The following is a 68,621-nucleotide window of genomic DNA, read 5'->3' as shown; positions in this document are numbered from 1 at the left end:
CATCCCTTGGCCAGTCCCACTCAGTGATGATGGACTGGGAAATCCCACCTGTCCATGGAAACCTGTCCCTATTTTGAAGAGGTTAAAATGGTGAAGAAAATATTTATGGCTAGGAACTGTTGACCCTGGACCGTGTTCCCTGGACAGAGTGTTCCCCAGAGCATGACTGTTGCTTGGGTTTGACTGTGAGGACCTCCATCAAGCCAAGAGAATGCTGGTGTCAACCCAAGAACTGGTCTTCCCAGGGTTGGTGGCAATAGGGCACCCACTGAAGTGTCATGGAGATGGTATTTTCTGGAGCTCAGGGTGATGCTGTTATATGGCACAGAAGTCACTGGGAGCATGGGAGGCTGCTCCAGAGGAAGACAGGGGACAAGGGGTTTTTTTTTGTGGCTGTGAAATGATCTACTTTGGCTGAGGGGAGGGGGATCTCTGAGACTGGGGACAGCACGACTTTGCCTGTGGAGATGGCAGAAGAGTGGGTCTGTGCTGGAGAAGGGAGGATTTTGATCTGCAGTGGCTTCAGAAGGGTGTATGGGAGGGCATGTGGAGTCTGGTAGAGCATGCATTTCCTCAGCCTTGCTGACAGCAGGGTCTATTTTTGGGTGAATAGTTAAGACTGGGTCTCTGAGGGTCTGATAAAGTGGGTTCCCACGGCCCAAGCAAAGATCCTGTGGCTTCAGGGTATAGAGAAGGCAACAGACCACGTTCCACGTGCAGACAACTGTCACCACACGTAATTCTGGCTCTCCTTTTTTCTTCTTCTTCTCTAACAAGTGAAGGGGGTCCCCACATCTGGCTGTGGCGGTTAAACAGGCTCAATTTAATCGCAGGGCTGATCTAGGACGCAGAGAAAAGAGGAGAAAGGGGTGAGAAACACAGAGCACCTGCTTACCCCCAGCCAGTGTGACCCATCCTGGCTTGGGCTGCACATGGGGGGATGGCCAGGAAATCCACAGCCTGTAGTGAGGCTGTTTGGGGGATGGGGTGGGGGGAACAAAGTGCCCAGATCCTGCCTGGGGAAAGAGTCAGATGGTTGGGACATTTGGCAAAAGTCTTCTGTAGCTTCCACCAGGGTGGAGTGGAAGCATGAAAGGGGTAAAGGGGCCAGGGCTGGTTTGTGAGGATTCAGTGTGTGGCAGGAGACTTCCAAAGGGGTGTTTGTGGGAGTGTGATAGAATCATAGACTGGTCTGGGTTGGGAGGGACCCCAAGGGTCACAGAGCTCCAACCCCCTGCCACAGGCAGGGACACCAACCTCCAGGCCTGGAGCTACACAAGGTTGCCCAGGGCCCCAGCCAACCTGGCCTTGAACACCCCCAGGGATGGGGCACCCACCCCCTCTCTGGGCAGCCTGTTCCAGCCCCTCACCACTCTCTCTGCAAAGAACTTCCCCCCCAATCTCTCCTCTCCCCCTTCCCTCCTCCAGCTTCACTCCATCCCCCTTGTCCTGCCAGTCTCTGCCCTTTAACAAGCCCATTCCCCTCCTGTTCCTCTGCTCCCTTCAGGGACTGGCAGGCTGCACATGGTATGTGTGGTGAGAGGTGAGATGAATCCAGTGGCTCAGCTGCCTCCCAGAAAGCAGGAAACCTCTTCCCCTGAGATCAGGCTGCTCCCTAAGTGTGCAGTAAAAATTGTTGAAGCTGGAGGAGTGGCTCATGTGCAGAGAACAGTTGGCTGAACTGGTGGCCCTTGTGTCCTGGCTGCTCTGCCTCCAGTGTCAAGGGGAACACCATCTTTCTAGGCCAGGGCAGCAAAGGAGGGGAGGAAAAAAAGCTGAGAACATCCCTCTTCTAGTGGCATTTCCAATACCTGGGGGGAAGGATGCTCCATTTGTGGTGACTTCCCAAACTGAAGCCCCCAGGCCAAACTGTTTTGTACAAAGACAGGGCAGCACTGATCCTCCAGGCAAAACCCAAAGCATCACTTCTCTGGGGTGTGTTATGGCTGGGCATGGATCAGTGCTGCACTGCACCTCTCTGGCCCTGGGCTGGCTGGGCATAGATCAGGCACTGTGTCTGTCCCTGGGTGCAGAAGTGATGCTCAGGCTGGTGAGCAGAGATGTCCCAGCTGGGATGCTTCACAAACACACAAGGACAAACAGACAAGGCTGAGAAAAGGTGAAACTTGGCCCTTCTTGTGAGGACTCTCTAGGAACCAGGACTTTGGGGCTGGAACCCAGAATTAGGTAGGTCAGGGCTGGATCTTCCCACCTGGAACCAAGTGTTTTGCTTAGAGGATGGTGGGTTTTCCCATCCAACCCAGCCCTGAGTTTCTCTTTCCCCCCTCTGCTCATCTCTCACTGGGTGAGGGTGATAACTGAGACAGCAGGTTTCCCCCCCCCCCCCCCCCCTTTTTCCCTTTCCTCCCTCCCCTCCACCCCCAACTTGGTTAGATTTGACATGTGATAGGTCCCAAGATAAAAACAATGTTACAAGAGAATATAAGCAACAGCTTGGAGGGGGTGTGTGTGTGGGGAAGACCCCAAAGAGCTGAGCAGGGCATGATCAGGGTCTCTGCTGTCAGCCCCAGCAGCTCCTCAACCCCACGGTGCAGGTGGGAAAAGAGGGTTGTCTTCTGGAAAGGGTTAATGCCAGGGCTGCAGCCAGACTTTGGAGCCCTTTTGACAGCGGTTTTGAAATCTGATTTTCTTTTTTGCAACCAAGTGAGGTTTTTATCAACTTCCTATTTGAGAGCAGAAGTCGGAGCCCCGTGCAGGAAGGCTGCAGCAGAAGTGCTGCCTCGTGTCCCTCTGCGCCCTGCCCTTGCCTTTAGGTGAGGTAATCAGTGTGTTGGCAATGCAAGAACCACAGCTTGGGCAAATGGGACATGAAGAGTAGGGAGGAGCCCTGGACTTCAGTGAGATGAATTAGAATCCCTTGGGTTGGAAGAGACCTTCAAGATTGAGTCCTACCATAGCCTAACCCTGCCTGGCCCACCTCTAGACCATGTCCTCAAGCACAACCTCTACAAGCCTTTTTAAATCCCTCTGGGCAGCCTGTGCCAGTACTTGGCAACCCTTTCAGGAAAGAAATTCTCCCTGATTTCCAACCTCAGTCTCCCCTGAAGCGATTTGAAACCATTTCCTCTCATCCTATCGCCTGTTACCGTGCAGGTAGTTGTAGAGAGCAGGAAGGTCTCCCCTCAGCCTCCTCCTCTTAAGACTAAAAACCCCCTTTTCCCTCAGCTGCTCCTCACAGGATTTGTGCTCCAGACCATTCTGCAGCTTTGTTGCCCTCCTCTGTGCTGGTTTAGCCCTGGCACAAGGCCAGGGATGCTGTGGGTACAACCTGCTCCTGCCCCGTTGCTGGTCTGATCTCACCTCTGTGCAGGGTTCCCCTGTCCATGGCGAGTGGCTTGAGTCAAACTCCTTGTGCAGAGCATCACAGCAACTCCCTGCATCTCTGCCTGCAATGCCCAGGAGCCCAGACCTGAACTCCAAAATCAGGTGAGGCCCCAAATCAGCTCTGTTGTGGGCTTGTAGCTTAACACCACCTCTATATCCCCATCGCACGTGGTGAGGAGCAACGTAGCCCTGTGCAGATGGCTCCATCCTGGCTTTCTGGCTGCAGCCATGACTGCTGCCTCTGGGAAGCAGTTTGCTGGCACCAGGCAGGCAGAGCAGAGCAGATTCCTTGCTTCATGCAGATGAATCTGCTTGCTCTAGCCCCAAGAGCTGTTTGCACGACTCATGTTGCTCTTTCCCATACGCAGCTGGGGCTTCCTCTTGCAAGGGCTGTTCACTTGAAGACAGGCTGTCCCTAAGCTCAAATATTTGGGGGCTCCTGCTCTTCAGGACAGCTCAGGTTTCTATAGGCACATGTCTTGTGGTGGAGCAGGCTTAGGCAAGCACAGATGGACCTAAAGCTTATGGAAAGTACCTTTCAAACCAGCCCTGTTTAGATTGCCAGAAAATCAATAAATAAAGATGGGAGTTCTGCCCTTGTTCTTCTCTGATGTATTTAATTTCATTGACAATCAGAACCCACGTTGGCCTCTCTATTGGAAATACCCCAGAAAGTCTCAGATTTTACAGAGATTTCCCCAAATTCTTCATCTGGGGAGGTGACACTTCTCATCTTTACACAGAAGCACCCTCAGCATTTTCCAGTTATCTTGCACAGGAGAGAACCTGAGGTGCCTCTAGCCCTGGCCTGGTAGGGTACAGATACATAGGTCCCTTGCTCAAGCCATACAGCACAGGGCAAGGCAGGGAAGGGTGCAATCCAAAGGCTGCAACCCCAATATTGCTTGTGCTGCCCCAAACCATGAAAGCAAATGGAGTTCAGCAGAGAGGAGTCTCAGCTCTGCCTGGTGTAGCAGTGATGCCAACGTGTAAGCAGCTACCAGAGCATGAGAGCAGCAGTGACAGCACCAGAGCAGGTAAAATCTGATGTGCTTCACAGCTGTGACAGTGTGTGTGGGGAAACTACTGCTGAGATAAGTTGTGTAACGTTCCTGCTGCTGCCTTTCTTCAAAGCTCTTGTGCCATGTTTGTTTTCTGCCTCCCTTGCAGTTGTCTTTCAGCTCTGATGCAACTGTTAGAGCCCTTTGAAACCCTCAGCTTGCAAAGCTGAAGGGTTAAAAACAAGATGCAGAATGGGCCTAACTACACCAGTCCTTCTCTTCAGTGCCTGAGGGCTGCCAGCATCATCTCTGCTCTCAAAATTGCTATTTCTGCTCCAAAGCAGTGGTTTGCATCAAAGCATCATCCACATGTGCAACCAGCCACATCTTCCTTAGGCCCTTAGCAAGGCCTGCAAGGGCTTGGCTGAGCCAGATCTGCAGGTGCAAGAAGTGACAAGAGATGGGGAGCAGAGACTGGTGTGTCTTTGGGGCACCACTGTAGCTTTCAGCTGTGCATCCAACCATCAATCTCTGCAGGTGAGCAGAGATCGTTGCTGAGCATCTATTTTTCTCTTAACTTCCACTGTGCAGGAAGTAAATAAACACTTACACTTACTTTTAACATCTCTGTCAGGTAATGGTGGTAAAAATAAGTTTGCATATTGTGGGGCTGACAGGGCTGAGAGCTGGTTGATGTTGCACATGGGAGCCCGTTGAAAGCGGGGGGGTCTCAGGGGTATAACTGATGACAAACGTCAGCCCGGTCTCGAAGCCTTTCGTGTCTCAGCTGTGTGGGAATGGCACCTCACAGCTCTGCTCTCACTAGTCATAGGCTAATCTTCCTGTTTGTGGGGGATGAGCACGCTCCTGCTTGCATCATAGAACCATAGACTGGGCTGGGTTGGGAGGGATCCCCAAGGGTCACAGAGCTCCAACCCCCTGCCACAGGCAGGGACACCAACCTCCAGGCCTGGAGCTACACAAGGCTGCCCAGGGCCCCATCCAACCTGGCCTTGAACACCCCCAGGGATGGGGCATCCACCCCCTCTCTGGACAGGCCCTTCCAGCCCCTCACCACTCTCTCTGCAAAGAACTTCCCCCTGATATCTCATCTCCCCCTTCCCTCCTCCAGCTTCACTCCATCCCCCTTGTCCTGCCAGTCTCTGCCCTTTAACAAGCCCATTCCCCTCCTGTTCCTCTGCTCCCTTCAGGGACTGGAAGGCTGCAATGAGGTCCCCCCACAGCCTTCTCCAGGCTGACCCAGCCCAGCTCCCTCAGCCTCTCTCCATAGGGAGCTGCTCCAGCCCTCTGAGCATCCTTGTGGCTCCTCTGACCCCTCTCCAACAGCCCCACATCTTTTTTTGGCACCCAGGATTTTATAACTGCAGAGGATGGGAGTCTGCTCTTTGCCTTACAGCATCTCCTCAACCCATCTAGGAGGAGAGCCCAGTCAGGTTCAGAAGTAAGCACACAGTTCCTGGTTTACAGTTAATTGGCTAATGAAGATCAGCAGTAATCTCGAGCCTGGAAATGAGAGAGCTGCAGCTTCCATGGGCATCAAACTGGTCTCCAGAGCTGAGTAACTCTACAGACCCACGTAGGAGTTTCCAGGGCACATAGTTAGTGTTTCTTAGTGTCTCTGGCTGCTGCATTCACACGTGTCTCCCCTCTTTCAGACAGATGATGATCTCAGTCCTGAGACAGTTCATGCAGATACTTGGCAGCATTTTATGACAACCCAGTAGCAGGGGACAGTGATATGGAGGAGAGTGTGGCTGGAGGAGAAGGGAGCTGCCCTGAGGAGGCTGAGGGGTCTCTAGAAAAACAAGTCTTTTCCCTGTGGAAGTAACTAAGTGCAAATATTAGTACTGGAGGGTACTGAAAGTCACTTGCTGTCATAGCCCCAGGCCCCTGCAGCGTGGCTCTCCAAAGCACCATGCCCCTTGATGGTAAGACTGGGTTTACTGGGGGAGTGCAGGGGGCCAAAGCGACAGGTATTGTGTGTTTTAAAGGACAAAAGATTGGGGGGCACAGACTTGTCACACGTGTTCCTGGGCTTGAGTGAGCCCTGTAGAGCCCTGTGCCAGCCTTTGGCACCAGGCTTTCTCCTGGGAGCAGAAGGGGACTTGGAGATACCGGTGTTTTGATAGGTTGTAGTACAGCAGTTGTATCCTAGTTGTAGGGTGCTCTGTGCAGGTGGGATGTCTCCCATTGCATGCTGATTTCCTCCTCCACACTGTGCATCAGGTTGGATAACCAAGGCTCTTCACCTGCTCACCACCTCACCACATGAAACCAGAGGGTCTGTGTCTCCCTGTGAACCTGGTACCTTCATTTCTTCAACAGCTTCAGCACAGCAGAGGGGAGGAGCAGCATGTCCAGCTCACTTTGCTAGAGAAAAATCATAGCAAGGGCTGAAAGAGGTGGTTGTCTAACAGCTCCCAGTCATACCATACAGCAGATCTTGGATAGGAAGTGAAGAGCAACTTTTCCCATGGGAACTACAGGGGGAGGCAAACTGAACTGAATGGAGCCCTCGTAAATCAAAGACATACGCCTTTGACTTTCTGCACTGTAGCCTTGGGCAGCTGCTATTTATATGCCCAGTCAAGAATTTCAAAAAATAAAATAAAAAAAAAAAGCCACAAAATGCAAGAATTATAAAAAATGCCAAGTTCTGTGAATGTCTCCTTCCATCAGCCTCTGAGTGCTACAGAAAGGGAAACTGAGGCACGGTGCGTGGAGCCCATTTGCTGAGGGTCTTGCAGAATGTCAGCCCTACAGGGATGAGCACAAAGTGATACAGGTGTTTGTGCTCCTCACCTCTGCTCTTGGTGACAGGGGAAGGGGTCAGGCAGTGTAGCTGGCAGGGACATCTATGTTTAGTTCCATGTAAGCTGAGCATGTATCCCATGTGTTTTCTTCCACTGCCTGCCTGAGGAATCTACCTTATCAAAGCACTTTGCAGGTATTAACGAATACATTGTTAAACTGCAGTGATGGGATTTTCCAAAACTGTCATTATTGGCCTAAACTGGGACTAAAACTCCCCCAGGTGTGATGGAAACAAAGTACAGTTTAAAAAACACCAGCCTAGGGAGATGTGATTCAGTAGGTATGATCTTACTTCTCCATCCACCCTCATCAAAGTACCTTCTCATTTATCACAGATTATCAGGAGGTTTATTTTCACAGATTAACAGGAGGTTATTTTCACAGATTAACAGGAGGTTATTTTCACCCAGTTCAGCAATCCTCCTCAGTGCTGCCTCCCTGATAACTGCTTGTCCCCAGCTCAGAGCCGATAATCAGCAATGGATGATCATCTCTGTGCCTTAGCCTAGACACTGCCCCTTCCCTCTGATCCATCATCAGCCCCAGCTTGGGATGTGGAGGTAGGTCTGAGTCTGTGCTAGCTCTCAGCACCAGCAAGAAGCTTGCCACCACCTTTTATCTGTGCACCTGGACAAGCTGGAGGAGTGGGCCTGTGTGAACCCTCATGAGGTTCAACAAGGACCCAGATGCTGTACTTGGGTCAGGACAATCCCCATCATCACTCCAGGCTGGGAGGTGAGGTGACAGAGAGCAGCCCTGCAGGGAAGGACTTGGGGTGCTGGTGGATCAGGAGCTCGACACAAGCCCCCAGTGAGCGCTCGCAGCCCCCAAGGCCAATCGTACCCTGGGCTGCACCCAAAGGAGCGTGGCCAGCAGCTCAGGGGAGGGGATCCTGCTCTCCTGAGACCCCACCTGCAGTGCTGTGGCCAGTTCTGGAGTCCCCACCATAAGGGGGACATGGAACTGCTGGAAGGGGTCCAGAGGAGACCACAAAGACAATCAGGGGGCTGGAGCACCTCTCCTATGAAGCCAGGCTGAGAGAGTTGGGGTTGTTCAGCCTGGAGAAGAGTCCAGGGGAGACCTTGCAGCACCTTCCAGTCCCTGAAGGGGCTGCAGGAAGGCTGGGGAAGGGGTGTTTAGAAGGGCCTGGAGTGATAGGATGAGGGGGGATGGGTTTAAATTGGGATTTAAATTTTAAATTGTAGATTTAGGTTGGGTATTAGGAAGAAATTCTTCACTCTGAGGGTGGTGGGGCCCTGGCACAGGGTCCCCAGGGAGGTGGTGGGTGCTGGATGGGACCTTGAGCAGCCTGGGCTGGTGAGAGGTGTCCCTGCCCACGGCAGGGGGGTGGGACTGGATGATCTTTAAGGTCCCTTCCAACCCAAACCATTCTATGCTTTAAATGCTCTTTCTGTTCATAGATTGATACATTTTTCCTGCCAGCCTGCAGCTGGCAGCAGCTGAAGGGTGCCAGTGCAATTACAGGCCACGGGTGGGCTCTCAGGTCCGCACACCTCTCCCCAGGTGAGCTGCCTGCCTGCTCAGCCCTCAGATTTGCTTGTACAGCTGCCTCCAAATGCGTGGTCCACTCTTCCTTCCAGCCTGCTGCCCTCAGCCCTCTCTGTGTGTAGGGACATGAGATGGCTGAGACCTTGGGGCAACCTCTCCCTCCGGCCTGGACATTAAAAGACGGTGCCAGGGGCTTGCTGACCCCATGCAGGTGTTTATCATCTGTCTCTTTTTGAGGCCAGCTGCATTCTAAGAAACCCAGGCATGGAGACAGAAGCAGAAAAGGACCTTTTGCTTATCTCTGACCTTTCTGGTGCAGGCCTGTGGCACAGGGTGGCCTCCAGGACCCCGATAATGCTAAAGCTGGGATGCACGATTAGCCATCGGGACGCTGCCTGCGTAGAGCTGGTGAAGACCTGGGAGGTGGCACTGAAGAGAGGGAAATCTAAATATGGGAAGTCTCTTCTGCAAAATGCAGTGAAAAGCCAGGGTAGAGGGATGTGTGTGACGTGGTGGGGCAAAGCCTTGGCCTGGGGAGCAGGAGGGGCTTTGCCAAAGGGTCAGGGGAGTGTTTGTAGCTTTTAAAGGTCTCTTGCTGATGAAGGGGTTCAGGAGGTGGATGCTGGAGAAGAGCTGCCCTGACTGGTGCTCTGCTCTGTGCAAAACTCAGCCTCACTCTGCAGGTATCAGTAAGCAGCCCACCCCTCTGCTCTCTGTACTGGAGTGGGGTGAAACTCCCCAGTGCCAACAGCTGGAATTCTATTAGGATGAGAGAAACGGTGACCCTGCTGCCCTGGCTGTAGCCACCCCTTTGGGCACAGGCTGAGAATCAAATCTTGGGCTGGAACTTGTCCTACTATGTCCCCACTGAGCTTTGCAGATGCTGCTGCCACGAGCAGGAGGCCAGGCACAGATGGCTTCCCATGGAACTGAAGCTCCTGTGTACATGACCCAGTGTTTGTGAAGGGCTGACTCTCTCTCTCATTGGAAGCATGATTTGGGTGTCTCTCCTCCTGAGTTTCCTGCTTGTGGGAACGTAGAGGAGTCGGTACCTTTACTGGATCAAATCAGTGGGACTTGGTTGAAGTTGGCCAAAGAATTAAGAACTTATGGGAAAGGGAGGACAGGCACACGCAGCGGGATTGCAGGAGGCTTGTTTCTTCAGAAAACAAGGCCAGAAGTGCTGAAAAGCTTTGGGTTCATCCTGATGCAGAACAGGAAGATTTTTGTGGGATGGGAAAAATGCTTCCTGCCCTGCTCCAGTCCATGGTGCAAGCAGAGGGACACCCATTGCGGTAAGGCCAGGCTGCAGCCATGTGCCCTGGACAGACAGACACAGGACCACAGGCTGTGTTTATGTCCAGCAGCCTCAGTAAAAATTCCCCTTTATGGTATCCCAGCCAAATCCTCCTTCTTCCACACTCCACAGAGAACAAGCGGTCCAGCGTGACCTCGAGGTAGACAAAGAGAGAGATGATCTGAGCAAAATATAGCATAACTATAGATTTATTTTCAGGTAGGGAGGAAAAAAAAGAAAAGAAAAAGAAATCACTTTCCCAGCCTCTTTGGAGAAAAACATCCTCTAAAGTTTCTTGTTTTGCTGAGGCTTCTCTTTCTCTTGAGCCGTTTCCAGCTGTGGCGGGTGGAGGGACAGATCCCCGGTACAGATGCTGGCAGCCCCACCCTGCCAGCAGAGGAGCTGTGCTTTCAGGAGCCACATACCAGGGTGACTTTGGGTCAGCTGGGGTGTATCCTGTGATAGTTATCTCCAAATATTAGTATTTCTTTCCCCCCTCCCCTGGTTAGCGTTGTCCCCACACCCCCCTTCTATATTTAGTGAGCCAGCTCTGATTGCCTTTTTTAATTAGCAGCAGTAGTCTCAGTTTCTGTGTTTCACATATTAATGAGCATTTCCTTTATTATGGCTATCCCTTATGCACCATATATATCCCTCTGCTCCCCAGAATGGCTCTGTGCCCTGGTAACCCCTGGACCTCAGAAGGTTGAGGTCCAGTCTGTGCTCCACCAGTGTAAATCGTTCCTGAGCGGTGGGAGGTTTCTTTCCCAGCATGTAGATGCTTTTATACAAATACAGTCATACTTTACATGAATAGGGGTTATTTTACATAGCTGCTAATTTAAATATAGCTATACTCAAGTGGGTTTGCCACCACAGTATCCTCTGTATGGTGGAAAGAGTAAAGGTTGTATTTGGGTGGAGCAAATGGAGAAGCCCACCTGATTCTGAGCCAGAGCTGACCTGTGTCTCTCCCAGGCATGGATTCTCCTGTCTGCACTCACCCATTCAGCAGCACAGCTTTGCAGCCAGCTGGGTCTTGTCCTTGATGGGTCAGAGCAGGGCAGGCAGCACAAAGACCAGCCTCTGTGCAAGGAAGGGAGGAGGAGGACTGGCATCGGGCAGGGGCGAGAGCGGGACAGCCCCTTTGGCAGCACTCTGGACTTCCAGGGTTTCACCCAGGAAACCAGATCCCAGATCCTCCTGGCTCTCACTGTGCAGTTGGTTTCTCATGGAGCTCCTTTGGCTGCCTTACCTAGCGAGGTTGGCACCTCCTCAGTCTCTCCCAGTGTGCATCAGGGCTCAGAGCTCAGGGTGGGGGGTGCTTTTATACCCATTGCAAGGCAGATAATCCAAACACTAGCTGCTGGTTCCCAAATCCAGGAGCACTTGTACCACTTCAAGCAGGCAGGCCACTTCAGAACACGTTTTGGGGGTTGTCACTACAAAAACTAGGGTTCAGCTATTGAAGCCTGATTGGAATTGGTTAACTAACACCGAGGTATTTACACCAAGCTAATTACTAGGATCCTTTCCAAGGGTCTGGTCCAGTCATTCCATTGCACAATGTAGTTTTCAGGGAGAATTAAATCCTTTGCTGACGTGTTTATAGAGTCAGATGTAATCTTGTAGCATCTCCTACCTGGGATTTTTCTACCATCTTTAAGACCATTAATAAATGACCATCATGAAGGATGAATTGCATAAATAGGAACAGGGGTAGGCTTGGTGCCAGCTAAGTGCAGGACAGATGAATTTGCTGGAGTTCTATGGAGCATCTGGCAGCAGCTCTACTGAATTCAGTGGGCACCTGTGTACTTCCATGATCTCAGCTGGCTGGAGGGAAACTGAGGCACGTAGCAGCTACGTGGTCTGCCCAGGCAACCAAACAGGGCAGGAAGGAGCCCTGACCCTTCTGGCTCTTTGCAATGTGTACTTTTCAGCGTGAACACTTACTGTGGGGAGGGTTTTGATTGTAAGTTGTGGTATCTGGGTGAAGGGAATAACGCTGCTCCTTCTCTCTGGGAAAATGAAGACCTTAGACCATAGAAACTGCTGTGCGGGTGGAACCCAAGGCTGATAACAGCAGCCTCCTCTCTATCTGCAAGGCAGTACTAGCTGACTCAAAGGCAGAAGAACCCTGCCTAAATAACCCAGGGATGATTTGCAAGAACAGTTAACTGGTGGCGACTCTGAAGCATGTGGTTTAACAGCTCTTCTCACGCCATTTCAGAACACGAGATGATAGTCTTGATACCCAGGGAATATCCAAGCTCTTTCTGGCTTGTAATCTTGCTTTAGGCATGGCAAGAAGTTGGCATTGCAGGCTCAAAAGGAAGTGATAGGAGCCAGGACTGGTTGTTAGCTGTCAGCCCCCAAAAGGTCGTGCTTAGGTTGGTGCCCTGAGGAGGAGGAGGTAGGAGTGCTCTTGCAAAAGGGAAACATTTCCATGCACTGTGCTGTTGTCTCTAGGAAACCTTTCAAGCACTCCCAGGCCCAGCAGTTTGCTAAGAAGACCCAGATCTCATTCCTTTCACTGCAGTTGCCAGCAGAAAGGGGTTTGTTGGGATTTTTTTTGTTGTTTTGTTCTTTTGTTGGTCCTGTGAGGACTTGTTTCTTCTCCAAGTAGAATCTCCCCCTGGCTCCACTGCAGCTGGTCACAGCTTTTGTTGGGAAATGAAGCCCTGCAGCTCTGAGCTGTACCTGATGCACTGGTACATCACCTGATCCTTGCTGGGGTACCAGGGAGCTCCTGCTAACCCTGCGTGCACGGGAGGGGGCTGACTGATTCCCGAGTGACCCAACAGCTGCACCTTCAAACAGGCAGCCAAGTGGTAACTGCAAATGTGTGTACGACTCTTCTGCCCTGGAGCGTGACCACAGGAAAGGGGCTCTGTCCAAAATAGCAAGCGAGGTGTTGATGCCCTTCAGCAGCTTCAGGAGCTTCAACGGATTTCGGGGGGGCCACCTCGGGCCTCTGTGGTGGCAGGGGCTGGGGGAGACTCCCAGGATCTCCTTGTTGCTTGTGTTATGTGCTGGGCATGGGTGGTGTAGGATGCAGGTTGACTGCAGGATGAATATGAGCCAGCAGTGTGCCCAGGCAGCCAAGAAGGCCAATGGCATCCTGGCTTGTATCAAAACCAGTGTGGCCAGTGGGTCTAGGGAGGTGATTGTGCCCCTGTACTGGGCATTGGTGAGGCTGCACCTTGAGTGCTGGGTCCAGTTCTGGGCTCCTCACCATAAGAAGGACATTGAGGTCCTGGAGCGAGTCCAGAGAAGGGCAACCAGGCTGGGGAAGGGGCTGGAGGGCAAATCCTCTGAGGAGCAGCTGAGGGAGCTGGGGGTGTTGAGCCTGGAGAAGAGGAGGCTGAGGGGAGACCTTCTCACCCCTCCCCTGCCCTGCCAGGAGGGTGCAGAGAGGTGGGTGATGGTCTCTTCAGCCAGGGGACAGGAGATGGGACAAGGGGCAATGGGCTCAAGCTGCCCCAGGGCAGGGTCAGAGCAGATGGGAGGGAAAAGTTCTTCCCTGAAAGAGTTGTCAGGGCCTGGCACAGGCTGCCCAGGGAGGGGGTTGAGTCCCCTTCCCTGGATGTGTTCAGAAAAAGGGTAGATGAGGTGCTGAGGGATCTGGTTTAGCTCAGGATGGGAATGGTTGGACTCGATGATCTTCAAAGGTCTCTTCCAACCTTGTGATTCTGTGATTCAGTGATTCTGTAGAGGAAACATCCTTCCCAAGTGGGTGCTGAAGGAGGGTCATGCCTTCTCATCTCTTGTACCTCAGGGTACAACCCCAGCACCCTCCCAAGAGGCTGTTCCCAACCTCAGGTGAGTCACAGAATCACAGAATTATAGGGGTTGGAAGGGACCTCAAGGGATCATGGAGTCCAACCCCTGAGTCCCCTCAGTAGCTGTCTCCTCAGAGCAGTTCATGGGACTGGGGGTAACTCCAGTTTCCCTGCCAAAGCCCCTGGACCACAGGGTTTGCAAGGGACTGAAGTAGCAGCAAGGTCCAACTGTCACCTCCCATCACCTCCAACTTGTTTACATCATTCCCTCTAGGGCCTCCTGTTCTTTCCCCCTCTGTAGCTATTGAATCCTTGTTCTTTTCTGGCAAGGAAAAAGCAAGATCCCAGCTGACTTGGAGTCTTTTGGTAACTCTCAGAGGCAGCTGCAAACTGCCTGTACTCCCCAGCCTCCACGAGGTCAAGACAGGAGCTGAACTCATCAGTCAGTGCTTCCCAGGAATTAGCTGTGTGCTGTGTGCCTGGCTCTCTCCTGAGTTTTCAGACCATTACTGAAAGGCTGGCTCAGCCACTCCCCATTGTGTCCTCACACTCGTGTTTTGCACTACAAGGTCTGACAGCTGCCAATGAGCAGGACAGTGGAGCTCACACAGGGCAGCCCACAACGGAGAGGCCAGGTCCTGCAGAAGAATATTGTGTGCAGTGTTGGGCTCTCAGGGAGGACAGGGAGCTACCAGAGAGGGGACAGCAAAGGGCTGTGGAGATGCTGAGGGGCACCAGAACGTCTCTCTGGGGCAGAGAGGGGCTGAGGGATTTGGAGCTGTTCAGCCTGGAGAAGAGAAGCCTGAGGGGGAGCTGCTCAATGCTGAGAAACCCCTGAGGGGTGGGCTCAGGAGGAGGGGTCAGGCTGTGTTCAGGGGTGTCCATGGACAGGACAAGGGGTCGTGGGCACACACTGGAGCAGAGGAACTTCCACCTAACCCTGAGGAGGAACTTCTCTCCTGGGAGGGTGGCAGAGCCCTGGGCCAGGCTGCCCAGAGAGGCTGGGGAGTCTCCATCTCTGGAGACATCCAAACCCCATGATCCTGGATACTGCCCTGTGCAGCTCGTGGGGATCCTGCTCTGGGGGGTGGGACTGGGGGATCTCCAGAGGTCCCTGCCAACCCCTACCAGTCTGTGCTTCTGTGAGATGATGGTCAAGTCACTTGAGAGCACGCTGGGCTTAGCCTGGGCTCCCAGATGGCTGCTTTACGGGGGGCAGCGAGTCTCTTGCAGCCTCTGGTTAGACACCCAGCCCTGTGTGCTGCATCTGTGACCACAAGATTATTCCTTTCAACCAAACAGATTTTATCTTCCTGAAGTCTTCCTCATGGGCATGGAAGGAGAAGGGGCAGGGGCAGGTTTCTAAAATCACTCAGCTGTCCCAGAGAATAATCCAGACCCAGCTGCTTCTGCCACTGCCTTGAGAACAAAAAGATTTGCTGGCTGTTGAGTGCCTTTGAAAATTCAGCCCTTGATCTGGCTTTTATTCTTTCCCCTCCTTGTCCTCCCTTTTCCTCTCTTTCTAGCTCTCTGAGCATGCATGTGTCTTCCCAGTTTCTATCTCAGAATCTGGTGCCAGATAGACATTTACCTTTTCTGGATGCCAGAAGCCCCTGGAGCTCAGGTGAGAGGAGAAAGAAGTCGCTCTACTTTCCATCATGTGTGCTGCTCAGAGCTCAGCCTGGGAAATCAAAGTTCCTTGGCTGAGCCTGACCAGCTGTCTGCTCCTGCCTCCTTGCCAGCTGAGCCTCACACATCTGTCAGAGGATGAGCAGAGTGATGCAGTTCCTCTTCCTCACTTCGCCCAGTTCTCCACGTGCTTCTTCCACTTGCTGCCTGCAGCTCTCCACCCTTTCAGTTCCAGCCCGGTGTGCTGGGTGGTGGAGCTCTACCCGTCCTTTTCTTCTCCCTAGGGTCACGTTAGCAAGTCCAGCTTGGCCAGGGGACCAGGCTGGTCCAAAGCACTGAAGAATAGTCTGAAGCAGGGAGTCCAGAGATCTCTGTTCCCAAGTCATGCTTGCAGAACAAAGGGAGGGGTATTCCAGGTCAGGGAACAGCAAAGTGACACTGCTGCACCTGCCGGGCCGTGACGACTCGCCTGTCCTGGTCCCCACCTTCCTCCTGTGTTTGTCACGTGCTCCCAATTCCCTCAGAGGCTTTCAGCAGTGAAGGACCAGGGCTTCCTGGAGAGGTCCCATCCCCTGGTGCTGCTCCATAATCCCTACAGTGACACTATGACACTGTGTAACACCTTACGGGTCCAAAACAGCATCTCCAGCGCCAGCATCTCCAGCTGCTTCTCCAGCTGCTGAGCCAGCATCCTTCAGCTGCCTGCACCAGGCTTTGGCTCAGATACATGAAGAAGGAAAGAGGGGATATTTTTATGGTGATGATGGTTCCTGGCAGGCCTGGCAAGCCCCACACACTCCTCCCTGCCTGGCCCAAGCTGTGCAGATAATCGGTGGCTCCGGTGATGGGGCTGTTCAGCAGCTCTGCACTTATCGCTGCTCCGAGCCTGGATGGGTGCTGGCAGGGCAGCTGTGCAGCAGGGAGTCTCCCTGACAGCATTTTGCAAGGTTCCTGTGTTTGGTGGGTGGTGGAAGATTACCCAGGGAGGGGAGGGACTGCTCAGCATCTCTACAGCCCTGCACCACAGAGGGGGTGTGAGTGAGTGAGTGAGTGCCATGCAGAGCCCTGGGGAGACTGCTGTGAGCCCAGCACTGAGCGTGCCAGGGTGCTGGTGGTGGGCACACGACCTCTGAAATTGTGATGGGGCTTGGGCAGACAGAGCACCCAGCGCTGTGCTGGGACCTGGAGTCTGCAGGCTGCCTGCACCCATCTGCCAAAGAACGCTGAGCAAGTCACTGCAGTGCCCTGTGCCCCAGTGTCCTCCTTGGTAAGTGAGGATGCTCCTGCATTCCTTTGCCATCCCTTCATCTTTTCTCCTTCCCCAGCTGCTGATCACAGAATTGTAGGGGTTGGAAAGGACCTCCAGAGCCCATCGGGTCCAACCCCCTGCCAGAGCAGCTCCCTAGGACAGGTCACACAGGTCGGTGTCCAGACGGGGCTGGAATCTCTCCAGAGATGGAGACTCCACACCCCCTGGGCAGCCTGTCCCAGGGCTCCCTCACCCTCACTGGGGAAAAGTTCTTCCCCACATTGGTGTGGAACTCCCTGTGCTCCAACTTGCAGCCATTGCCCCTTGTCCTGTCCCCACAGACACTGAAAAGGGGCTGCCCATTCCCCCTGCATCCCATACTGAAGATATTGATAAACATGAATAAGGTCCCCCTTAGTCTTCTCTCCAGGCTGAACAGCCCCAGCTCACTCAGCCTTTCCTCACAGGGGAGATGCTCCAGGCGCTGCATCACCTCCGTAGCCTCCTCTGGACTCTCTCCAGGAGATCCCTGGCTGGTTGATCCCAGGGAGCCCAGAACTGGACTCAACACTCCAGCTGGGGCCTGACCAGGGCAGTTTTAAAACGCTGGCAGCAGCAGAGGGCTCTTCAGTGTGAACCAGACCCCACAGATTCACCCCTGTGGCAGCTGTCACCCAGAGCAGAACACACCCAGCTGGGTTCTGGGTCCTCCAGCCCTGAGATGGGTCTGGTCCAGCCCCTGACACCCACAGCAAGCTGCTCACCGTCCAGACGTTAACGCTTGTTTTGGGGACACGGTCTGCCAGTTAACCTTACAAATAATGCCCAAGAGCTGCAAGTATAAACACAGCAGCGCTCACAGGAACCCCTTTGCTTGTCAGCTCACAGTGGGAATGAAGTTTGTATGTTAATTGCTCCAGGCAGTACCCTGGTGGGAGGCTGACTGGTGTTGTGCTGCTGTAGTTCTCATCCCCCCCTGCTCAGACTCTTGTAGCCATGGAGGAATGATGGTGTTTCTGCTTATATCTGTGCTGCTGGCTTGCTTTCAGTGGCAGGTGCCTGAAGCCTGGCTCTGCAGTAGGAACAGCTGGATAGGCTCCAACTACAGAATACAGCCATTTAAACCACTCCTGACTTCAGCTTCTGATGTCTCAGGAGACATCTTCACTGCTGTGATGCTGAGAGAGGGCAGGGTGGATGGGGAGGAGCACCAGCTCCTGTGCTGTAAGGCTCAGGACAAATGCAGAGCAGTAGGGTTGTACTGGAAGAAATGATGAACCTGCCAGGCTGGAGTCACTCCACCAGAACTCTGCTTGCCTGGGGATGTGGGTGCATTCACAGAGTGTGTCTCATTAACATGGTGTTAATGTCAGTAATTATTGAGGACATGAACGCAGAAGCAGATGTGGATAATAAGCAATTACCAGAACTGCTGGGGGAAATGCCTCTGTGTTTTACTGTGGATATTGGCATCTCCATGAATTCCATCTGGATACACCTGTCGGGATGTACAGAGCTGCCTGGCTGGGACAGTCACAAGGAACCCCTGTGCCTTCAGGGAGGGGTGTTCCCTAGAGGAGCCTTCTCTCCAAGCTGCAGGTTGTCTCCAGGATGGCTGTGCTGGGAGGGTGGATCCTATTTTAGCACCCATTCTTAACACCTGCACTCAGCACTGTGCCTTGTAGGGCCTTAAAACGATCCTCCCTTGGCTCTGCACTTTGGAGGGACGAGTGTACTTCACCTGGGTGCTGGTGGGACACAGGGGCACTGTCTTATGTGTGTGTGGTGCAGCCAGGCTGGCAGCAAAGATGGGCTCTGGCCCTGCTGTGCACACACAGAGCCAGCACGCTGGCTGGGATGGTGGCTCAGCACGGCGCTCCCCGGCGACGCCGGCGGGGTCTGGCTGATGGGAGGTCGGTGCAAGATGTTTCCTTTCAGTTACACCAAGGGTGAAGCGAGCACAGCTCATGGTAAAGGCTTCTTGATGGCAAAGGCTGCTTCAAAGCCCTTGCAGCACACCCTCCAGCCTGTGCTGGAAGGTAACAGCCAGCCAGGTGCACCACAAGTGGGGGAAGTCAGTGGGGGTGTCAGTCGTTTTCTTCCTACCCCCCCCCCCCAAAATATTTACATGCACACAGCACAGTCCTTCCTCCCCCCCAACCCCCCCCACCCCAGGAACTGAATCTAGCACTGGCTTGACTCATCTGATGAGATTCCTGCCTGCCCATCACCCTGGAGCTTGGTCCTGCAGAATTCCCTCTGCAACACCAGCAGTGGGGCAGCACACCCCTCCGAGCCCACCCTCCATTCTGTCCTCATCTGATGAGATTCCTGCCTGCCCATCTCCCTGGAGCTTGGTCCTGCAGAATTCCCTCTGCAACACCAGCAGTGGGGCAGCACACCCCTCCGAGCCCACCCTCCATTCTGTCCTCATCCCCTCCACCCTTGGAGAGGCAACAGTCCTCCTAGTCCAGCCTTGAGCTGAGACCTGCCCAATCTCCATCCCCATTTACCAATGGGGGATGGAGATTTGGTTTGGGGACACGGTCTGGTTGGGCAAACCCAGATTAAAAATCCCACCAGTGGGATGCCTGGTCTGTCACACCGTGTTTCCTTGGGAGAGCTGCCTGGCTGCAGCCTGGCTGCTGGGATTCTGCTGCCTGCTTTGCTTTGAGGGGTCCTGGACATCGTGGCTGGGTGCTACCCTGCAGTGAACAGACACACAGGCTTATGGTGCTGCAAACAGCCTCATCCCACAGCAGACTCAAGAAGAGAACCCAGCCAAACTTTCAAGGATTACTCTTCCCCCCCACACACACTTCTTCTTGCTCCTGTTCCAGCTGGGCCAGTTCCCCCCCCTTTCCCCATCCCTTCCCCAAGCAGCAGGTCTCCTTCCTCCAGCACACCCATGGCAAACCCCCTTTCTGCCTGCCCTGCTGAGAAGCCCTGAGCTGGTTCTGCCTCTCTGGCTGGCAGTTTGCGTTGGCAAACAGGCAGGAGGCACCGAGTTTGCCACATCAAATGAAACAAATACCATACAAGCCAAACTTCTACGAAAAACCCAAAGGCTCTATCTGCTGAACAGGGTGCACGAGATGTGGGCGACCAGATCAGGGCAGGGCAGGGAAAGGCAGGAAGGATGGACAGGAGGAAGGGTGTTGTTAGAGACATATTTTATGTGTAAAATTTCAGGGTAGTTAATTTTTTAACAATTTGCATGTGCTGACCACAGCTAATCCCTGAAAGAAACTGCACACATCACAACTGGGGGCTTTCCAAGCCCCATCTGCTTTCTGAAGTCGATTGGTTTCTGCTTCGCTTGTTGGGCGACGTGTTTGCTTTCTGTCTTCATCTGAGCTCGGCAGGTTTCTGAACCTGCCTGATTTGGGAGCAAAACTGAGCATTCACCTGGGGATGGCTCACTCTGGTATGAGTTTGAGTCAGTGAAAATTTGACTTTGGGTTTCGTTGGGAGAAGGGAACGAAGGGCAGAGAACAGCTGCTGAGATGAGGGGCTGCAGACAAACTTGTTCTAATGCTTTTCACAAAAGCCAGGTGAAACTCTATGTTTTAATCCCTAAATTAAAGGAGCTGGGCTCCACTGGAGTCAAATCTAGCCCAGCTAGGTACTCCAAAGCTGTAACCCCTTCCTGCTCAGTGATGTGCCAGAAGATGCAGTGATTTCTCCTACAGGATTTGCTAAAAGCTGCCGAGTGCTTGTGGGCAAAGTATCTCTTCTCATCCATCCAGACTTCTTGCCATCACTCCTTTGGTCCCTTCTGGAAGCCACCTAAGCAAAGGTCTTCCCTACACCCAGCTAGTTCTCTCCTTTAATGACCATGTGTATTAAATCAATCTCTATGCCAGGAACAGACTCCCATGGATGTGGTGCTCCTCTTTGGGTTTATGCTGTATCCAACAGTCACACTTCTGTTTAAATAGAGCACTGGTCCAAGTCATACCAAAAGCTGCTCTAATGAGGGGATTAAAGCCCATGAAAAACCTGTGTTGGGGTTTTTTTTTTTTGACTAGAAGCAGCCAGCTTTCCTCCCAGCGCTCGTGTGTGTCACTGCTGGATGCAGCTCAGCATTGCTGGGATTTCTAGCCTTCAGATGATATCACTCTCAAGTAATTAGCTGTACTGAAAAAGTCTGACCAAGTCAGAGGAAAGGGAATGCAGTGGTTGCCAGTAATGGGAAAGAGATTATGAAACACGCCCCCTGGGTCAAATGTTAAACTTGAACTCAACCAAACTTCCCTTCAACTCAGTGAAAGCATCTCCCCCCCCCCCCACAGGTTAGGAATGATCTGAGAAAGGACAGAGAGCCAGCTCCAGAGAGGGAGACAGAGATCTTGTTTATAAGCACCTGTCCAAGACCAGGAACTCCTCATCTCTCCTGCCTGCTGGACCAGGGAAGGGCTGAATGAGCAGGGAAGATGCCCCAGCTCCCTGTGCCCACAGGTTTGGCTTCATGCACAGAGAGCAAAGAGCTGCCATGGGTTGACAGGCTTCGTCCCTGCAGCGCTGTGCCCGGCTGCTGCCACCCCAGCAGGTGAAGCTCTGAACCCCACAGCCTGACCTGCTCCTGCCAGTCCACCTTCAGCAGCACTTCAAGTGTGTATGATGGACCATGAACTGGGCCAGCTCTTGCTAAAGCAAGGAGGGGGCTTCTGACAGGCACAAGACTGTGACACCAGCGTGCTCTGTGTGTGTGCCACGCAAGGTTCTTTTCTGCTGGTACCTCCCTGCTTTAGGGAGAACCAGGGGTGCAGTATCCCAGGTCAGGATGCACAAAGTGCTCTGAAATCCTCAAGCCAGGAAAGTGGGGAAACCCTGGCTTCGTTCTTTCTCACACAGGCACAAAATGGTACCTGTTTTTCACTGCGTTCTGGGGATTTCCTACAGCCAGCTCTACAGTTATCTGCTCATTGGATTTGGTTTTCAAGTCCTTCCTATCTGTTAAGCAGTTTCATTTTGATGTCACCGATGACACTGGTTGCAGTAGGGCCAAGGAAGGAGATCGCGTCGCTCTTGGGCCATCGAAATGGGCTGGAAGTTAGACACAAAATGTAAGGGGTGGAAACTGGTGTGGAAAAGGGACTCAGCAAGTTTGTTGATGCCCTTCAGGGCCAGGCCACTGCTGATGAGATGTGACATAGATGAAGACTTTCTGCATGGGAGATCTAAGTGTTGAGTGGCCATCCCAATCAACAGCATCGGTCCAAGCCCACGCCTGCCATCTGCACTGTCCCTTTAAAGGCTCCAGCTGATGGTCACTCTTTTAAATTCACCAGCAGCATACCAAACAAATGAGCCCCTTTTATGACTCAGCAAAGAATAACATTGCTGGTTGGAGATCCTGGAAGTCTGGAGGCCATCAGGGTTTTTTAATTCTTACTCTGAAGGAATGTCCGTGTTTAACATTGCAGCGCCGTCCTCAGCAAAGCCAGGAAGCTGCCTATCTATGGCCAGCAGTGCCCAAAACTGGGTTTTCCTGGAATTTTTCTCTTTTTTTCCCCTCTGCACACCCACACAATAGGCGTTTTAGGATGCCTGCAGCCTGTAATTTGCCTTCCTAGCCTGATATGTGGCTTTGCTGGGGCATTGCTTTTGCCAAGTCATCATGGTGAAGGAACATTCTCTTATGCAACAGGCTTCATTCCCCCCCCCCACCTCCACATCCAGTGGCCCAGGGTTGCCACTGAGGCCGGGTGCAGCCACTCAGCCTGCATCACAACCACCTCTCAGACACTGGGAAACAGGAGAAAGACCATAAAGTCTGGGAAAAGGCTCTGAAACTTTCAATTTCAAAAGGCACAGCCCAGAAACCAGAAGGACTAAGAACCCAGTGCTGTGGTTTCCCTTTGCCTGACTAGAGAAAAATAGCTGCTGTCTATTTTTACTAAAAATGTGGGACATGGGGCCCTTCTCTTCCCCTGCACAAATGGGGGATGCTGCTCACAATGCAAGAGTGGGGGAGTGGAGCTGAGGAGGCTGGGGGGGGTGGTGGTGGTGGTGGTGCTGGGGGGGGTTCATCCTGGATTAAAACCAGCTGACTGGTCCACAGAAATCTCTCCCATAGATTCCTCAAATATTTCTTGCCCACACCAGTGGAAGATTTATTTATAAGGTGAAAGGGAAGTTGGTTGGGAATCTCATCTCACCTACAAAAATTCCTCTTTGTCATTTTAAGGTGGGGATGGGATTGGTCTCCTTCCTTCCCCCTTTTCTTTCCTCCAATTCCCTGTCACCGTGGTGCATGGTGTTCTCAGGACATCCAGCACAAGGAATCAACGCTGAGGGCATCATGAAAAATTTGCAGTGGGTCACATACCTTGCAGAAAATGAAAGCCATCTGGGCAAGTGTAGAGGAGGGATTCCAGCGTGTGAAATGGTGTGTTAGGTGACCTTTGTGTTCACTGTCGTCGAGCAGCATTTTGAACCCCCAAACCTCTGATCAAAAAGATGTTTTTCATTTGCAGCACACACACAGAAGAGAATAAAAAAAGAAGCCTGAGCAGGGAGAACAAAGGCTTCAGTCTTGTTTTACTTATGCTTATTAACTTCGTATGTTTGTTCTTTAAAAGCCTCTTTTTTAGGCGACTGAAAATACCAAAGCAAAAGTACTGAATGTGTCAGAATGGCACAGGCAGGAGTGACTTGGAGGGGAGTGGCTGTTGTGGCCAATTACTCCACTGCTGACTCCTTTGGTTCTTTGTTCCTTGGCCAAAAAATACAAACAGGAGCATAGCCAGAGGAGCAGTGCAGTGAGAGGTGTTCCGGCTGAGTCCCCTCTGGGGGATCCTGCATCCCCAAAGTCCTTGATTCTAATAACCCTGGAGAGGGTCCAGAGGAGGCTACGGAGATGCTGAAGGGGCTGGAGCATCTCCCCTGTGAGGAAAGGCTGAGGGAGCTGGGGCTGTTCAGCCTGGAGAGAAGACTAAGGGTGGATCTAATTAATGGTTATCAATATCTTCAGTATGGGATGCAGGGGCCATGGGCAGCCCCTTTTCAGTGTCTGTGGGGACAGGACAAGGGGCAATGGCTGCAAGTTGGAGCACAGGGAGTTCCACACCAACCTGGGGAAGAACTTTTCCCCAGTGAGGGTGAGGGAGCCCTGGGACAGGCTGCCCAGGGGGTGTGGAGTCTCCATCTCTGGAGAGATTCCAGCCCCGTCTGGACACCGCCCTGTGCAATATGAGCTGGGGAGCTGCTTTGGCAGGGGGGTTGGACCCCAGGAGCTCTCCAGGTCCCTTCCAACCCCTGGGATTAGGTGATCCTGCTCCGTTCCTGTCTGAACACAGGCAGCCTTTACCCCTGGGGCTGCAGACAGAGATGATCACTGTGGGCTGAATTAGGGCTTGTCCCTGTCCAACTCCAGGCATCATGCTCCCAGCCCAGCGACCCTGCAGGGTAAAATGGGATGTGCTGTGCAGCGAAGGGTTATGGGCGTGTGCAGGGCTGGGGTGCTACAATTCAGCAGGGAGTGATGCAGTCAAACAGAGCAAGAGATGCCAGTGGTCTGGAATGCATTTCCCACTTGGGTGATGATAATAATTGGGTTGTCAGTGCTGCTGCAAACGCCACATTGCGGCTGCGTCCCGCTGGTGAAGAGGTTTCTCCAGGCAGGTGCCTATTCGGGCACGGTGCCTTTGCAGCTGGAATAGGGAGGTTTCATTAAAGATGGATCTCCTGAGCCAGTTAATTCAGTGAGGAGCTTTTAATTTGTAAGCTCAAAGGGAATCCTTTCCCCCCTCCAACTGCTGAAGCCACTGTATGTTTGATATTGTTCTAACCCTTGGCTTTGCTAGTGCCCAAGCAAAGAGGTGGCACTTTTTGTCACTAGTGACAACCATCAGAGAACAGCATGGCCTGAATTACAACCACACTGCCTTCAACTTCCCAAACCAGAGGGAAATTACCACTGGCTCAGCTGGAAGCAGGTGAAGGAAGCAGGTTCACCTACCAAGCAGAGCGCAGACCAGATCCCAGGCTGTGGAAGTCGTGGTGCAAACTTAAAGGCTTTAAGAATTCTTAAGCTAATTAAGCCATTCTCTGCACAATTTGCAAAGGTATTTCCAAACAATTGTTGATTATTTGGAAAAAAAGCAGCCCAGCCTGACAAACCCTTATCTCTGCAGACACAGGTCGCTATCTCCAGTGGAGCTGCCCCAGCAGTAACACGAGGGTGACTTTTGGAAGACGGTGGGCTCAGCAGGCTGCCTCCAAGTATGCACACAGCTGATTATTTCCATGGCCTGGAAGGACTTTGGTCACACACCCAGAAATAAAAATACCCCCCAAAAGTCTAAGATCAAATACTGAGAACAACGCTGTGAGACTCAGTGTGAAGAGGGTGTTGGCAGGAGCCTCTGCCCTGCAACCCCCGGCACTGCCCTGCAGCCTGGCTGCCCTGGGGGAGCTGGGCACCCCCGGCTACAAGGGGGGGGTACCGGGGCAGGCGGCCGGTCGCTGCGGTAGAAGGACAGGGGGAAGCCCGGGAACGGCCGGTCCCGGTTCCTCCCCCCCTCCCCCCCCCTTCCTTCCCCCCTCCCTCCCAACATGGCAGCAGCACCACGGCCGCTCCACGTGCTACCAGCCCGCCGGCGCGCCGCAGGCCCCGCCCCCTTTGTGGGCGTGGCCACCGCCCGCGTCTGGCGCGTTGCGAGCGGGGAGCCCGCGGATTGGCGGGAGGGGGCCGAGGCCCCGCCCACCCCGCCGCCCCGGCTCAGGGTGCGCGGTGGCTCCGCCCTGGGAGCGCTGCCAGTTCCCGGCGTCCCGCGGCGGCTGCAGCGGAGCCGGCGTGGTGGTGGCTGCCCGCCGACCCGCACCCCTGCACCCCCCTGCACCGCCCGCCGAGCCCCTGCACCGCCCGCCGAGCCCCTGCACCACCCGCCGACCCGCACCCCTGCACCCCCCTGCACCGCCCGCCGAGCCCCTGCACCGCCCGCCGAGCCCCTGCACTGCCCGCCGACCCGCACCCCTGCACCGCCGACCCGCACCCCTGCACTGCCCGCCGAGCCCCTGCACCGCCCGCCGACCCGCACCCCTGCACCGCCGACCCGCACCCCTGCACTGCCCGCCGAGCCCCTGCACCGCCCGCCGACCCGCACCCCTGCACCGCCGACCCGCACCCCTGCATCACCCGCCGACCCGCACCCCTGCACCGCCCGCCGACCCGCAGCCCAGCACTGCCCGCCGAGCTCCTGCACCGCCCGCACCGCCCGCCGACCCGCACCCCTGCACCGTCCGCCGAGCCCCTGCACCCCCCTGCACCGGCCGCCGAGCCCCTGCACCCCCCTGCACCCCCCTGCACCCCCCGCACCGCCCGCCCCGCCCGCCGACCCGCACCGCCCGGCGCCCATGGAGCTGCTGTGCGTGGAAGCCGTGCCCCGCGTACCCCGCGCCGGCCGTGACCCGGAGCTCCTCGGGGACCGGCGGGTGCTGCAGAACCTGCTGAACCTGGAGGAGCGTTACAGCCCCGGCGTCTTCTACTTCCACTGCACGCAGCGGGAGATCAAGCCCTACATGCGGAGGATGCTGGCCTTCTGGATGCTGGAGGTACGGCTGCCTCCTCTCCCGCTTCGGTTCCGGTTCTCCTTGCCCGGTCACCGGTGCTTTTTCCTCGCCCATCCCTTCGCGGTTGCGTTGCTGCCCCGGCGGGAGAGAGCTGGGGCTGGGGGGGAAGCACAGGAGGGAAGCGCTGGCTGCCCTTCGCCCCGTGCAGGGGTGAAAGGGACAATCCAGGGGACAGGAAAAGCCCTGAAGTGCCCCGTTGATACGCGCTGGGGTCTCCGGTATGGATGGGGGGGGGGTTATACCGGTAGGGAGGAAGGAGGAAGGAGGCGGGGGGGAGGAAGGCAGCCTGCGGTGGGGCAGCATCTCTGGGAGTGCTGGAAGATGTGATTGCCCCACGCAGGAGCAGCAGGACCCTCCATCCCCCCCCGTGCTCACCCCACCCCGGTGATGTGCTGCCACGCTGCTGTCCACCGCCCCCCCCCCTTTTCCCCCCCCTGTTTGCACCCTGCTCCCCAAAACTGGGCAGAGAGCTCAGCTGGGGACCCGCCTTTCCCAGCCGGGCAGAGACAGCCTGGGGAGGAGGGGGAGCCGGGGAGGGGGTGATGTGCTGCCACGCTGCTGTCTACCGCCCCCCCCCCCCCCTTTTCCCCCCCTGTTTGCACCCTGCTCCCCAAAACTGGGCAGAGAGCTCAGCTGGGGACCCGCCTTTCCCAGCCGGGCAGAGACAGCCTGGGGAGGAGGGGGGAGCCGGGGAGGGGGAAGTAATATCACTACCGCTGACTTCCCTAAATGAAAATGAACGTGGCTCTCTGTGGGATGCAGTTTGTTGGGGAGGGGGGGGAATCTCCCAGGACGCCTCCTGAGATGGTCAGAACGACCAGCCCCAAGAAAGCTCCTGCGAAGGGCAAAGTGATGCTGGGATGGAGCCCGCCTGCTCCCCACCCTGGCGGCTCTCGGTGGGGAGCCTCCTGCTTCTGGCAGGCAGAATAACGACCGTCTCGTTTTCTCAAGGGTTTGTTTGTCGTTTCCTCTGCCCCCCCTTCCCCGCTGCCGGGCTGTGTTTGTGGCATTCCCTTCCTGAAAAAGGGGCGGTGGACAAGCGCTGCCTGGGCAGCCCTCAGGGCCGGGCGAGGGGGAGGTGATGCTGGGTGACACTTGGCAGTGGTGGTGTCCCCTGGTGCTGTTGGGAGGCTGGAAGGGGACTGGTGGTGTTTGCTGCTGTTTGAGGAGAAACCTCAGATGGGGGGTTTTTTCTGGTTGCTTTGAAAGAAGGAAGTCGAAGATGACCGGTGTGGGGGGTACTGGGTGAGAGATAAGAGGGCAGGACTGAAGTTTGGGGCTCCTGGGTTCTGTCTGTGGCTGTGGGATGAGTGTGGCTCAGGCAGGACTTTGGGACTCCACCATTGATTTGGGCTCTGTCATTGGTTCTTCTCCTGTCACTGGTGAGGTGGAAGTGCTGGAAGCTGCCCTGGGTCCTGTCCTGGGAGGTCTCCAGCTGGAGACAGGCTAGAACTGCTCCTTTTCTCCAGAGGTCCCCAGTCCCCGTGGAGCAGAGAACAGCAGCTTTGCAGTACAGCTGCCTGGAGACATCCCCAACAGGGGATGTTAAAAAAGAAGCCAAATAAAGTTAATTTAGTCTTATTTGTACACATTCTCTAGCCCCAGGTAAGCTCTGCAGCTTTCCATGGGAAGATACAGTTAAGGCACTGGTCAGAATCACTGGTGTGACTGCACCAATGTTGGAGGCTGAATGACTGCAGCTCGTTTACTGCACCTCCAGAGCCCTGCAGATAAGTGTGAAACACCATCATGACCAGAAGCTTTGAAGCTGTGGGGCAGGCAGGACCTGGGGTCTCCTGTGCTCATCAGAGCTTCCTTCTTTTCTTGGCTTTGCTTTTTGTTTTCTTTGTTTTAAGTTGTATTTTCCTGTTTGCCATTGGCTCTTGCCAGGTGTGTGAGGAGCAGAAGTGTGAAGAAGAGGTCTTCCCCTTGGCCATGAACTACGTGGATCGCTACCTGTCCTTAGTCCCTGTGAGGAAGAGTCACTTGCAGCTCCTGGGAGCAGTCTGCATGCTGCTGGCTTCCAAGTTGAGAGAAACCATGCCCCTGACCGTGGAGAAACTCTGCATTTACACAGACAATTCCATCACGCCTCGGCAGCTCCTGGTAACCACCCCTATCTCAAAGAGCCCTCCACCCCCTCCCCAGCTCTCTTATCTCCTGCATCCTGCTGCTTGGCAGCCTACCTGCCTCTGTGCCTCCTCCTCTTCTCTTTCTTTCACTTCTTCACCTTGCTCTGCATTCCCCAACCAGCCTCCTCACCTCCTCACCCCCCATGGCTGGTGATGTCTGTTGGTGGAGACCTTTCCCTCCTGGGCAGACTCCTTGCTGTGGGAAGCAGCTTTGTCACCTCTGGGATAGGAGGAAAGTTCCTTGTGCCTGGAGCTCTGGTTGCCAGCGCAGAGCTGCTGCTCTGAACTCTGAGCTCACTCCCAGGCACTGCTTTGCTCTCAAGCAGGAGCTTTGGAGAACAAAGGCTCCTGTCTGCGCACCCGGCGGGGCGTGAGGTGGGGGCTGTGGGTGGGTTGTGCAGCTTTCACTTGCCCCCACTGCAGAGGGGCAGAAGCATGGGAGGTGATGTGTTTCTACCCCAGGAGGAGAAATGAGGCTTGAAGTGGTGAAGTTACCCAGTGAGATGAGGTGGGGGGGGGATCTGGCTGGCTGGGTTGTGCTGTGGAGGCTGCTCAGTGATGATGGGAACGAGTGGGAGCTCGCTGCTGCCCAGGTCCTGCTCCATCCCCTCCAGTTAAAGCAGGGCTGCATCACCTCTCCCATGGCACGCTGGGGCAAAAGCCACGTGGGCTTTGAAAGGCAAAAGGCCAAAGTGTTCTCTTCTCTGATCCAAGCTCAAAGATCCAAACCTCCCGAGTTCAACTCTGTCAAGAGGGGAGGAGATTGGAGAACCCCTTTTCTTGGGGACCTCCCGTGCTGCCAGCTCAGAGCCCTGGGGAGGAAATGGCCACCTCGCTTCGGGTAACAGACATCCCTGGAGACAGTTTGTCTCTGAGAGCCTCTCAGGGTTAGTCATTGCCTTATTAGATGTCTATTTAATAGGGAGGGGGAGGTGATCGGAGTATGATTGGTCTCCAGGGTGGTGGTGGGGGGGGTGAACCCACAAAATTCTCAGGTGTGAATCAGAAGGCAGTTCTGGTAACTGGGGAACTCTGCTATGAACGTGGTTTTTTTCCCAAGTGCCAGTGAAAGCTGGGGAAAATCCCCTCCCCTCCACACCTCTCCCTGCCATCAGCTGAGGCTGGTTGCCACCTTCAGTAGCACTCACCAAAAAGCTACGTGGATCCTTCCCATTGGGAAGGATGGGGATGCACAGAGGGAAACACAAGTGCTCGTCGTCGCTCTGGATGTGGATGTGGCATCCTGCTGAGGGGTGGGGGGGGGGCTGCCACCAAATCTCTGCAGAGGCTTCCTCCTGCCTTGCTGGGAAAGCTGCATCCTTGAGAGCAGCTTTGGAGGCTGCACAGGGGTCTTCCTAGGACTGGGATGCATCACGTGGAGCGAATCCCAGCCGGTCAGAGAAGGTTCTTGTTGGGCCTGTGATGGTGAGGGGGTGAGGGTTTAGCTGGGAGAAGATGGGGGGGAGACTGGGAGTTGCTTTGCATTCACTGGGCTGCTGGGCCAGTGAAAGTTGTCTGTGTTGCAGAGGTGACAGGCTGAGGAGAAGGCGCTCAGCAGCCTTGTAGGTGAGTGGGCTGCACGTCAGAGCAAGGCTGGTGCTCCCTGGTGCAGGGCTGAGCAGGAGGTGTGCTGTGGGCCAGCGTCACATTCCAGCTCCCTTCAGAGCCACCCAGCAGCTCCCCACCCAACAGGAAGGTGGGGTGCAGGAAGCTGAACTCACTGCCACGCTCCACCTCTTGTGTCTCCCTCAGATCCCGACTCCAGCATCCTGCTGTCCTCATCCCTGCAGAGCAGGGTGGGGGGGTGATCACAGCAGCTTCTAGCAGTTCCCACAGCGTGGCCCTTGCCCTGCAGAGCCTCAGGCTTGGGGAGCTCAGTGGGCTTTACCCTTGGTGAGGGTTTGCTTTTTCCAGCTGAATCCTGAGCTTCCTAGCTCAGCTGGGAGAGGTGGAGGTGGGTGGTGGGCATGGCATCCCTGGGAGGCTCTCTCCTTCACCCTCCTGCTCAGATGCTGCTGCCTCCTCCCTCTGAGGCGTCTTTATTTCTTCCGCCGCCGCGGGGTTTGTCGCAGGAAGCTGTGGCCAAGCACAGTGTTCATCTTCCCTTCTCCTGCCTCCAAGGCAACGAAGTTTAAGGCAGTGAAGCTGGGGAAGGGGCTGGAGCAGAAGTCCTGTGAGGAGCAGCTGAGGGAGCTGGGAGGAAAGGAGGCTGAGGGGTGACCTCATCCATCTCCGCTGCTACCTGTGAGGAGGGTGTGGAGGTGGGGGTCAGGCTCTTCTCTCAGGTAACAAGTGGTAGGATGAGAGGAAATGGTTTCAATCTCCCCAGTGCAATTTTAGGTTGGCAATCAGAGGGATTTTCTGTACTGAAAGGGTTGCCAAGGACTGGCACAGGCTGCCCAGGAGGGGTTTAAAAGGCTTGTGGGAGGTTGTGCTTGAGGACATGGTCTAGAGGTGGGTCAGGCAGGGTTAGGCTGTGGTTGGACTTGATGATCTTGAGGGTCTCTTCCAACCCAGGTGATTCTATGGCTCTGTGAGGTACAGGTGAAGGAGGAAAGTGCTGTCTGCTGCCTGTTGCTCACTTCTCATTGAAGTCTTGATATTGGAGTTCTCCTTCCCTGTGCTTTCATTCCCCATCAGGATTCTGGGACACTCCCAACACGAGGCAGAGCCAGACAGGTGGTACAAAGCTCTTCCATCCTCAGAGTCCATCTGCAGTTGAGGTGGACGAGGAACAGCTTTGTTGTGGGGGTCGATGGTCCTTTCTTGCAATAGCCAAAGATACTCAGGCAAATAGAATCCCTCTTCCCTTTCCTAAGGGGGTAGATAGCAGAAGGCATCACACACCAGGTGTTGAGGCATTTGGGGATGGCTGGGCAGGATATGCTGGGCAGGATACGCTCTGCAGCCCATCATCTGGTGGTGGTGGGTGGTGGTCATCTCCCTGCCACCACAAGACTTGCTTCTGGTAGATGCTCAGCCCCTGTTTGGAGCAGATCCCACTCACCTCTCCCCTTGCCCTCTGCTGTGAGGGGGTGAGGTCTGAAGGTGGCTGAAGGATTTGCCTTGGCTCTGCGAGCAGACAAGAGTTAAAATACCCCGATTACAAAACCAGGGCGAGATGCTGCTCGCCTCCTCTGTGCTAACCGTGGTCATTTAACTTCTCTTTCACAATCTTGCTGTGGAAGAGGGTGGGGAGGGGAAGGGGACCTTCCTCAAGGTTTGGACAAGGGTGCATCCTGGCTTCTTCTCACGGATCGGTGCCATTTCAGCTCCCAGCGTGTCCTCCCCAGCCTTTCAGAGGAAGCTGGCTCACTTTCCCCCTAGGTTTGCTTCCTCCTCCTGTAAGGATGCTTGGCACCAGCTCAGCGGTTTAGAAAGGGACACATCTCAATCAAGATCTTGATGAAGTTATTCTAGGGAGAAGGAAATGGTGCAACGAGGGACGTGTCCATTCGGAGGAAGTTGGATTTCTGCCAAGGGCGTTATCTAACCCACCTTTCCTTTTCTCCTTTTCTTTCTTTACTGGAGGCTTTTCTGGCCCATGCAAGAGGGGGTTCAGCTGCTTGAAGTTCACCCTCATGTGCCTGCTTTGCTCCTAACACATTGGCTTGCTTCCAAAATCAGAGAATCCCAGACTGGGCTGGGTTGGGAGGGACCCCAAGGGTCACAGAGCTCCAACCCCCTGCCACAGGCAGGGACACCAACCTCCAGGCCTGGAGCTACACAAGGTTGCCCAGGGCCCCAGCCAACCTGGCCTTGAACACCCCCAGGGATGGGGCACCCACCCCCTCTCTGGGCAGCCTGTTCCAGCCCCTCACCACTCTCTCTGTAGAGACTCTTTGACTTGAGGTCAGCTTTGCAAACTGCCAGGCATTCCCTAGCAAAGACCCTGGGCACGGGGGAGCAGCAGTGATGCCAGGCTGGGAGGAGTGAAAATGAGAGGCAAAGGCTGAGCAGAAAGGGGTGTCCCCTCAGACAGAGCACTGACTTTCCAGAAGCCATTGCATTTACCATTTTACCTTCTGCTTGTCCCATGGCTTGGGTAGGTGCGACCGTTTCTGCAGCCAGAGTTGGCACCTTTTACCCTGTGACATCCACCTCGACCCTCTGGCCAGGGGATGGAAACAAAACGTTTGCCCCAAATTGCCCATCTGCAAGCAGAACGTTCAGGGCTGCTCATTCCTGTAGCTGTGTCCCTGCTGCTGGGTAGGGTGGGTGGCCAGAGGCAACCTCAGCAGCTCTCCCCACCCTCTATTTCTGAGTCAGCTCGCGAGCACGAGGGGAGCTCAGCCCTCCCTCTCCCTCTCCCTCTCCCTCTCCCTCTCCCTCTCCCTCTCCCTCTCCCTCTCCCTCTCCCTCTCCCTCTCCCTCTCCCTCTCCCTCTCCCTCTCCCTCTCCCTCTCCCTCTCCCTCTCCCTCTCCCTCTCCCTCTCCCTCTCCCTCTCCCTCTCCCTCTCCCTCTCCCTCTCCCTCTCCCTCTCCCTCTCCCTCTCCCTCTCCCTCTCCCTCTCCCTCTCCCTCTCCCTCTCCCTCTCCCTCTCCCTCTCCCTCTCCCTCTCCCTCTCCCTCTCCCTCTCCCTCTCCCTCTCCCTCTCCCTCTCCCTCTCCCTCTCCCTCTCCCTCTCCCCTGGTGTCTCAGCCCCTCAGCTGATAACGTGAAGTGGCATCTTATCAGCGCCAGCGACAGCGTCGAGCGCGACTTCCTCCTCCTCCTCCTCCTCCTCCTCCTCCTCCTCCCGGGCTGGGCTGCTGCAGAGGGGAGCTGGGCTCTGCTCCCTGCGCAGCCTCAGCCCCGCGGCTTCGCATGGGCTCCCCGGAGGCAGAGGTTGTTGTGTGGGTGTTGCTGAGGGTAGAGCCGCCTGTTCAGAGCTACGCCGAGAGGAGGGAAGCTGCTTGTGGCTGTCACATCCCAGTCTGCCCTCTCAGAGCTGTGAGTTCAGTCAGCTGCTGTCTGCTGCTGGACTTGGGTCTGTTTTGGAGAGGATGGAGGCAGCAGCCAGGGGGTTGAGGCTCTTTTGCTGCAACACAACGTGCCCTGAGTCACCCCATCAGAGCAGGGGAGGCGATGGGGAGTCACCACTGCTTCCCTTCCTTCTTTCCTTAGTTGAATTGATTTCTGTGGGATACAGCAAGCTTGCAGAGGGGGAGTTCAGCTGCTCTGCAGTTCCATCCCTAGAGACACTGGCCAAGCATGGAGCTCACCCCTGGGGGATCTTACAGAAGGGGGGGGACACACAAAGCATTCCCGATGCTCCATGAGCAGCAGCAGCAGCAGCTTGCAGCCCTTCCACGAGCAGCCAGTGCTCCACAAGCTGGAGAAACAAAGGAACATTTTCCACTTTCTTCCTCTCTTTCATTAGGCAGGCAGGGACTGATTCAATTAGGTGCAAAACAGAATGCCAGGAAAAGGATGTTTGCTGTCCTGAGCCGTGCTTGGTGCTGCAGACCTGCCTGCTGATCTCCTCGCAGCCTTTTGTTCTGCTGCTTCCACAGATAAAGCGATTCAGAGACTCTGACATGCTGCCCTGGGAGCAGGAAGTCCCCAGGGTTAGCAGGAGAGAAGCGAGGAGCGGGGTGGTTTGGCAGGAGAGAAGCTTCCCTGAGCTAAATCCTGTGAGCTGGTGACAGTCCTTGGCGCCCGGCGCCTTCAGCTGGCATCTCAAAGTGCTGGCTGGGGCTTGGGATCAGGCCTTTTGGAACAAGGAGGGGGGTTTTCTTTAAGAAGAAGGATGAACCTCTGCAGTAGCTGGAGAAGAGCTGCTTTTGTGCGTTGCAGGTGGACAGGCTGTTGTCCCAGGTCAGTCCTGGTGTGGCAGGAACCAGCTGGACCCAGGGGAGGTCTCCTGGCTGAGCTGGTCTGCACCCTGGATCTTCTCCTTAGGGCAAAGCGTGGCCCAGCAGGGCCAGGCTCTGCCACACCAGTGTGGGCATCGTGTGTCCCTGGTGTCTTCTTGCAGCTCTGGGGGGAAAGGTGAGGAGCCAGAGCCAGGGTGGTGCTGGGCTGGTGTCCCCCTGGTGCTCAGGAGCAGCCCCCTTTTCGCTGGAGCGATCTCCTGTGGGTTTGCTTCCCAAGCAGCGATCCCCAGCTCATCCCTTTGACCTTCTCCCTGGGTCTGTGGAAGGGCCACGCTCCCAGCTCACGCAGAGGGGTCAGGATGGGGCTGCCCCAGCCCCTCGCCCTTGGGACAGTAACCCTGAAGGTGTCAGCAGCATCCTGTGCCCCTTCCCAAGAGACCAGGCTGACACAGGAGCACGCAGACAGCTCTCCAGCCCTTGGTGGGTTCCAGATGAGCAACAGGTAGGGGTGTCACTCTGAGCTTCCCATCTCCAGCAGCTCTTTCCTTGTGGCACGTTGCTGTGCTGCCAGAGTTTAACCAGTGGGCATCACTACCCATTCACACCCTGTTGAGCCATGCACCCCCAGTGACCTGTGCTGTGATCCTCAGGCTCCAGACCTCCCTGTGAAGATTCCTCTTGCTTTTAGCCTGTGGATTTGGCTTGGAAAGCAGAGAAGGTGTAGCAGGCTGAACTGATACTCTGCTGGGTAGGACTAGACCTGAAATGGAGCTACCCCAGTCCAGACCCCGACTCAGCTCCATCCTTCTGAACCTGCACCCACACTGTCACCCTCTGCTAGTGGGGAGGAGGGACAAGGGGCATCTTCTGTGTGGAGAGGCTCAGGTGGATGGCAGCCCATGATGCTCCTGCTGGGATGGGAAGGGAAATGATCCTGGGAGGATGCTGCTGGCCTCTCCTGAGACCGCTGTGTTGATGGTCTGGTGGTACCCAGATGTAACACCAAAGGTGCCCAGCCCAGCAAGACCAGTATGAGTACAGCCTCTGAGGTCAGTTCAGTGACAAAGACCTGGGCAGTGATGGCAGAGTAGGGAACTGAATGCAGGAGTCCCAGATTCTGTGCTGAGGCTCTCATTGCAGGGCTCCCCTTGCTTCTGTGTTGCTGGGTGGGTGCATTGGTGCCCCCATGGTGATCCTTGGGTGGGACTTGGGCTCATTTCCAGACCTGGAAGAACCTGCCTGGGGCTGAGCAGATGAGGAGCAGCCCAGGCTCCAGCTGAAGTTCACAGGGGGCACCTGGCTTTCCCACCATCCCAGCAGCCTGCAGCCTCCACAGAGCCTGGCTCATGGGGGCTGCTACCCTACCTACTGCTGTTAGGTGCTTGGGGAGAGCCCCACAACATGGGATGGAGACGTCAGCAGCCACCACCTGGCCCATTCCTGCAGCCATCGCTCGTGTGTCAGTGGGAGAAGTGGGGGTCAGGGTGCCCAGGGGGTGCCTCTTCCCCAGAGGAGCTGCTGTGGGTGCTCTGCTGAGCTGGCTGCAGGCTCTTGGCATGAGGAACAGGGGAGGTTCTGCCGACTTGGCAGTGCCTGGTGTGGGACCTCTGGAGTCCCGTGTGTCTGTTGGGGCTACAGACTGCAGAACCTGGTTGTGCTCTTGAGGGGGTGAATATCTGAGGAGTCTGTGCTGGCTGGATGCAGCCCTCAGAGCTCCCCCATTTCCCTCACTGCCCCTTGCTGCAGCACGTTGTGCCAAGGGGCTGGCAGGGCAGCAGTGGAGCTGTGGGAGGATGTCCACACACTGCCACAGACCGGTGAGCTGCTGCGCTCCTGGGGCTGTACAGGCACTCATCCCAGGGGGGCTTGGCCCTGGGAGCCAGGACATCAGCCTCTCCTTTGGGGAGTGGAGAAGGAATCCAGGAGTGAGGTGCCTGCTGTGGTTCTCCCTCTGTGGGCTGTTGGAGCAGCTGTGCAAAGCAGAGGAGCATCAAAGACTGACCCAGCAGCACCTTGGAAAGAGGAATCCAGAGTTACCATTTCCATGGCTGATCCTCACTCCAGGCTTTGCACAGCTCCAGGCTGGGTTGTGCTGTAGTCCCAGAGCAGGGATGTTCCTTCTTTCCTTCCCTCTCTCATGGATTGCTCTGTTCCACCATCCCTTCCCCACGTACCTTACCTGCCCTTGGACCCGGTGAGTGTTTCTGCCCGGCCCTGTCTTGCTGAATAACACCCTGTCTGTCTGTCTGACTCTGCAGGACTGGGAGGTTCTGGTCCTGGAGAAGCTAAAGTGGGACTTGGTCTCGGTGATCGCAAATGATTTCTTGGCTCACATCCTCCATCACCTCCCACTGCCCAAGGACAAGATGGAGCTGGTGAAGAAACACGCACAGACCTTCATCGCCCTGTGTGCCACAGGTGGGCTCCTCCTCCCACCAGAGCCACCCCATGCTGCTGGGGAGGGTGGGCTGGGCTCCAGCCAGGGGGGACCTGGGGCTGCCCTCCAGTGCCCTGGCTCTTGGGGTGGGGTGGGGGGGCTGGATGCCAGCCTGCATGCAAATGGGAGCACGTTGCTGCTCCATGATGCACTTTTCCATCCCTGAAAGAGCAGGATAATGGTTCTGGGGGGTCTTAGTGGGTGCCTGGAAGGTGTCAGGAGAAAGCAAAGCCGCTGTGCCACCCCACTTTCAGCACAGGCTGTGGCTGTTGGGAGGGAGTCCTCCCCACACCTCCCCACTGAGGAACAGGCTGCCCAGGGAGGGGGCTGAGTCCCCACCCCTGGGGGTGTTTAACAGAGGGGAGATGAGGTGCTGAGGGATCTGGGTCAGCACAGGACAGGGACGGTTGGACTCGATGAGCTTAAAGAGCTTTTCCAACCTGCTGAGTGTGTGACCCTGAGTCCAGGGTAGAGACAGGGTTGAATCTGAGCTTCTTTAGCCTCACTCTTAAATCCCCAGAGGAACCTCACCTTCAGGGCCTCTTATGGGATGGGCCCAGAGCGATGCCCTACTGAAGCCTCTGGCTCTTCCACTCAGGCTGCCTCCCTGTGCTTCATCCCCATTTCTCCCCACCCAGCTGCAGACACCCCTCTGCCTGCCGCTCTCTAGTTTGCCCTGGACATCTCAGTCCCAAGAACTGACCACACACACACCCCCTGGCTAACGGCTTCTTCCTCCCCTGCCCCTGTCCTGGCTCTAGACTACACGTTTGCCATGTACCCCCCGTCCATGATCGCGACGGGCAGCATCGGGGCGGCGATCCACGGCCTGACGGTCTCCGTGAACGATTTCACCGGGGAGGCGATCACCGAGCTGCTGGCCAGCATCACGGGCACGGAGGTGGTGAGTGTTCCCAGGGGAAGAGCACGGTGGGTTCTGCTGCTGGAGCTGGGGGGAACATTTCCTCATTCTGCTGCTCGCCCTCCTTGGAGGGAGAGATCAGGCTGGTTGTAATGACCTCCCCTGTGGAGAGAGGCTGGGGGAGCTGGGCTGGGTCAGCCTGGAGAAGAGAAGGCTGTGGGGGGACCTCATTGCAGCCTTCCAGTCCCTGAAGGGAGCAGAGGAACAGGAGGGGAATGGGCTTGTTAAAGGGCAGAGACTGGCAGGACAAGGGGGATGGAGTGAAGCTGGAGGAGGGAAGGGTGAGATGAGATATCAGGGGGAAGTTCTTTGCAGAGAGAGTGGTGAGGGGCTGGAAGGGGCTGCCCAGAGAGGGGGTGGGTGCCCCATCCCTGGGGGTGTTCAAGGCCAGGTTGGCTGGGGCCCTGGGCAACCTTGTGTAGCTCCAGGCCTGGAGGTTGGTGTCCCTGCCTGTGGCAGGGGGTTGGAGCACTGTGACCCTTGGGGTCCCTCCCAACCCAGCCCAGTCTGGGATTCTATGATGCCCCCTTGCTCTGAGGGGTGCCTGGAGATGAGTGAGCCTCTCGAAACACGGTGCCCTTGGTCAGTCCTGTGGCTGCTGTTGGCTCCTGGCCCTGGTGCTGCCTGTGCAGAGCAGGACGAGCTCAGGAGCCTTTGAAGAGCAGCACAAAGGGGAACGTCTGTTCCCTGCACGGGCAGGTGTTGGCGGGATCGGGTTGACACGGTGGGATGGGGCGGAGGGAGAAGCCGGGCTCGGCATCTGCTGAGCTCTGCTGGTATCTGGTTGCAGGTGCCCAGACCGGGGTGGGAAGGGGGTCGGGGGCACAAAACATTCCAGGGTGCTGGTACAGCAGCTTTGACGGGGTCGTGGGGAATGGTGGGGGGTGTCTCCCACCCTCTGCTTCCCTCTGAACAGGGCAGGGGCACCCTCTGAGGGTCCCTCCTGCTGCAGTGAAGCCATCAGGATCTTTCCTTCTGCCAGGGGCCCCTTTTGATCCTTTCTTCTGCCCGAGCACTGATGCTGGCAGCCAGGTGGGGGGTCAGTTACAGTCCCCTGACAGCAGCGCCGGGAATTGGGAGAGGTGCCGGGTGGGAGGCTGCGGTGAGGCTTTGTCCAGGCAGGGAGGGGATGGGGCAGGATTTATTGGTGTGGCTTTTAATTTTGGTTTTGTTTGTTTGCCTTTATGAAGAGAGAAGCGGTGCAGCCAGCTGCTCACAAGCTGCTGTGGTGAATGGGGCAGGGACTGAAACCTGCTCAGGTTGGGGCTGGGAGAGGGAACAGGTGGGAAGCAGGAAGGTCACCACTGAGGGAGGGGAGCTGAAATGGAGCTCGGCACATCTCTGGTGCCCTCCAGCCCACTCTTGTTCCTCCTCAGGCTGGAGAGAGCATCTCTGTTCTGCCCCACAGCTTTGGCCGGGTGTGAGGTGCTGCACAAACAGCCCCCTGCCCAGCTCCTGTAGCAGAAGGAAGCCCTGGGGATGTGTCTGCAGCGTTGCAGGGCTCCAGGGGAAGCGCTCATCCTCAGCCTGCCATGTTTGTGGTTGTGCTGCTTCTCCCTGAACCTGGCATCGCCGTGTCCCCAGGCTGTGACTCAGTTTCCCCCTTTGGCTCCACACTGGACTGTGGCAGCACTTTGGGTGAAGCTTGGACCAGCCCTCATCCCATATGGAGCAGGTGCAGCCCCACTGGGTGCCTGAGCACATGCCCATGGCACGGCCACCCTGCAGAGTAGGGGGCACGCAGCTGGGGCGAGCTGAGCTGCACCCCCCTGCCTTTCCCTCCCCAACAGCCCTGGAGACGACACATCCCCACTACCACCTTTGAGCATCTCCCCTCCAAACTACCAGCCTGGTTTCAGAGAGCCAGGGGCCAGGCTGGCCACGGGCAGGAGGCCCTGCAGCGAGCGTGCCCCAGGGCTGCGGGCAGGCTGGAGGCCGCGCTGCTGACGGGAAGCGCTGCGGGGAAGGGGAGGTGGGCGTTGCTATTTTCGCTCGCCACATCCTCTGTCAGTTTCTAAGAACCGGCGGTGGATTCCTGGTAAGACGTGTGGGGCTCTGACAGTATCCAGCCAGCGCACGGCGGCCCCGCGGCGGCATCCAGCTGCGAGGTGTGAAATGCCACCCCTGGGGAGAGCCGAAACACGGGGTGGGAGCCAGGCTGGGGTGTGCCCGGTGGCTCTTGGTGCTCTGGTGTTAAACTGGAGGAGTTTCCTCCTCTTTACAGCTTGTGTGAGGAGAAAACCAGGAGGGGGGGTGGGGGGGGGGGAGGGAAGGTTTAAGGTTTGCTTTTATTATAAGTGATAGGCTGGTGTAACCCTGCACCCTTCTGTTGTGGGGCTGGTGTATCTGCAGTGCTGGGTTCCCTGGGGAGGTGTGGGTGAGTCCTCTGGGTTTCCCCAGAGGGGGAGAAGCAGGAGGGTAAAAGCCTCTTGAGAAGCTGCGTGGCTGCAGCATCGTTCTTGTAACGACCCAGCGTCGACGCTGCATAGTGTTGGAGGGAACAGTCTGGATCTGGGATGCCCAAAGTGATGTGGTGTGCATCAGGCAGGGCACCAAGATGGAGTGGGGAGTGTGGGGGGGCTCACCTTGTCCTGGCAGGGATGCAGGGAGAGGCAGCTCCTCTGCAGCAGGGGTTGGTCATGGTGGAGATGCAGGATCGTGCTGAGCTCCAGGAGAGCGGGGCTGGTGGGGTCCCACAGTCCCCATGTACCCCCTGTGCTGCTGCTGCTGCTGCACACCAGCCACGGCTCCTGGGTTGGGGAAGTTTGGGCTGTGAAGGTCGCCAGCAGCATCCACGGAGCTGCTCTGCGCTACCCCCTGGGTCTGCAGCTGCTGAAGCTGCACGCTGTGTCCAGCCACCAGCCCAGATGCTTTGGGAGCTCTGATGGGCACAACGTCCATTCTCAAGAATGTGGCCGAGCAGGGAGGTGGGGAGAAGACAACCAGAGCATGGACCTTCTCCTCCTGGGGCCGGGCCTGAAGCGCAGCCAAGCTGGAGATGCCCCTTGTTGGAGAAAGAGCTTCTTTGTCTCATGTGTTTAGATGCTCCAGTGGCCAGAGCTGTAGCCCAGCAGCTGCTCAGAGCTATTTCTAAGGCTCCCAGCATTAAGCAGCGGAGAACTGAAGCCTCTTGTCTCTCTCCCTCTCCCGCAGGACTGCCTGAAAGCCTGTCAGGAGCAGATCGAAGCCGCCTTAGCCGAGAGCCTGAAACAGGCATCCCAAAGCCAAAAGGAATACAGCGCCGCCAAGACTGCTGCTTACTCGGCCAGCCAGCCCACCAGCACGCCCACAGACGTCACGGACGTCAACCTGTGACCAGCCTCCCCTTCCCCAGAGCCTCCCAGCCCCGCCGCAACAGGACTTCGCCCCGGACACCCCAAGGTCGCTGCTGCATCCCACCTACCCACCCGCCAGCGCCCCGCTGCCGCGCTGAGGAGCACAGAGCCAGGAGCTGGTGGCTCATCCCCCTTTGGAGCGGGTGGCCAGGCTGGCGGCGCTCGCTGCTGCGAGGTCGGGGCGAAGCGACTGTCCTCGTGGTGCCCGGGGCACAGGGGTGGCTGGGGAGGGGGTGGGGGGATGGGACCCCTCAGATGAAGTTGTAAAAAGGCTGTTCCCCAAGTTTGTGTTCCTCAGAGCCCGGTTGGCCGCTGTTTGCTGTCTCCTCTGGGGTGTTCACTGTGATGACTTCCCAGCCCCATGTGAGCTCAGTCCCGCAGAGCGAGCTTCCAACCCTGGGCTAGCGACCAAAACCCCTGTAACCCCCCCCTCCCTCCCCAGCCTGGGGTGCTACGAGTGCCTGGGAGGAGGGAGCCCTTGCTCCCAGTTGCTTCACGCTGGATTGCTGTGGCTCCTGGGGTGGCTGCTTCTGCTTGGAGGGGGGGGGAACGTGTGGCTTGTTTCTTGTTGCCGTTGGATTTGGGAATCTGCAGGTTTTTGGCTTGCCAGGGGCAGGGACACGTGCTCCACATCTGTGCTGATAGCAGAGGAGAAGTCCTCGCCTTGAGAGCAATTCCCTCAGCTTTTTGCTGCTCCATTGAGGCTGCTTAATTTATTTGTGAATTGCTGGGAAACGAGGGAGGAAGACTGTGGTTCCTCACCCCAGCTGCTGGTCTCCTTATCCAAACGAGTGCCTTCACCCTTCATCCCCTTCCCTCTCTCCCTGGGCAGTGGGAGACTCTCACCTGGAAGCTGGCTGGTTTTTGGGGGGATTTGTTTGTGGGGGGGGGTGGGTGTATTTTTTTATAGTTAGCTTTAGATACCCAATTAGGTTTTTAAGAACTATATTTGAATGTGCTGCTATAGTCTGAGACGCATCTTCATTCCTCCAGAGCAGGGATCTTGGATGGCGTGCAGGAAGGGGGGGGGGGCTGCGTTGCCTCCAGGGATCTGAGTTGTGTCCTTCTAGGGTGGGAAATCTGCTGTGCACTTGGGTCAGAGAGCGATTTGCATTGAGTCTTCTTTTTGTATTGTTTTCCATAAAAAAAAAAAAAAGGAAAGGAAAAAAAAAAGATTAAAATGAGAAAAAAAAATAATGCTGCTTTTCTAAGAGAAAAAAAAACCATCTAGATTTGTATTAACCAGGAGAAGCTGGAGAGATTCTGCAGGGATTCTGCTGCTTGGTGTGACCTCTGGACACGTGAATCTGTGTCTGTTGTCCTCCCGTGGGGGAGGTAGAAAAGGAGGTGGAAATCTTCCCTTTTCGGGTGCCACTAGAAACAAAAAGTCTTTATCAGGTGGAAAAAAAGGTGGGGCTGCTGTTCTTTCACGAGCTGATTTGTCAGGAAGAGCCATCTGCTGCTGACTCCTGCTAGCAGGGGGCTGGGGGGGGTTTGGGGAGGGGGGGGGGGTGCTGTGCAAAGCCTGTCTGTACAAAAAGAAAGTTGCATTTTTGGGGTTGTTTTTTTTTTGTGTCTAATTTAAAGTGGTTTGGTGTTACGGGAATCCCACTGCTGGGAACATCAGAGGACCCTATGATGTTTCAATAAAGTATTTTAAATGAGGATGGAGGTCTCTGGGGTTTCCCTTTGCGCTCTGTGCTCTGCCTTGGGGGCTGCCAGGGAAGTCCTCGGCCTCCCCGTCCCCTTCAGAGGTGCCCCTCTCACCCCAGCAAGGAGGGGGGAGCTCCTGGGGCTGCTCCCAGATGCTCCAGACCCTCCTGTTTCCCAGGAATGCAGCAGCAGGATGAAACAGGGAACGGGCAGGCAGGACAGCACCTACCAGCTCCCAACCAGGCGAGGTGGAGGTAAGATGCTGCAGCGGTCCAGGGATGCGTTGCACTCACCAAAGGGCCTGGGACAGCTCCAGGTTGGATCAACATGGAAGCAAACACCTTCCTGCAGGCAAAGTGCCTGCCCAGAGAGTGGCTGCGGGGAGGAGGCAGCAATTTCACCCCCCCAGGAGCGCTGAAGCTTCCCTCTCACCCATCCAGGCTACAGCAGCTTGGGTGAGAGCGGGTGGGATGCCAGGTCAGGCCATCTCCTGCTCAGCAGCTTCGGGCATCTTTGAAGGAAGGAGGTAAAACGTGGATGGAAGGACAAGGTGCCTCAGTGTGTGACCAGCCCTGGGCAGCTGGGCTTTGCGAGCTGCTCCGCTTCACGGGGCTCCTCCTGCCAGGGCAGCTGTCCTGGGAGGAGAGGGGAGCTCAGGAGAGGGGCACAGGGGATGGACATCCTCAGCCCTGGGAAGCTGGGGGGCTTTTCCCCACGGGCCACAGCAGTGGGACTTTGGGCTCGTTTCAGGGGTCAGCCAGGCACCAGGCACCAACCCTGCGGCATCACCTGCGATTCCCTGGGGTAAGCACAGCGCATGGTGGGAGGAAAAAGCCCCCACTGGGTTTTCCAGCTGAGGGGACAGGCGTGTGGGGACAGGTGTGTGGGGACAGGCATGTGGGAGCAGGCTGCTCCAGGCCCATGGCTTCACCAGCCTTTGAGTAGGGGTATGGCCAGAGGGGCAGCTGGGGTTTTGGGAAATCCCTGGGGAAGGGGCACGGGGTGGGGTGTTTTGCAGGCAGGGGGGTGGCTGCCTGCACTGCTGGGCTGCTCCTGCCCAATGGTGTCACAGCTCAGGCCCTTCTGCAGCCCGCTGCTGCCTGGTGACACCCAGCCCCTGGCTGACACCCAGCCCCAGTGCTTTCCCCTCAAAGTGAATCATAGAATGGTCTGGGTTGGAAGGGACCCCAAGGGTCACAGAGCTCCAACCCCCTGCCACAGGCAGGGACACCAACCTCCAGGCCTGGAGCTACACAAGGTTGCCCAAAGCCCCATCCAACCTGGCCTTGAACACCCCCAGGGATGGGGCACCCACCCCCTCTCTGGGCAGCCTGTTCCAGCTCCTCACCACTCTCTCTGCAAAGAGCTTCCCCCTGATATCTCATCTCCCCCTTCCCTCCTCCAGCTTCCCTCCATCCCCCTTGTCCTGCCAGTCTCTGCCCTTTAACAAGCCCATTCCCCTCCTGATTCTCTGCTCCCTTCAGGGACTGGAAGGCTGCAATGAGGTCCCCCCACAGCCTTCTCTTCTCCAGGCTGACCCAGCCCAGTTCCCTCAGCCTCTCAAAGTGGTTTTAGGCTCTGGGTGTTCCCACCCACCCATTACCCAACTGCGGGGGGGGGGGTGCTCAGGGCAGGGCACAGGGAGGGACAAGGAGGGGGTACAGGGGCATCCCCAGGTCCTTTTGCTCTGGGGGATGGCCCCAGTATCACAAGAACGCCGGGGCTGGTGGCTTTGCTCTGCCACCTGCTGGGGACAGGGCAGGACAGCGTGTATGTGACCACAGACAGCTGCAGCTGTGGGGCAGAGCCTGACCCACGGACACAGCTCAGGTTTTATTTGCCAACATGGGAAAAGGCCAAAGCCTCCCGGGTGGTGGCAGCAGGTCCCCGGGTGGGCCACGAGCTGCTCTGCCCGGTGCCAAGCAGCAGGAGAAGCCCAGCCCAGCCCCATGGGCACAGCCTGTCCCCAGCACCCCGCCGGCAGCAGCAGTTCCCAGGACGGCTGCTCCCGCGTGGTTCCACTCACACAGCAGCCTCCCAGCAGCATCCCACAAACACCTCAAGCTCCAGCTTTCCCCTGCTCACTCCATGGCCACCGGCTGCTGTCCCTCCACATCCCTGGTCTTGGAGTTCACCAGCTCCCTGCGGATCTCCGGTGAGATCTGCGGGTGGCTGTGGCACTTGAGCAGCTCGAGCAGCGCCTCCTTCTGCTCTGAGGAGAGGTCCTCCTTGTAGCGCTGGGCGAAGGCCAGGAAGCTCTGGTGCCACAGCACGGGCAGGACGCGCTGGTCCGTGCGGAAGGCCAGGAAGTGGAAGACCAGGGCATCCACCACGCGGAAGGGCAGCGCGTACTTCTTGTCGATGAGCAGCCGCAGGAAGATGCTGTTGGCGCCGCTGTACCGCATCTCGGCGATCTTCAGCATGGCGGCGCTGCGGGGGCGGAGGGAGCACCGAGGTGAGCGCCAAAGCCACCGGCCACCCCGTAACAAACCCTGAGCCCTCAGCGCCAGAGGGAGCTGAGTGTCCCCCCAAAACCAGAGTCCAGAGAAGGGCAATGAAGATGATTAGGGGCCTGGAGCATCATCTTTCCCCTATGAGGAAAGGCTGAGGGAGCTGGGGCTGTTCAGCCTGGAGAGAAGACTAAGGGGGAACTTATTCATGTTTATCAATATCTTCAGTATGGGCTGCAGGGGGAATGGGCAGCCCCTTTTCAGTGTCTGTGGGGACAGGACAAGGGGCAATGGCTGCAAGTTGGAGCACAGGGAGTTCCACACCAACATGTGGAAGAACTTTTCCCCAGTGAGGGTGAGGGAGCCCTGGGACAGGCTGCCCAGGGAGGTGGTTGAGTCTCCTTCTCTGGAGAGATTCAAGTCTCATCTGGATGCCTATCTGTGTAATGTGAGACAGGGAGCTGCTTTGGCAGGGGGGTTGGACCCGATGATCTCTTGAGGTCCCTTCCAACCCCTAAGATTCTGTGTCTGTGTCTCTGAGATGCTGGAGGGACAGATGGGAGGCATCACACCAGTGTCCCTTGGAGGAACCTCCCTCTCCACACCTCCCAGAGCCTTACCTGGAGTGCAGCACGGGGATGGAGCACTTGGTGAGGATGCTGCCGATGATGATGGCCTCGCGCAGCGTGCAGGTCCCCGACTCGCACAGGGGGATGAGGATCCCTGTGGAGAGGGGAGAGTCAGGCACCACAGGTCTCCACGGCAGCAGGCGGAGCTGCGGGACCCGGGGCTCGGTCCTTTCTGTCCCAGGACACATCTAATCCCAGGAAATACCAGCTCCACCAGCAGCTGCTGTTACAGGGGCTGCAGCATCCCCCCTAAAATGTGACTAGCCACAAGCACTCTCAGGTTGCCAGGTGAGACCAAGATCAGACCTGAGAAAGTTTGTAACCTGCCACCAAACTCCAGAAGAACCCAAGTACCTGCCAGGATCCACTGGAGCTCATTGCACCCCTCCACCCCAAACGCTGCCAAAGGGCTTTGGAAGCTGCCCCATCCTCTGAGGGGAAATCCCTGCATCTCTTTCACATCTCCTCCTCCCTGAGCCCCTGGGTGGGAGCAGCAGCCCCACAGGGAGCCCTTACCTTTGAACCAGGCTGCTGGCTTGAAGAGAGCCTTCTTCAAAGCCATGTAGAGGTGGAAATTGAGGCGCTTATACTCGGTGATGTCATCCCTGACCCGCGGCAGCAGCACCAGGTTGTAGAACCGCTGGGCCATCCTCTCTTTCAGGTTGGATGAAAATATCCTGAGAAAAGCAAAGCACAAAGTGAGCTGTGGATAAAGGAGGGGGACAGGTTGGTGTTCTGTAAATTTGTTTCCAGTTATGGGCAAAAAAAAAGCAAAACCAACCCATGTCAGCAGCTCCCAGAAATCTTACCTGGTGGCTTGGTACATGGCAGCTGCTGTCCATGTCTCTGGCTCTGTGATGTAGAGGATCTGCTCCCAGTTGGACAAGGCAGGAATGATTTTAAAAGCCTTGGGGAGTTTCCCACTCCTGTATTTGGACAGCACCTTAAAAGACATCGATACAAGCCAGGCCATGACACAGAGGCACTGACAGCAGGGCTGGGAGACTTGTCTCGTGACCTCCCTAGTGCCTCTGGTAAGAAAGGACCATTCCAGGTCCTAAGAGAAGATGGCCCCAAGCTCATTCCAAGCACGGTGCTCAGGAGATCATCACTCAGAACCTCTCTGGGATGTCTGGTGCTGGATATGACACCAACTGCAGCTGATCCACAGCAGTGCCTGCCCGGAGCGAGGAAGCAGCCAGCCTCTGAGGGACAGCAGGCTCGGGGCTGTGGGCTGAGCGTGGCTTTGGCCAGGCCCCGGGGCAGAGCCTTACCTCTTTGACACCCCTGTAGACCTCCAGGACACGGGGGTCCAGCTGGGGCATGGGGCACCCTGATATCTCTGACAGCGCCGTCTCCACCTCTGTCTGCTTCTCGGTGATCTTCTCCATGATGATGTCTGCCAGCGTGCGCCTGGGCCGCACAGGAGGGGCGCGGGTCAGGGGCTGTGAGGGGCAGCATCCAGCCCCTCACCCCCCTGTGTCATAGAATCATAGAATCCCAGGGGTTGGAAGGGACCTCAAGAGATCTCAGAGAGGTAGTGGATTCCCCGTCCCTGGGGGTGTCCAAGGCCAGGTTGGCTGGGGCCCTGGGCAGCCTTGTGTAGCTCCAGGCCTGGAGGTTGGTGTCCCTGCCTGTGGCAGGGGGTTGGAGCTCTGTGACCCTTGGGGTCCCTTCCAACCCAGACCAGGCTGGGGTTCTATGATTCTATGATCATCGGGTCCAACCCCCCTGCCAAAGCAGCTCCCCAGGACATATCACTCAGGCGTCCAGACGGGGCTGGAATCTCTCCAGAGATGGAGACTCCACACCCCCTGGGCAGCCTGTCCCAGGGCTCCCTCACCCTCACTGGGGAAAAGTTCTTCCCCAGGTTGGTGTGGAACTCCCTGTGCTCCAACTTGCAGCCATTGCCCCTTGTCCTGTCCCCACAGACACTGAAAAGGGGCTGCCCATTCCCCCTGCATCCCATCCTTCAGATATTGATAAACATTGATTAGGTCCCCCCCCCCCTTAGTCTTCTTCTCTCCAGGCTGAACCATCCCAGCTTACTCAGCCTTTCCTCACAGGGGAGATGCTCCAGGCCCTTCAGCATCTCTGTCCCTCCTCTGGACTCTCTCCAGGAGATCCCTGTCTGTTTGATCCCAGGGAGCCCAGCACTGGACACAACACTCCAGCTGGGGCCTGAGCAGGGCAGAGCAGAGGGGGAGGATCCCCTCCTGTCACCTCCTTGAGGTGTCCTCACCTCAGCGGCGGGTTCTTGTTCATGAACATCTCGATGGCCTTCTCGTCCTCGGGGTCCACCGCCACCTCTCCGCAGGGCTCCTCGCCCCGTCCCGCCGCCGCTTTCTCCAGCGAAGGCCACTCCTCATCGTCCTCCGAGTCCGAGCCGGGGCCGCGCACCGCCGGGCCTGCGGGGAGAGGGGGGGGGGGGGAGCGGCGCTGGCTGAGCCCGGGGCCCCCGCAACCCTCAGACACCCGTGGCCGGGCTGACGGGGGGCGGTTGGGGGGTGGGGAGGTTGGGGGGGCGGTCAGGGGTTGGGGGGGCTCACCCAGCGCCGCGCAGCGCTGCTTGGGGGCGATGGGCGCACCGGGGCCGTGCTCAGCCTCCAGCTCCTCCTGCTGCCGCCGGGCCTGCTGCAGGATGCGCCGGGACAGCCGGGAGTCCACATAACCCTCCCCGCCGCCTTCCTCCTCCTCCTCCTCCTCCCCAGCGCGGCCGCCGCGCCGCTTCCCCCGCGCTGCGAGCCGCGGGGCCGCTTCCTGCAGGATCTGGTCGGCCAGCGGCAGCAGGGAGCCGGGGCCGGAGCCCCGCTCCCGCCGGGCCTTGGGCATGGCGAGCGGGAGAGCGCCGGGGCCGGGCCCACGCTGCCGCCGGGCACACGCTGCAGCCGCTCCGCCCCTTCCGAGGCGGGGGAGGGAGAGGGAGAGGGAGGCTCAGCCCTTTCCGGCAGCGCTTCCGTCCCGGCGGGAGGGCGCAGCATGGGGGTCACTTGGTACGGGCTGGGGGTGGGGGTGCGGGGGCTCCCGGCTGGCTGGAGCCGGGCTGGGGGAGGAGGGGAGGCGGGTGCGTGACTCGCCGTTGCCCCGGTGCGTGACTCGCCGTTGCCCCGTCGCAGCGTGGCGCAGGTGCCGGTGGCGGAGGGGAAGAGCGTGCAGCAGACGGTGGAGATCCTGACGCGGAAGCTGGAGCTGCTGGGGGCCGAGAAGCAGGGCACCTTCTGCGTGGACTGCGAGACCTACCACACGGCCGCCTCCACCATCAGCAGCCAAGGTCAGCGCCGGGGGGAGCGGGGATGCTCCCAGACGGTCCGGTGCTCCCCCGCCGCTCCCGGTGCTCCCCCGCCGCTCCCGGTGCTCCCCGGCCGGTGCCGCCGCTCCCCGCCGGGGCCGCGTCTCCCCCGCCGGGGCCGCGTCTCCCCCGCCGCTCCCGGTGCTCCCCCGCCGGGGCCGTTTCCAGCTCCTTTCCCCCGGCCGCGGTGATCCCGCCGCCTCCCACGAACCCCGCCTGCGCTGCGGTGGTTCTCCCCGGGCCCGCCGGGGTCCGGGCTCCTTCCCGCAGGTCGCGGCCGCTGCGGGGAGGGAGCGGGGGGCCGGTGCGGTGAGCTGGGGCTGCCAAGGAGCGGGTTTTCCCCACTCCCCATCCCCGCCTTGTGCTGCCGCGGCAGCCGTGCGGGGCGGCTCCGCTGCGGGGGTGGCTTCTGGGTCTCCTCTGGGGGCTGCGTTCTGTGCCCATCCTCTCCAGAGCATCAGCCGGCTGTGCTCCCTCTGCCAGGGGCTGGCAGCCTCCCCACAAGCAGCAGGGGAAGGGCAGAGGGGTGCTGGCTCCCCCAGGGTGGTGGGGGGCAGCTCTGGGTGTGAGATGACCCAGCTCTTTTCAGGGGAGCCAGCTTGGAGGACCCCCAGTCCTGCAGTGGTGGCTCAAAGCCACGGCGTGGTCTGCTCACCCGAGGGGCTGTTCTGGTCTCTTAACCCCTCTTCAGTGCTGGGATTTTCCCCTTATTTAAAAACGCTGAGCTCAGTGCCCAGCCCAGACAGATATGTTGGGGCTCAGCTCAGCTGGTCTCCCTGGACTGATGTGTTTGAAGCTACCAGAGCAGCTTTTGGCAGCTCCTTCTGCTGTTGGAATCTGCACAGCCACACACATGGAACGTGTTGTGAAGTGGTTTTTGACCTGTGTGGGTAATTACAAACAGTTTCCAGTTTTTAAACCATGGTACAAGCCCCCTCTGAACACATCCTCTCTGTTTTCTAGAGCTTGTCCCAGCACATCCTTCCTCTGCGGGACTGGTGGGTGAGTGGGAGGAGAGGCAAAGCCCCCCCTTCCCCAGTGACCATGGGCAGATACCCAGCCCTGTACTTCAGGGTAGGAGGTGGGTGCTCTTTGTTGCCCCCCACCAGTGTGCTGTGCACCTCATACCCAGCTCACCTTCTGGTCTCTGAGTCGTGCAGGTACGTTCTTAGGCTGTGAAAGACTTTTCCCCCCCCCCTCTTCCTTTAATTTTAAACCTTAAGAAGGAAACACAACCAGTTTGGGGAACAGGCAGGTAACATAAAGCGTGTGTGAGCTGTGTAAGGACTCTGGAATTAAAGCAGCAAAGGAAAAGCCAGATGATGCTTTACAGCACAGGTGAGCACAGGGCTTTTGGTTCTACAGCCCAGATAGCGTTGCTCTTGTTTCAGGGCAGACAGGCAAGCTGATGTACGTGATGCACAACTCGGAATATCCCCTCAGCTGCTTTGCTCTCTTTGAAAACGGGCCCTGCCTCATAGCAGATGCCAACTTTGATACCCTCATGGTGAAGTTAAAGGGCTTCTTCCAAAACGCCAAGGCCAACAAGATCGAGAGCCGGGGCACCCGCTACCAGTACTGCGACTTCTTGGTGAAGGTGGGCACGGTTACGATGGGCCCCAGTGCCCGGGGGATATCTGTGGAGGTAAGAAATCCTCTTGGGAGCCTGTGAAATACAACTGCAGGCAGGGAGATTCCGTGGTGGGGGGGGAGAAAATGCCCTTGTCCCTTCCTGTGTCTGGTTTGTGTTGCTCCTTGCTGGTGGTTTGGACTGGACACCCTGGTGTGTGCAGCAGGCAGGGTGTTCACCTCCCTTTCACAACAAGGTTTAATTCAGGCAGGTGCTTTGGGGGCTCAGCTGCAGAAAAGCCTGTCATTGAAGTGTCAGTGAACAAAACCCTGAAGGGATTGCCATCAGACTAAAAAGCTGCTTAAATCCTGATGCACGCCACTAGCAACCCACTTCAGGTTAAAAACCACCTCTTCAGATGCTGGTTTGAATGCCAGTTTGGGTTTTGCTTGCTTCCTGAATCTCTCCAGCAGACAAGCAGGGGGCCCTCCTGCTCACAGGTGGTCTCACCAGAGAGCTTTTGGCTCTGCCTCACCGTGGGGCTGGGCAGGAGGCTGCACCGTGGGCTTGGAGTTTGCCATCAAATCACTTCCATGCTCTTGGCTCGGTGCTGTGACTGCTGCTGAGACTCAAGTGCCTCAGTTGCCAGGTGCTGATGGGCATTTCACAGCACAGAGGCTGGGCTGAAGCAAACTTTGGAGGGAGATCCTTCAGCGTTACGTGAAGGGGATCTAGGAAGGAGCTTGGGGAGATGGTTGGCTGAGTGGAAGGGTGAGTTTGAGGCTCAAGAGCCATGGACAAGTCTCAGCTGAGGTGAGAAACAGGAAAAAAAAAAGGTGAGAAATCAGAAAAAGCTGGGCTGTGCTGGTGTGGGAAGGGTGAAGCAGAATAGGTCAGATACCTGGGTGTATGGGTGCCCAGCAGTCTTCAGGATAACTGAGAGTTATGTGCTTAAAACCCCTTCAGAATCAGAGCTTGTGCATTTCTGAACAGGCAAATCCCATTACATGATCTACAATTGATAATCGTGCTGTGTCCACTCAGAGAGGTGTCCTTAGCCAGCAGGGACAAGGACTGAGACACGACTCACTTCTTCACTGCAGTAAACACAGATGCTGTAGCATCAGCATCACTGTTGACCTGGGGTTAAACAGAACCTTGTTTTACCCTAAACTTGAGTTCAGGACCAGATTTGCCAGGCAATCTGGCTGCTCCTGTGTCAGTAGCCAGGGTTTGGACCTACTCCTGACTTGGGACCAGACTCCTGTTTAGTAAAATGCTTCAAGTCCATAAGTCCCAAGGCTTTTCCCAAGCACACACCTGAAAGATGCCACAGCCACACGAGTCACCAGCTCACCAGCACGTGGGAATGATCTTTGGGTTTGGCTGGGGTGAAGTGAGTGAGGAGTTTGAATTGATGGCCAAAGACCTCTGCTGTTGGGGGATTTAATAGAAGCAATGCCCTTACAGGGTACATTGTATCTCCACTTCCCTTTTGAAGGGGTTGCTTGTGTTTTCCCAGCTTGTCCTGTTCATTATATTTGTCCATCCTTATTATATCACAGAATATACTGAGTTGGAAGGGACCCATAATGATCATAGAGTCCAGGTCCTTGGTTTTCTCTCATCTGTTTCTGTCTTGCATGTATGTAAACTGCTGAAACACTCTGTTTCTGGCATTTGAACCAAAAGAAACTGTAAGCTCCTACCACGTAGCCTTCCAAACCACAAAAAGGTAGGAACAGCAGGCATTGGATATCTAAGTCCTTGTCTCCATGAGGAAGGTCACACTGGAAGACCCACTTAAAAAAAAAATACACAAATTGATCAGCATGTCACCATTTATATTTCCTAGGCTGCTCAGTAGCAGCACATAATAAGCACTGGACACAAAGCCAGGCACTGTCTTGCTGTGTTTTTATGCAGCTGCCAGTGATGGTAAGTTTTGGCTGAAGCCAATGGCATGAGGTTCAACAAGAGCAAATGCCGAGTCCTGCCCTTTGGCCACAACAACCCCAGGCAGCGCTATCGGCTTGGGGCGGAGTGGCTGGAGGACTGTGTGGAGGAAATGGACCTGGGGGTACTGATTGATGCTGAACATGAGCCCACAGTGTGCGCGGGTGGCCAAGAGGGCCAACGGCATCCTGGCTTGCATCAAAAACAGTGTTACTAGTAGGAACAGGGAGGTGGTTGTCCCCCTGTACTCAGCACTTGTGAGGCTGCATCTCGAGTACTGTGTTCAGTTTTGGGCCCCTCACTACAGGAAAGACATTGAGGCCCTGGAACGCGTTCAGAGGAGGGGTACTGAGCTGGTGAGGGGTCTGGAACACAGGCCTTACGAGGAGCGGCTGAGGGAGCTGGGATTGTTCAGCCTGGAGAAGAGGAGGCTCAGGGGAGACCTTATAGCTCTCTATAACTTCCTGAAGGGAGGTTGTAGTGAGCTGGGGGTCGGCCTCTTCCCCCGTGTAGACAGCGACAGAACTAGAGGGAATGGTATCAAGCTGCGCCAGGGGAGATTCAGGCTGGACATTAGGAAGCACTACTGCTCTGAAAGGGCAGTCAGGCACTGGAATGCACTGCCCAGGGAGGTGGTGGAGTCACCGACCCTGGGGGTGTTCAAGGAAAGACTGGATGTTGTACTGAGGGACATGGTTTAGTGGGAGCTGGTAGGAATAGCTGAATGGTTGGACTGGATGATCTTTTAGGTCTTTTCCAACCTTGATAATTCTGTGATTTCTGTGAATTTACAGTCAGCTTCATTGGTGGCAATCAAAATTGGCTGGAATTTCTAATGATTATCCTCTAAAAGCATATAGGCTGTAACTACCCACAGGAACAGCCCTGGTAAACACTAGCTCTGCCACCCCTCTTGCTCCTCACCCCCTCCACAATCGTGTGCCTTTTGTTCCTGTATGTTCCATCTTCTCTGATACTTCTATAAAAAGCCTTTTCTAGGGAGGCAGAGGGAGGAAATCGTGTTGGGTGTTGCCCTGGCTGGGAGCTCCCAGGGCTGTGCTTTCCTTTGCCAGGTGGAGTACTGCCCCTGCGTGATAGCCAGCGACTGCTGGAACCTGCTCCTGGAGTTCCTGCAGAGCTTCATGGGGAACCACGCTCCTGGCATCCCCTCTGTGCTCAGCACCAAGCACGACAGCACCTACAGCCCAGCTGACACCATGGGCCAGTACATGGAGCTGTTCAACAAGATCCGCAAGCAGCAGCAGGTGCCTGTAGCTGGGATCAGATGAAGTGGCTCCCTGGAGCCTGGTTTAGAGTCCCTGCCCATCTGAATCCCTCCAAAAAAAGGCAGCACTGGAGGCAGCCCAAGGTTGGGGTTTTTATTTCCTGGTTCTTCAGCTTTTTCCCCCCCCTTCCTGGTTCAAAGCAGCTGTGGATGTCTTGGTGGCCTCCTTCATGGTTTGGAGGCTGGCTGGGCTCAAGCCTGTGGTTCTGGTAGTTTGATGCCCAGTGCTTCATGCTGGGGATTACTGCTTGTTTCCAGGAGGGAAAAGGAGAAACTCCAGCCAAATGTGTGCAAGGGCAGAGTTTCCTTGGCTGCAAACAGCTACATGGGAGATTTTTTTGGGGGGTTTTTTTTAGGGATCTGCATAAAAATGTCTTGTTTTTTCACTAAAATAAAAAGCTGTGTTGTGTTGGGAGATGGACTCTTTCCACACAGCAGGAGGTGTGCTGGTTTGTATTGTTTATTTACAGCTTCTCAACTCTCCTGTTGGCCTGGATACAGTTCTTCAGCAGAGTTTTATCTCTTGATTTCGTTCAAGAGCTTCATACCCCTGAAGCAAACTAATTTCCCTGTAGCCAACTAATTTCCCTGTGGCAAAATCTACAGGAATTCTTGCATTCCTATTATGGGTACTTTCTTAGCTTGCCTTCATCTTCTGTATCTGATGGGAGTATTAAAATCTGCTACCTCTCAGATGATACTCATAAAGCCTCGTGATAACTAAATAAATAAGCCTGGCAGGAGCCCTCTCCTGCATTGCAAGAGAACACCAACTGCTTTATCTCACTGCCTGAAAGGTAATAAATGTCCCAGCTTTGCACTGTATTTCTCATTTGAGAAATCCTGGTGAATTCAGCAGATTTAAGGGAGGAAGGCAACACTCCAACCAGCTCCATAGGTGCTTTTCTGGGCTGGAGCAGCACGCACTTCAAAACATGCCACATGTCCAGCAATAGCTCCCAAACCAAAGGAGCCAGGACTGAAAAAGACACAGCTGGCCTGAAACCTCCCCAGGGAGACCACAAGCAGCCCCTGTCATGCTGGCTCTGAAGGCTTTACTTTGCCAGAAATCAGGCAACACTCCTACTAGGTCCCTAGGTGCTTTTCTCAGCCACAGCAGCCCTCCCTTGAAAACATGCCCAAACCAAAGGAGCCAGGACTGAGAGACATAGCTGGCCTGAAACCACTCCAGGGAGCCCACAACCCTAACCAACCCTATTAACCCTAACCCTATTGGCCCTAACCATAACCCTTACCCTGGCCCTAACCCTAACTCTGGCCCTATTCTCTTACCCTAATGGCCCTAACCACTAACCCTAACAGTTCTAACCCTATCAGCCCTAAGCTAACCCTTACCCTAACTCCAGACCCTGACCCTAAATCCTGACTCTGATGACCCTAACAACCCTAACCCCGACTCCCCTGACCCTCCTAATAACTCCAACCCTTTGATGAGGCCCCCTGGGTGTAGCTACATGCTGACCCTTCACTCTTACTGCTGTGCCAGCTCACCCCAGCTCTGGGGCCCTGGGCAGAGCAGCTCCACACCCAACACGTACACAGAGGAGTGTGGCTACACAGAGTGTGGCTACACAGACCACTGCAGCAACACGACCCCAAGGGGGGAGAAATCTCTCAGGGAGGAGAAGGGCCCTTTCTCCTGCTGCCTCAGCTTAGTGTGGAGAAGTCCAGGGATCCCAAATCCCTTGAGAGGAACAGAGATGCCCACTGCAGGTCTGCAGGAGGTGACCCTCAGGTGCCACCTGTAAAGTGTAAGAAAAAGTGGTTAAACCTTCACTGCTGGATCTGCTGGATGGAGCCACCCTTCAGGTATGGCACACAGCACCTTCCAGCAGCCAGACCTTGGGAATCTGCTGGATGGAGCCACCCTTCAGATATGGCACACAGCACCTTCCAGCAGTCAGACCTTCACTGCTGGATGGAGCCATCCTTCAGGTATGGCACACCACACCTTCCAGCAGTCAGACCTTGGGAATCTGCTGGATGGAGCCACCCTTCAGGTATGGCACACAGCACCTTCCAGCAGTCAGACCTTCACTGACAGCATCTGCTGGATGGAGCCACCCTTCAGGTACTGCACACAGCACCTTCCAGCAGTCAGACCTTCACTGCTGGATGGAACCATCCTTCAGGCACTGCACACAACACCTTCCACCAAAGCCTGAAGTCTGTAACAGGCCAGAAGAGAAATAAAGTCCCAGTGCTTCCAGTCAACAAAGGACCTGCTGCAACCTGTACTGGTTCTAGAAGGATCACGGTTCTCTGAGAACAATGAGGAAAAGCCATAAACTGGCCTGTAACCTGGAAGAGAGTTGCCTTTGATGCCCATTCCTTTATTAGGAAATGCTAAAAGTCTGTATGCAGGCAAAAGGCTCACTCAGACCCCAGCTGAATAAGCTTGTCACCAGACCTAGCAACAGAAGGGTTAATGGCTTGCAGTTTAAAGAGCAAAGCTGGTGAAATACAACCCCAACAGTCCATCTTGTGCAAAGCCAGGAATGCTGGTAAGGTGCTGTGCACCCAGAAGCAAAACATCAACAGCTGACTACATAGGATGGAGCTGCCTTAAAGAGACCCTGAGAAGGGAAAGCAAAATACACAAACCAAACACGAGCAAAGCTACATAAGTACTTTTGACCAGGTAGACACTGGTCACACATAGTTGTAAAACTCTTACCTTAAATGCATGAACCAAGACAACTGCAACATAGAAACCAGACCCCTCTGACTGGAGACCCAAGGCAGGTGCCTCACCCACTGCCCTTCCCACAGGGGCCTGGGAAAGGGGAGGATGCTGCCTGCAGAAGGATTAAAAAGCAGCTGTGGCTCTTCTGGTCTGAGTGGTTTATCAGAGGTGGGGTGCTGAATGGATCCTTGCTGAAGACATGCTGTGCTGAATCTTTATACCGATGATTAAACTGGTTATGTAAAGAGCCATGTCTTTACTAAAATGTGGATAGGAAATACTAAAGAGAGTGGTAAACTTCTGTTGCAGCTTTGTGAGGCTTGTGGAAAATGCTGGGAGATGTTGCTTTTGCAATGTTGCAAATTGAAAAGGGTTATTGTAGTTTCTGTAGAAGAATTTAGGGTCTATAGGAACTCTTGGTTAACTGAACAAAACTGAACTTTATTGGTGTGCACAGCTGTAGCAACACTAGAAACCAGCCACAACCAAACCCAAAATAACAACAGCTCCTAACAGTGCACAGAATTCTATCACACGGCATCGTTCACACATCCCCACGGCATCTGCAACCCTGTGATGAGAAGCATGGGGCCTCTGCCTGGAAGTAAAGCAATAACAGAACAGGAAAACCTTGATTCTTTCTAAACCAGCTCTCTGAGTTTGAGGAGACCTCTCGGTCTCAGTAACACCCACCTCTCTGGTTGCTCCGCACATGTTGGGTAGGCTGTGACAACCTGAAAGGCTAATGGAAAGGGAACAATACACCACTATAGCCACAGCAAGGACATTGTCCCTACTGCCTGGCTATAGTGCTGGGGAAAGGAAACCTTCCCACTCCTGGAGTTGACGGACAAGGGTTGGGGGGAGGGATTTGGGGTCTCATCTTCTCCAACGCCAGCCAGTTTCTGCTGCTCCAGTGCTGGTTCACCTGACTGTGTGTTTTTGGAAATGCACATGCACAGTTTTCCCTCCCCACCTCCCCACAGAATGTACTAGAAAAGGAATCCAGTGAACCCAGTATTTCTGCCATGATGGTGGCGCACGACAAAAACGAAGACTCCAGCCAGTTTTGACCAGGCCTGGGGACCCACCTAAAGCTTAATTTGCTGAGCAATGGGTGACAGGGTGAGAAAGCTGTGGATTTATGTCTCAACATTGCTGCAATATTGCATTAAGACACTTGTAAAGGGTTAAGGAAGACTTGCTAACAGGATGAAGTGCCACAGTGGTGACCTCCCATAAACAATGCCTGGCTTGAACAGCTCTGCCTCACTGAGAAAGAAGAAACACCAATTGGGACATAAGTTTGAGTCTAACACCATATTTGAAGTAAATTACACACTCAAGGACTATGTGCTCTGTGGATATAAAATGACTTCTTTGACAAGCTCCAGTACCCCCCTCCTCCTTATCTGTTCATGAATTCCTTGCTTGGTCCCAAATGCAGGCAAAGCATTTCACTGTCACTATTTCAAGCTCCCCCTTGTCCTTGAAGATACGCAAAACCTGCTGAAACCAAACTTGTAGTTGGGATCAGAGTCAAGGGGTAACTGAGTCTGCGCAAGACAGAAGGTTACTTGTGGGGAGGAAGAGGAGCCACCCAACTTCATCCCCACAACCCTCAACGACCACCCCCAAACAGCAGCGCGCAGGCGCAGTGGGGAGGAGTTGATGGAAATCACTTCTTGGGACACATTTTAATCTGAATGCCTGGAGGTTGGTGTCCCTGCCTGTGGCAGGGGGGTTGGAGCTCTGTGACCCTTGGGGTCCCTTCCAACCCAGACCATTCTATGATTCTATGAAGCGGGACAGGTTATGAATATGTACAGGGGTACGAGGTCCCCTAATGATTTTTGGATAAGGATGTGGTGTAAAAGTGCTACAAACTCTGTCCAAAGGTGTGCCGACTTTGTGAGGTCACCCGCTCTGGCAAGAATGTGTAATAAATGACTGTTTCACTGCCGTGTCTGCCTCAAGACCTTTCTTTAGGACCACTGGCGTTTCTAACACCCCTTATCACAGGTCCACCTTCCTTGGGATGCTGGGCTCACGAGTCACACCCTTGCTCTCACTTATTTCGTTCTCCTTACCAGCTTTCCCTCCCAGCATCCCGCAGTGCCCAGTGATTGAACTGACTCTTATACCCCTTCCCCCCCATCAAACGTGCCAGTGCTGTGGGAACAGCCTGTGCAGTTTGCTCTGTACCCGGATCACAAACGTTCGCTCCGCACGCTGAGCTCCTGAGCTCCTGTTTTAATTCTTTTCCCCAACTCCCTCCGTTCTGCAGCTCCTGGTGCCCCCGCGCCGAGAAGGGCCCTGGCTGGGTTTGGCCATTCCCGGCCGGTGGGTTCGGCCATTCCCGGCCTGTGGGTTCAGCAATTCCCGGCGGGTTCGGCAATTCCCGGCCGGTGGGTTCGGCCATTCCCGGCCAGTGGGTTTGGCAATTCCCGGCCGGTTCGGCCATTCCCGGCCGGTGGGTTCGGCAATTCCCGCTGGGTTCGGCCATTCCCGGTGGGTTCGGCGGCCGGTCGCGCGTCGCCGTTGCCCGGGCAGCCGGTCCGGCCAGTCCCGGGCGGGGCCGTTCAACGCTTCCCAACTCCCCCCGCTCCGTTTCCCGGGACACGCGTCCTGCCCACCCGCCGCTCTCGCTCAGTCGAGCCTTCGGCCATGGCTGAGCCGGTCGGTACTGCGGGAGCGGGAGAGGAGACCGGCCCCGAGCGCCGGGAGAGCGCTGAGCAAAGGGCTCGGTAAGCCCCGGAGCCTCCGTCCTCTCACCCGCTGGGCCGGGGGGAGGAGACCGGAGGGGGAACCTGCCCAGGGGCCTGGCCACTGGCCGGTCCCACCCACCTGCGTCCCCCGGGCCACGGAGCCCGCGGTTTGGGGGCGGAGAGAGAGAGGAGAGAGCCGCCCCTCTCCTCCGGCACCGCCGGGGAGAGCTCAGCAGCTCCCGCAGCGCCCACGCACGGCCCGGGCGGCGGCTGCTCGGCGCCGAGCTCCCCGGAGAAGCCCCGCCCGGGGCTTTCCGAAGGCGGGGGAAGAGAGAAGCGTCCCGCCCAGCCGGAGGAGGGATCGGCCAGCCGGGAAGCAGGAGGCAGAGCCGGGGGAGGGGGGATGGACACGGCCCAGCCCACCCAGCCCGGTGCTGGCGAGGGAGGCCCCGCCCGCGGGAGGGGGAGCAGCGTGACCGCCCCTGGCCCCGCCCCTTGGGTTCCCTGGGCTCTCCCTCCCCTGACAGGCAGCGGTAGGAGCCCATGGAGGGGCTGCTCCGCAGGGTCGTGGGAGGGGCGGCCGGGCTGGGTCGTGCCGGGCGTCGCACGGGATGGGCGCGTTTCCACCGCAGGCTGCCGGGGGTCCTCGGTGCCCCCCGAGCCGTCCGCAGCCTCCCCGCCGCTCAAGAGGCCGCCCCCCAGGTCAGGGAGCCGCCCCGAGACCGTACGGCCACTGAGAGCCTCGTCCCGTCCCGAGTCCCCGCGGCCCCTCTGGGTGCGGCCTGTGGGACCTCTCCCCCCACTCCCCTCCGAGCCAGCCCGGAGCGCGGCGCCTCGGCCGCCTCTCCTCGGCCTTAGAGCCCAGGGCGGAGCGGAGCTCGGTGTCCCCCCGCCCCGAGAACGCCCCTGGCAACCCCCCCTCCCCCCCCCCCCCCGTTGGCTTTTCCTTCTGTGAAGCGGGAGTTTGAAAAGAAATGGGCCCTGGGAGCGTGTGTGGGGCAGGAGCAGAGGGGGGGGGGGGGGGGTGTGTGTGTGTGTGTGGGGTGGGGGGGGAAGGGGTGTCTGTCTGTCTGTCTCAGCATCCCGGAGCTCCCAGTCACAGATGGTGGATGGTTGTGGGGTTGGAAGGGACCTTAGAGATCCACCTTGTTGCAGCCCCCATGCCGTGGGCAGTGGTGGCCATGCCGTGCCTGTGGCTTCTGTTTCCCTGAGGAGAAGGAGCGTCTTGTGGAGAGAGACACCAGCTACACCAGTAGTAGTTCCCAGTGCCAGGGCAGGAAGGTGCCTGTGCAGGCGCTGCTGGCTGTCCTGGCACGATGGGAGCGGGAGACCCGGTTTCCCTCAGCGACCCCTCGCTGGGAATGGCGGGCGAAGCGGTGCCGGGGAAGCCGCGTCAGGTGCAAAGAGGTTTTCCAGCAGCGCTGGCTGGGACGGGCTGTAAGGTGCCACAGGTGTTCCCAGGTCCCCTGTGTGAGTCCTTGCACGGAGCTCTCAGAAGGGAATTATCCCAGTGTGGCAGGATAATTAGCGGTGCCGTGGCTGGGAGAGGCGGGGGATGCTCTGCGGTGGCTCTGTGTGTGTCTGAGATGATCCCAGGGGGCTTGGAAGGGGAACTACAGCAATTAGCTTTGGAAGTTTGCTTGTGGGAAGCCCATCCATGGTTGTAAATCCCAGTTCTGTCTGTTCTTTCCTCAGCCCTCAGCCACCTGCAGAACATCCCGACAGGCAGGAACCACACCAGCCACCAGCAGGTGCCGCCCATGACAGAGGTATTTCACAGCCCTGGTTCTCCTGGGGTTTGGTGTCCCTTGGGAAACTGTGGGGTGTCTGAAACTGCAGAAGGGTGTGCAGCTTGGAATGAATCCCAGTGCTTTGGGTGGGGTTAAGGTGGTGTGGGTGGAGGTTTTGCCCTGCCAAAGGCCAAATGCCCACCACGCCACTTGCTCACTCCCCTTTGTTAGAAATGCCAAAGGTCCCAAGAAAGGACTCACAGTGACATACTAGTGAAGCAGTAATTTATTATACCTTCCTGCAAGAGAGGGTGACCGAGCAAAGTAGGCAGACCTGTGGTCAGAGTTTACAGCATTTTTATACCCTATTCCCATCCCAAATCCCTCCCCTGTTTATCTATGGATTAGGTGTTTCCAAGGTTTACAGGCTCAACCAAGGCGCCTTCTTCACATGCTGCATGTCTGGCAGGTTCCTGCTTTCCATTGAAGCCAAATGGGGACCCTCAAATGCTTGCCTTTATCTCACTGCTTAGGCAGCTGAATAGTGGGGCTTGATTGGGACTCAGGGCATGTCTTATTTTATTTCTTCTCCAATCCCCGTATGTTACACTGATCTGTTTATAACACCACAAAGAACGTTGAATCCCCACACAGTAAAATAAAAGTAAAATACTTCTCAAAATAACAAATGTGAAAAGTTGTTTGAGCCAGGCAAAGTTTGGGAGGCAGGAAGTGAGCTGATTCCAGACTACTTTAAATCCCCAGGGCGTATCATCTTGAGCTACTTGGTAAAGAATCTTTGTTTGCTTCCACATATTATTTCAATTTCTTTTTCTGATTTCTGTATGCACAACAGCTTTGATGTATTACCATGCACACACCTCCTTCTTTGGCCAGCAGCAGATCTAAGGCCATCTGATTGTGTCTTAACTACGTTACTGAAGGAGGAAACTTGTAATTGCAGTCTATGGACAGCATCACTTGTGTCCCTTTGGAGGAACTCCATGCCAGCAGATATATTAACTACAGCTTTTTCCAGTTCACATACTGCAGTCCCTGGGAGGAATGCCCTTGCACAGCCGTGAGAAGCAGTTGGCCATACTATTAGGGGATTTATTCCCCTTTTATATATTTTCCCCCGAGGGAAGTTCCTGGTGGAGGATGTGAGTGATTAAATATTGAGGAATTAGGTATCCTAAAGTACGTGTTCTGTGGGGATGGGCAGAGAGCAACACCCAATTCGATAGGAATTTTAGGTGAAGCCATTTTATTGGGTGAAATCCCACAGGTTATAGACCTTTATTACTGCAAAGGTGGCAAGCTAAAACCTGCTAATGGGTTACACACGCTGCTCACACCGTACTGATTGGTCAGTGATTATAAGGAGCTCTGATAACCCTGTCTTATAGCTGAATGTCGTGACTTTACCTTTGATGCCTAAAAGCATCCACACACCTGCTGGTTTTGACCATCTTCTTATGTCTGGTTCTTAACATGTTCCGTTACTGCCAAGTAGCTTCCCATAACTGCTTCTTGGTCTAGGGCAGCCTGTGCCCCTGTCATCAAGGCCACTGTGTTTTGAGAATGTGATTATTAGGATCCTCTCAGCGTGAGTAACTTTTCCTCTCTCATGGGAACAGAAGAATATTGTCGGGGCCTAAGTCTTGGGAGAAGAGAACCAGGCTGCTGGCCAGCCTGCTGTCCTCTCCAACAATTCCCCCTTTTTGTATTTGTGTTCCCAAACCTGCCTGCAGAGGTTTCTGCAGGGCCCTTTGCAGAAAGCTCAACAAACATGGCAGGAAGAGTGAGACAACCCCTACGACTGCTAAAACCAGCAATCTGGTTTTGGCCATTGACAATAATCCCCATCCTGACATTCCCCACTCAGGAAACCAATTGTCCAGTGCAAAGAGTCCTTGTTCTTGTTGTATCTTTTGTGTTTGATCTGTTAATCTCTGAATGCTGGCATGAATGGACTGAGAGTGGTCAGACAGGTTCCTGCAGCAGATGCCATCCGAATCTTGACACCCGTGTCTGTGAGCCAGGAACAGGAGACCAGTTGCTGCAGGATTCTGTGAATCCACATCCATAGCCAAGTGCCTCAGCTTCCTTTGCTGTTGTATTAATTTGCTTTGCCAGTCAGGAGTGTCAGGAGGGTCTGGGTGTAGGTTACAGCAGCTTCTCTTCTGGTACAGGCAGCCATTCTTGTCAGTGTTCTTAGGCTGTGGGGAAGTCGCTGTTTCACTAATTTTCAGGCGTATTTTAAAGACTGTTCAATAGTTCAGTATGTCCCAGAACAAAACTTGAGTCCACCGTGGCTGCAGTTGGAACACTTGACTGATCCTGGGGTCAGGATCTGGTCCTGGTTCCTGCAGGCTTGCTTTCTTCTGGATGCACAGCTTTATCCACTTGGCTGGTCCCCACTTGGTTCCCATATGACACAGGCAGAGCTCCTTCCCCAAGTTAGTACCTGTAGCTTCATTTCTTCCTAACACCTGACATTGACTTTCTTTGATCCCTTCCAAACCTCCTTTTAAACCTACTCCATGTTTCACCATTGGAGGTGCCAAACTGTCCTGTGGCAGACTTAAATAGTTCAAAAGAGAAAGAGCTTTGTTTAGTCGAGCAGCTGGGGAGATGTCCTTCCCTCCCCCTTTTTGTTTGTGAAGCAAACGCTTGAGAGTTTCACAGAATCACAGAATTATCAAGGTTGGAAAAGACCTAAAAGATCATCCAGTCCAACCATTCACCTATTCCTACCAGCTGCCACTAAACCATGTCCCTCAATACAACATCCAGTCTTTCCTTGAACACCCCCAGGGTCGGTGACTCCACCACCTCCCTGGGAGTTTGATTCCTCCGTTCCCCCATGGCCTGGCCTGTGGGCAAGTGCGGTGTCCCTGGGACATGGGGAATGCCCCAGAGCTGGCAGGAGGTTTGTGTTGCCTGTGCTGTATATCCTGGGCCACTGTCGGGTCTGATTTCAGGGGGTACCCCAGGTGCTGCTGTGGCAGAGCGCACGTGGCGTTGGACATGTTTACTAGATCCCCCTTTGTGCAGTAGCCCCACACTGCCAGAGAAAAGGGCTCTAGACAAACATGGACATACTTTTGCCCTCCAAATTCTGGGAGGTGGGTAACGTCCATTTGCCAGGCTTCTGGTGGGGCTGTGCCACGAGGACTGACGCCAGGGGCAAGGCTGCAAATATGGGTAATAAAGTACTGATGCTGTCGGTTAGACAGGAGGAGCCAGAATTCCTTAACCAACCTGTACACTCTCTGGTCTGAAACCCCTTTCAATAGTGCCCGTTCCATTCGGGTCACTATTCCCACCACACACAGGGAGTCACAGACTGTATGAACCGGTTCAGCTTTCCGCTTGTCAAACACTTGTACAGCCGCCTGCAGCTCCAACTGCTGAGCTGAGGCTGGGGCTCCTTTTAATATCAAATGCTGCCTTTCTCCATTCTCTTGCCATGTCATTGCAGCCTTCTGAGTTCTGCCTTCCCCATCAATGAACACTGTAACACCCCGAAACGGACACCCAGACAACAAGGGCTTTTCTTCTGTTTGACAGTTCTGTGGTACTGTAGAGACTCTGTGTGGTGGGTAATGCACTTTCACTTCCCCTGCACAGTCTAATAAAGCTATTTGCAGGGCAGTGCTGTTCCTCAAGGCCTTTTACACTGACCTGGGCTGTCGCCTCCAAACACAGAGTCACAGTTCCCTTTGGCTGCACTGGCAAAAACACCCATTCTAACAGCCTTAAGGGATCTTTGTCATTAGTCCCCTGCATTATAATAGCAAACACATGCTCTGTTTGATCAATGACTGTGACTCCTATGTCCCAGTCAGGATCCCATCGATGGGTACTATAACTTCCAGGGCCTTTTCAGCTGCCTCTGACAGGATTCTGGGTGCTCCTGCACCCTCCTCCCTTCAGCAATGCCACTAAAGGTTCCAGTTCCCTATTCGTAATGCCAGACAATGGTCTAACCCAGTTAATATCTCCGAGCAGCTTTTGAACATCATTTACCGTGCTGACCTCAGCTGGGATCTCAATCTTTTGGGGTGTTACGGTACTTTTATCAATCTGCCACCCCAGATATTTCCACACTGGCTTCTTTTGAATCTTCTCTGGAGCAATCTGTAACCCCTTGCTTTTCAAATGCCCAGTTAACTCATGAATCAAGCTGTCAATGCTCAAGTTTTTTCCTGCACTCAGCCTCTCCTCCATGTCATGAGAGAAGATGAGATCAGGATGGGCTTTTCGTGCTGGAGCCAGTGCCCAGGGTACTTGAGCCTGGCACACAGTGGGTGAATGTTTCGTGCCTTGTGGGAGCACCACCCCATGATTCCTCTCCATGGGTTCATTTTTGTTTGTAGTAGGGACTGAAAGGGCAATTTTTTCCTACTCATCAGGGTGTAGAGGAATAGTGAAAAAACAATCTTTGAGCTCAGTGATGAAAACGCCCCAGTTTTTAGGTCTGCTGTCTGGAGGGGTCAGCCCGGGCTGCCCAGCTCCCAGCTCTCCCATCCCTGGAGGGACTTTCCTTAACTCGTGCTCCCAGGAATGGCACCAAGAGGCGTGTTCCAGGGCCGTGTGGCAGGCGGGATGTGTCCCTCAGCCAGTGGCTCCCGTGTTGGATCGTGTCGGTGGGCAAGTGGCTGTGCGGGTCACAGCCCCTGATCAGCCCCAGCGGGGTTTCTGTTCCCAGGGTCAGTGTTTCCCGGGAGCTGCCCCCTGTCCCCGGTGGCTCTCAGAGCCCCTTTCGCTGTGTCCCCAGCCCTGCTCTCGGGGGATAAGCGCATCCCTGACCCTGCAGCACAGGCGAACAAACGCTGTGAACCGGCTCCTCATATTCCATACGTATTCATTGCCTGTTCTGCTTCGGATTAAGATGAGTTCCAAGAGGTGATTTCCATAAAGTCCTCCCAACGGCGTCTGCGCACTGTCTCCTGCTGGTGGTTTCAGCGATGAAGGTTCGGAGTCTTCCTCAGGTTGAACTTTTCACCTCCTTCCTGTTTCTCCAAAATTCTACCAGCTCAACCAAGGCGCCTTCGTGTCTGCCAGGGTCCTGTGTTGTGTTGTGTTATCCCTTTTTGTCTTGTGCCCCGTTGAAGTTACATGTGAGCTTGCAGATGCTTGCCTTGATCTTCACTTTTCAGGCAACGGAGTTAGAGGGACATGGGCCTGGAGTTGAAGGAAGTCAAAGCTCCAGACAGGTTTCAGTTCTGTGCATGTTGATTTTGCAGCCTCTGAAAAGGTTTGTTATCTTTACTAATGGGCGATTCCACCCCTGGTCATAATGATTGGATTTCTTAGGTGGTATCGAGACCCCACAAAGTTTTGCCTGTTTTGCCTGTTTGCCTGGATGTGGTAATTCGTGCCCCATCATCAGTCAGCATGGGCGAAGCCTGTTTGTTGGGCCTGATTTCCTTAAGCTCCACCCCATGTCCTCAGTCACGATTTAAGCCCTTATCTCATTGTCCAGGATCAGCTGTATCTTTTAGCAGAGCGATGTACTCAAATTGAACCCTGATTTGAGAACAGTGTTCCCCCTTATTTTATGTGCTATCCTAAATTCCCTACACAGGATTTCTGAGGAGGCAGCCTGAGTCCTCTCAGTCAGTAAAAAATAGAAGCCTTTTCCAGTTTGCAAAAGCAACATTTCTGAGCGCTTTCCACATTTTCCCTGGTACTTTCTGCGATTGAGCAGCAACTGAGTTCCCTTCAGCTGGAATCCACATCCCCAGATGGGGCTGTTTTTCCTGCTCTGACGCCACCTGACGTGCCCAGGCTCGGATGAGCCGTCTCTCTGGAGTCTCTGGGTCGTCAGGAGACAGCGGTTTCTGGTTGAGTTCCTTGGGAGGCGTAGGCAGGAGGGGTGGGTGTAGAGACCAAGCGGGTCCCTGGTCTGATGGCGGCCAGGCGGCTTCGGGACCGTCTCCGTAGGGCTTTTGTCCCTGTGCACAGGCTCCTTGTCAGTGTCCGTGGGCTCAGGAGGTGCCGTGGGGACAACACTGACCGGTGCTTTAGTGGGTGTTTCTTTGTATCCGTAGTCTTGGGGGTGGGGGGCCGGGCAGTGCTGGGTCTGGGGGCTCAAACCCTTTCCCAGCAGGCCGTGCCGTTGCCGCCAGAGCTTTCACAGCTCCCGAGGCGGCTGCCTGCTCCGCCTTGATGTCCTCCGGAGTAGAACCCACCAGTCTCCAAGCAGCAGCCAGTCTCTCTGCCTTCTTGCCTCCCCTCCAGCCCGCACCCCATAATCGATCCCCCACCCCTTGCCAGGTGTTGATGCTGAGCGCTGAGTGCGGTTCGACTCCAGCTCCACGGTCACGACACCCCCGCAGCAGACGCTCCAGCCTCAGCTCATCCTATTTTATGCCTCTTTGAAAGGGTTGTTGCTCAAATCCTGCCCGTGGCCCTTTCCTGGCTGGGTAACTCATCCCCCACAGCTGTAACAGCCGCTCACCTTCTCAGGCGTGTTGCTGCAGCTCTTTTTACTGGGGAGTGATGAACCCCGGTGGGTCGCTCTCGCACCGTGGTGGCTGTGACAGTTGGTAACAGCACCTGCTATGGGCTGTCCCACATTCCCTGAAGAGGATCAGCTGAAAAAAATTTAATAAAAACCCCATCTCCAGGATTAAAAGGGTGTGTAGGGCTCTGGTTTCTGAAACACTCTTATTAATTTGTTTCAAGTGTTTTCCTAGAGAGATCATATAATTCTGTAAATAAGAATCTCCTCACTGATCTAGATCCTCTCCTTTCTCTCTGCTGTGATATGGGCTTCCATGTAACATTTCACAGCCCCAGGTCCTGTCCACAGCCCCATAGCCCCTGTCCACACCCCCATAGCCCCGTCCACAGCCCCAGGTCCTGTAGCTGTTCAGGGGTGAAGCTCCAAACCACCGGGCGTGAGAAAGTGCCCAGGGAGTTGCCCATCCTCTGCCACATCCCCTGCCACTCGTGACTCTCTGGCCTCGCAGAACCCTCCTGAGTGGTGTTCATGAACCTTTTGCTTCATATTGAACAAGAGCAGAACCACGTTCACCCACCATAATGACAGCCAAATGCCAGTTGGAATATCCCAGGGAGACTGGACATTGTATTGAGGGACATGGTTTAGTGGGAGCTGGTAGGAATAGGTGAATGGTTGGACTGGATGATCTTTTAGGTCTTTTCCAACCTTGATAATTCTGTGATTCTGATTCTGTGATTCTGTGAAAAGGACTTAGATTCTCTTTGGCTCTAGGCTTTACGCGTCTCCTGAGCAGAGCTATGGGTCATGCTGGACACCAATACCAGTTTGCTGCTTGGCAAATTTTAGCTCTTTGCTGTTTTATTAAATGGTTCATCTTCTCCACCTGCCCACTCGCTTGTGGCCTGTAAGGAATGTGTAGGTGCCAGTCAGTTCCCAATAGCTTGCTCACTTGCTGTACTCCCTGCACACAGACGTGTGATCCCCCATCTGATGCAATGACCCCAAATCCAGGTATTCTTTCATTTAGCAGTACCTTAGGTACTTCTCTTGCTTTGTTAGCTCTGCAAGGGAAAGCTTCTGGCCATCCAGTAAAAGTATCCGTCAGTGCCAACAGGTATGGATAACCCCCTTTTCTTTGGAGCTCAGACAAATCAACTGGCCAGCTTTCTCCAGGAGTATTTCCCTTTCCAGTCGTACCCCATTTTATTCGATTCCCTGTATTAGGATGATTTCTTCAGCACACTGCACGTTGCTGTGTGATCTGTTGGACAGTTGTACACATGTTTTTCCCTATCCACTTTGGACTTAA

General features: G+C 55.6%; 3 protein-coding genes across 3 annotated transcripts; 2 read left to right on the top strand and 1 right to left on the bottom strand.

The window, feature by feature from the left end:
• Window positions 1-25,855: 25,855 nt before the first annotated feature.
• CCND3 (cyclin D3) lies at window positions 25,856-41,706 on the top strand. The gene is made up of 5 exons (XM_084275908.1): window positions 25,856-26,211; window positions 28,120-28,335; window positions 36,419-36,578; window positions 37,359-37,501; window positions 40,673-41,706. Exons 1-5 carry the CDS (start codon window positions 26,014-26,016, stop codon window positions 40,832-40,834), a joined length of 879 nt encoding a protein of 292 aa, XP_084132034.1. The 5' UTR covers window positions 25,856-26,013; the 3' UTR covers window positions 40,835-41,706.
• Window positions 41,707-44,287: 2,581 nt separating this feature from the next.
• On the bottom strand, window positions 44,288-48,418 carry BYSL (bystin like; the record flags this gene model as incomplete). The annotated part of the gene is made up of 7 exons (XM_084275756.1): window positions 44,288-44,937; window positions 45,578-45,680; window positions 46,103-46,263; window positions 46,396-46,529; window positions 46,861-46,999; window positions 47,829-47,994; window positions 48,136-48,418. 7 exons carry the CDS (start codon window positions 48,416-48,418, stop codon window positions 44,589-44,591), a joined length of 1,335 nt encoding a protein of 444 aa, XP_084131882.1. The 3' UTR covers window positions 44,288-44,588.
• A 120-nt stretch (window positions 48,419-48,538) lies between these two features.
• MED20 (mediator complex subunit 20) lies at window positions 48,539-54,257 on the top strand. Its single transcript, XM_084275882.1, has 4 exons — window positions 48,539-48,579; window positions 48,703-48,857; window positions 50,267-50,520; window positions 53,475-54,257. Exons 1-4 carry the CDS (start codon window positions 48,566-48,568, stop codon window positions 53,688-53,690), a joined length of 639 nt encoding a protein of 212 aa, XP_084132008.1. The 5' UTR covers window positions 48,539-48,565; the 3' UTR covers window positions 53,691-54,257.
• Window positions 54,258-68,621: the final 14,364 nt, after the last annotated feature.

This window comes from Gallinula chloropus, assembly GCF_964237585.1.
Source record: "Gallinula chloropus genome assembly, chromosome: 27".
NCBI classification, from domain to species: Eukaryota; Metazoa; Chordata; class Aves; order Gruiformes; family Rallidae; genus Gallinula; species Gallinula chloropus.
The sequence above is the reverse complement of the archived record's forward strand: the minus strand, read 5'-3'. Positions and strand labels throughout refer to the sequence as shown.

What these genes read in the sequence shown, in the direction of transcription:
- MED20 (XM_084275882.1), top strand. An exon ending in CTCCACCATCAGCAGCCAAG is followed by an intron (nt 48,858 to 50,266) that starts GTCAGCGCCGGG and finishes CTCTTGTTTCAG; the next exon opens with GGCAGACAGGCAAGCTGATG. An exon ending in CCCGGGGGATATCTGTGGAG is followed by an intron (nt 50,521 to 53,474) that starts GTAAGAAATCCT and finishes TTCCTTTGCCAG; the next exon opens with GTGGAGTACTGCCCCTGCGT.
- CCND3 (XM_084275908.1), top strand. Translation starts at nt 26,014, where the DNA reads ATGGAGCTGCTGTGCGTGGAAGCCGTGCCCCGCGTACCCCGCGCCGGC. An exon ending in TGGCCTTCTGGATGCTGGAG is followed by an intron (nt 26,212 to 28,119) that starts GTACGGCTGCCT and finishes GGCTCTTGCCAG; the next exon opens with GTGTGTGAGGAGCAGAAGTG. An exon ending in TCACGCCTCGGCAGCTCCTG is followed by an intron (nt 28,336 to 36,418) that starts GTAACCACCCCT and finishes CTGACTCTGCAG; the next exon opens with GACTGGGAGGTTCTGGTCCT.